The sequence below is a fragment of the Ricinus communis genome, chromosome 10 (genome assembly GCF_019578655.1).
Source record: "Ricinus communis isolate WT05 ecotype wild-type chromosome 10, ASM1957865v1, whole genome shotgun sequence".
Classification (NCBI taxonomy): Eukaryota; Viridiplantae; Streptophyta; class Magnoliopsida; order Malpighiales; family Euphorbiaceae; genus Ricinus; species Ricinus communis.
Window position 1 is genome coordinate 20199120 of NC_063265.1, and position 72089 is coordinate 20271208.

Consider the following 72089-nt stretch of genomic DNA (forward strand, 5'->3'; position numbering starts at 1 on the left):
TTCTTAAATAAACTCAGTCTATCACGTTATCTGTTGATTAAATCATTTGTGTAATGACATATGATTTTATTCTGTTATATTTTTATTAATTGGATTTTAATCACGAGTTGTTAATAATAATAAATAAACTAATCATTGAAAATATAATAATTAATAAATAAAGCCACATGTCACCTATACAATTAATTTAATCTACAAATGACGTGGTAAACTAAATTTATCTAAAAATTTCTCGCAGATCAGTCTTTCCTCTGTATTCGCTCTTTACCGAAGTGACTCACATATCTACATACAAACATAGCTTATGCAGATTATTTCTTTCTCTGTATTTTCTCTTTACTGAAATAACTATCTATTTGAATATGTTTAAGTTGTCTTTGGCATTACCTCAATTTTTATTTTATATTATTTTTTAAATTTTAAAATAATTTTTATAAAAAATAGATAAATTGATTTTTTTTTCTAAAAAATAAATTTGAGAAATACATTTATAAAAAAAATAAAAATTAATATATTAAATAAAAAAGGTTCAAATTTAGTTTTTAACATCCAATAACAATTTCAAACACACCCTTAATACAGTGAACAAATTTCAAAAAGCAGCTGCAGAAAATACTTTATAAAAAAAGTTGAAAAATTCAAAAATCAAAAAGCAATTGCAAATAAGGAAGAATGAGAAGATTCCTTTTGCATGGGATATAAGCTAAAATATATAAATTAACTGAAACAATTCAAAATTATAATTTACGAAATAAAGATTTATATCTCAAAATATTTTATAATTTCTTTTCACGCTAGAGTTTGTATATCAAATATTAGTTAATTAAATAATTAACTAAACAATATTTAAATGCATTATTAATATTATATACCTATTATGAACAATTCCCAGACATTTGATTTATTAGGTCTCATTCGTAATTTGCTGTATTATTAGTCCCCTTGTCATACTTTCTGTTTTAGATTTTAGTAAGATGGATATATAAGCTGCTGTATATATGGCTTAATTTTTTGGCAGCTTTTCTGCACATTATCTAGAACCTTATAAATTATAATCATATATGACACATTGATGCTGACCCAAATGAAAACATAATGGATTGTCTGATATAATTCACTTTCCAGAAGCATTGTTATTAGCTTAATAAGTTAAAGTTTTCAAATTACTGTGACAGAAGATAATAATAAGAAAAGATATGGAAAAATATACATGCAAAGCCTTACTTGCATTTTTATTTTTTTTAATTTGGTCAATATTCAAATGCCAGACAATTAATAGTATACAAGGAAATTGACAGAAACTGACAAATTGCCAAGAAAAAAATGGCTGCAGTGGAAGTGTTATTTATTCAAGTCATGCTGATCCTACCCTCTTTAGTCAAGAGGAAAAGAGTGGCATATGTAAGTTTCCTGGATAATTCCTTGAGAAAATGAGATAGGATCCGAATTATTTCTAATTTTCTGTCCTGGAATTGAATAAGCAACATCACTGCATCCAAACCCTTCTTCTTTTCTTACAAATGGCTGAAGCTTTTCTTCAAATTGTGCTGGAGAATTTAGATTCTCTTATTCAGAATGAGGTTGGACTGCTTTTGGGTATTGATAAAGAAATGGAAAGCCTTTCTAGCATACTTTCGACAATCCAGGCTGTTCTTGAAGATGCCGAGGAGAAGCAATTAAAAGACAGGGCGATCAAGAATTGGCTGCGAAAGCTTAAAGATGCAGTTTACAAGGTAGATGATATCTTGGATGAGTGTTCAACAAAAGCATCAACATTTCAGTATAAAGGTCAGCAGTTAACATCAATCGATAAGGCACCCTGTTCTTTCTTTACATGTTTTGGTCCTATAACTTCTTGTTTCGCCACAGAATTGGCAAAGAGATCAAAGCAGTCAAAGAAAATTTGGATGAAATAGCCGAAGAGCGAAGGAAATTTCATTTGCTTGAAGTAGTTGCAAATAGGCCTGCTGAAGTAATAGAAAGGTGCCAAACCGGCTCCATTGCTACTCAATCTCAAGTGTATGGAAGAGATCAGGATAAAGAAAAGGTTATCGATTCTTTGGTAGATCAAATATCAGATGCTGATGATGTTTCGGTTTATCCTATAATAGGGATGGGAGGGCTCGGAAAGACGACACTTGCTCAATTAGTTTACAATGATGAAAGGGTGAAGAGGCACTTTGACTTACGAATTTGGGTTTGTGTTTCTGGCGAGTTTGATGTGAGGAGATTGGTAAAAACGATAATAGAATCTGCATCTGGAAATGCTTGTCCATGCTTAGACTTGGATCCTTTACAGAGACAACTTCAAGAAATCCTGAGTGGGAAAAGGTATCTGATTGTTTTAGATCATGTGTGGAATGGAGATCAAGACAAGTGGGATAGACTGAAATTTGTATTGGCGTGTGGATCGAAAGGTTCTTCAATCATAGTCACTACTCGTATGGAGAAGGTCGCATCTGTGATGGGAACTCTGCCTGCACATAACCTCTCAGGTTTATCAGAAGCTGATTGCTGGCTGTTGTTCAAGGAACGTGCATTTGAATGCAGAAGAGAAGAACATCCAAGCATCATATGTATTGGACATGAAATAGTAAAGAAATGTGGAGGTGTGCCTCTTGCTGCAAAGGCCTTAGGAAGCTTGATGCGCTATAAAAATGGAGAAAACGAATGGCTTTCTGTTAAGGAGAGTGAAATTTGGGATTTGCCACAAGATGAATGTTCCATCATGCCAGCCTTGCGGTTGAGTTACTCAAATCTTCCTTTAAAATTGAGAAAATGTTTTGTTTATTGTGCTATATTTCCAAAAGATTGTGTAATCCACAAGGAAGATATAATTCTCCTTTGGATGGCTAATGGGTTTATTTCATCTACTCGGAGAGAGGAACCAGAAGATGTTGGCAATGAGATATGCAGTGAATTATGCTGGAGATCCCTTTTTCAAGATGTGGAGAAGGATAAACTTGGGAGCATCAAACGATTTAAAATGCATGATCTTATCCATGACCTTGCCCACTCAGTGATGGAGGACGAATTTGCCATTGCCGAAGCTGAAAGCTTAATTGTTAACTCTAGACAAATTCACCATGTCACACTGCTTACTGAACCACGGCAGTCATTCACCATTCCTGAAGCTCTCTATAATGTTGAATCGTTAAGGACATTGTTGCTGCAACCCATTCTCCTGACAGCTGGAAAGCCTAAGGTAGAGTTCTCTTGTGATCTCTCCAGATTAACTACTTTGCGAGTATTTGGTATAAGGCGGACCAATCTAATGATGCTGTCATCTTCAATTCGCCATTTGAAACATCTAAGATATTTGGACCTTTCTTCAACCTTGATCTGGAGGCTCCCTGAGTCAGTAAGTAGCTTGCTTAATTTACAGACATTGAAATTAGTAAACTGTGTTGCTCTTCAGAGATTGCCTAAGCACATATGGAAGCTGAAAAATCTTCGGCATCTTTATTTGAATGGTTGTTTCTCATTGACTTATATGCCACCCAAAATTGGGCAAATAACTTGTTTGAAGACTCTTAATCTTTTCATTGTCAGAAAGGGTTCAGGCTGTCACATTAGTGAGTTAGAAGCCTTAGATCTTGGAGGAAAGCTGCATATCAGACACCTTGAGAGAGTTGGCACTCCTTTCGAAGCAAAAGCAGCCAATTTGAATAGAAAGCACAAGCTTCAGGACTTGAGATTGTCTTGGGAAGGTGAGACTGAATTTGAACAGCAGGACAATGTCAGGAATGTACTGGAAGCCCTTGAACCTCACTCAAATCTTGAATATCTGGAGATAGAAGGATACAGAGGTAACTATTTCCCATATTGGATGAGAGATCAAATTCTTCAAAATGTTGTTTCCATTGTGCTAAAGAAATGCAAGAAATGTTTGCAACTTCCACCTTTGCAGCAGTTACCTTCATTGAAATATCTTGAGCTACATGGAATGGATCATATATTGTATGTTGACCAAAATTTTTATGGTGATCGGACGGCCAATGTATTTCCAGTGTTAAAGAGCCTCATTATCGCTGATTCTCCAAGTTTGTTAAGGTTGTCCATACAGGAAGAAAATTATATGTTTCCATGTCTTGCTTCATTATCCATTAGTAATTGCCCCAAGTTGTCCTTGCCCTGCCTTTCTTCACTTGAATGTTTAAAAGTGAGGTTTTGCAATGAGAATCTACTAAGCTCAATTTCAAACCTGCAAAGCATAAATAGCCTTTCCATTGCTGCCAATAATGACCTAATTTGCCTTCCCCATGGGATGCTACATAACCTCAGTTGCCTTCATTATTTAGATATTGAAAGATTCACTAAGCTTAAAGGGTTGCCCACCGACCTTGCCAACCTTAGTTCTCTACAATCTTTATTCATTTCTGATTGCTATGAGCTTGAGTCTTTCCCAGAGCAAGGGCTACAAGGTTTGTGCTCTCTTAAACATTTGCAACTCAGAAACTGTTGGAAGTTCAGTTCTTTATCAGAAGGGTTACAGCACCTCACTGCGCTCGAGGGGTTGGTTCTTGATGGATGCCCTGACCTGATAACTTTTCCAGAAGCAATTGAACACCTTAACACCCTTCAGTATCTAACCATTTCAGGCCAACCCACAGGAATTGATGCATCAGTGGATCCTACTAGCACTCAATTTAGACGCCTGACAGTTCTTCCCGAAAGTTATGGAGAACCGATTAACTATGTTGGCTGCCCAAAGTTGGAAGTCTTGCCTGAGACCTTACAACATGTACCTGCTCTACAATCCTTGACAGTTTCATGTTATCTAAATATGGTATCATTTCCTGATTGGCTTGGAGACATCACATCTCTTCAATCTCTACATGTTTTCAGTTGCACAAAGTTGGCATCTTCGCCATCCATTATTCAAAGGCTCACCAAGTTGCAGAATTTGGACATTCAACAATGTCCTGCTCTCTCAAAGCGATGTGAGAAGGAAACAGGAGAAGACCGGTGCAAAATAAGGCATGTTTCAAATGTGCACATCTATCCCTCAGCCCAAAACTAAAGCTAAAGCCAGATCATTTATGTCATTCTGATCAGAGATTTCTTCCATATTTGATTAGCTAGCCCCTTTTCTTGTGTTCATATTTGGCATTTTCTTTCACTTATGATTCTTTATCTTGCATGGATCTTGTACAGATATGATAGGGTATACTCAGAAGGCTGCTATTACATCAAATTATGTGAGAATGGAAATTCAAGGCAAGTCTGTCTGATACTTTTATAAATGAAATGATGTCTTAAATATGTAATTTTCTTATACTTCAGGAAATAAAAGCCATAACCATGAAGCAAATGGCTCTGGTCTATTTTGATTATTATGCATTATTTCCGAAAATCAGGCTATTTAGAAGACTATTTCTAGCTTAAGTTACTGGTTTTAGGTCTTCTGAAATTTAATTTTCCAATCTAATCATAGAATTATTAGTTTGCTTGTATCAAAATGTATTATAAAATGTAAAATAGCTTGGAATTGGCTCGTTTATTAATAAATTAAGCTTTGAGTTGGATCTACTAAATATTTTCATTTCTTATGAGTTTAATTGTACCTAGATAGGTTCAACGACAATGAGTTAAAAATTAAATAATTTATCAATCCATTAAAACATAAAATATTTTCAATAAAAAATTATTATATATATAATCCAATTTATAATTTCATTCTAATGAATAAATTCATTCACGTATTTTTGTAAAAGATAGGAAAATTTCTTACATTCAATATCAAATTATTAATATTTTAGTTTGTAAACTAGATTACGGGTCAATTAATAAGTTGGTATATATGAGTATGATAAGCCAAGTTTTTTCTAATTTGAGCTCGACTTGTTTGTTAAATGAGTCTCGTGTCAGTTTTTATCAATCTCGAGTTCTAAGTGGCTCCTAAATGGTTAGACTCATTTACAGTGCTAATTAAAACAAATTATACGGTGGACTCCACATTGCTGTGATTTTGGTTTGTTTGGGCCCAAGTTATGCTTACTTTTTTTATTAGGAAAAGCACATAAATATCGAAAAAAAGTTACAAATTTTTGTTTTGACAGTATAAAAATAAAAACTTTATTTCTACTTAAAGTCAATTTAAATTCTATTGTTTATATCGTTTTTAAAATTTCAGTTTTTTCTATTAAATACAGTTGTTTCCTTCCAAAACTAAAACTCTTATATAAAAAGAAACAAAATCAAAAAAGCTGTCATCAACTTTAATCTGAGATACAAAATGAGAAAAAAATTGAAAAATCAAAGAAAAAGCATATTAATCAAACAAAAACAACATTACGATTGCAATAAAGAAGAAATCAAGTTCGTGATGCAGCTGAAAATCAGCTATCAAAATTTAGTTTTCAAAATTCAAATCAAGGTTCAACTCATAACTGAGTAATAATGCACGTGTTTTTTAGTAAACAGTAGATCGACAAGAAATTACACCAAATTATATCAAAATCGAGATAAATAGAAAAAAAAACTTTTAATTAAAGTTAAATATATTTGAATACAAGAAATACATACTTTATAAATCTGTAAAAATAATAAAAACCTAGTGTACATGTACTGTTATAAGGAAATATTGAACGAATTATTTTGAATTTTAATTCAATTTTGAGGAAAAGGTGCATCAGTGTGTAAGTTTTTAAAATTTTATAAAATTATATTTGTTTATTAGTAGTATCTTTTATAAATTGATAGTAATAAAAATAGAATATATATATACAATATCTCTTTTCCATCAAAAAAATTATATCAACTTATGATTTACATATATTATTTTATAATATAAATATATATATGAATAGATATAGTAAAAATATATTTTAATACAACTGAGTAATAACTTTATATATTACAAGTTTATAAAAATCAACTATAAATACAAAGCAAAGAGTATATTATGAGTATCTTATTAGTATACTACGCTATATTTTATTTAAAAAAAAAATTCTGCAGGAATAGAAACAATACCAATACTGGTGTAACACAATAGACAATGGAATGAAAGTATATACTTTATTAACTTCGAAATTTGTGGCATTCTGATTCCAAGGATTTCATACTTCTATACTTTAGTAGATATTATATTAAAGCAAATACAAAGTAAAAGTGAGGTGAATGAACTGCAAATTCAGTATAAAGTGAAGGACGAATATCCACCACTAAAAGTACAAAATGATTCAGATCTGCAATTCTATTTGGAGCTAAAAAAAAAGAAATAGATTACATAATGTATCCACTTTGCATTGCATTTGTCACGAAGAGAATCGAAAATACAATATCTGCATCATATCCAAGATCTACAGATATGAAAATCACAATTTTTTAAGAAAATGCAGCACCATTAACATCAGCACTAGAGCCAACTTCAACAAATGAAACTAAAGAAAAAAGAATTCCATATTTCATTGGATAATGCAAAATACTATAAGCAAAGATATAAGTAAAAAAGAAAAGGAAAGAGCAAGAATCAGAAAGTGACAGGATTGACTCAAAAATAACTAATAACAAAAACTAATTAGAGATTGAACAAGGACAAATGTAAAAGACAAGGAAGTTCTTAAAACAGTTATGAGTGTCTATGCACTACAAAATTACTTCCAATACAAAGTGATTAAGTCATGTCACAAGGAGTATGTACTGAAGATAATTGCAAATGGTATTTAAGAGCATCAAGATATTTAAAGTCAAAGATGTTCAAAATCAAAAAATTAAACAACATTCACAATTGCTCTTTGGAGATCAAATTCAACGATAATCAACAAGTGACATCAGATATTATAAGAGAGTGGATCAAATCAAAGTACCTTGATGTCAAAACCATATACACTCCAAATAATATAATAAAGGACATGAAACAAGGCTATGGTATTTTTATAAACTACGGAAAAGCATGGAAATCAAAAGAAAAAGTTTTAGAGAAAATTAGAGATACAACAAAAAAATCTTATGATTTAATATAATATTTATTCTACATATATATAACTATGTCTTATCTTTTACATATATCATAAATATATTTTAGATATATCGCACATAATAATAATAATAAAACATAAGTTTAAATTTAAAAATAATGTGTGATACAGTTATATGATATTACTTATTATATATAAGTGGTATCTTGTTTTAATAAATTAAACTAATATTTACAGGTTACTAAATTAACTTATACATATAATAAATATCTTTAAAATATTTCATTACAAAAAATCAAAAGAGAAGTTAAAATTAATAAGTAACATTTAAATACAATTACATAGTATGTTTATAATATAATAAGAGTATATTATTTAATAAATATACCTAATTTTTGCAAGTAATCCAGAAGAGTCTTATCAACTAGTACCAAATTTTTTATATATGTCGGAAAATATAAATCATGGTTCAATAGTTGATCTTCAAAGAGATGGCAACAACAGATTTCAATATGTCTATATGGTTCTAGATGCATGGATCAAAGAATGGAAATATTATAGGCCAATAATGGTGGTAAATGGAACTTTCTTAAAGGCAGCCTATGGAGGTACTCAACTTTCAGTAGCAATATAAGATGGAGGTGGTAGAATCTTTTCTCTTGCATTATGTATAGTGGATTTAGAAAATGATGCATCGTGGAAATAGTTTTTTTCTAGACTGAAAAAAACTTTTGGTTCAAGAAGTAGCGTGTGCATAATTTTGGATAGGAATGAAAGTATTGAAACTTCTATCAAAAAAACATATCCAAAAGTTGCTCATGGAGTCTTCATGTATCATTTGCTGAACAATTTGAAAAATAAGTTCAAGAAAAACTCAAAACAATTCAAGGACTCTTTTTATGTAGCAGCAAGAAAGAAAACATAAAGGTATCAAACCTTATCTAATGCAGGTTGGGTATCACAAATGGGCAAGAGCATACTCCTCAAATAATAGATACTCAACAATGACATTGAACATAGATGAATCTTTCAATGCAACAAATAGAGCTGCTAGAGAACTACCGATGACAACTCTACTTGAGTACTAACGAGCTCTAATTCAAGATTGGATATGGAAAAATAGAAATATTGCAAGGACTACATTCATAAAATTATCAAAAAGAGCAAAAAAAATGTTAAATGAAAACTATATCTTATCCATGCAAATGCAGATGTGATTCAAGAAATATATAACGTCATAAAATATACTAAAATTATATCACAAGTATATTTTAAATATATTATTATGGAAAAACAGAAATAAACTATATTTTAAATAATTTAAAAGTATATTGATAAATAGTATCTTTATAGTATCTAATTAATTGCTTTTTAAGATATATACATTTGCAGGTGAAACCTTTGAGTGACCAAGTGTATGATATAATAGATAATGACTCAAAAATTTAAATTAATATGGCAAAGAAAAGATGCAAATGCAACATATTTCAAATTAACGATGTAATACCCAGAACTTTTCTTTAATAAAGATAATTTAATAATGATTAATAAATGAATTTTATTTAAATTAATTTAATTATATTTTTTATTTGGTTTAATTTGGAATGATGTAATGAAAATTTTAATATTAGACAAATAAATGAGTTATTTTCCATATCCAAATAGTTTGATTTTTAAGGAGTTAATTAAGTAAATTATTTGAGGAATAAATTATATTTTTGGTTATTCAAATTTTTTCCAAATGTTTATATATATATATATATATATATATATATATATATATAAATAAAATTATATATTGGAGAATTATGGAAGAATTTGTAAAGGGTATTTTTATAAAAGAATTATTAGAGAAAAATGATATTTTAATTAGTTAATGGTGTTAAATTTAATTGGAAAAATATTTATCAATTTAATTAATTAAATTAATTGTGTTAGGATTTAATTGGAAATTTATTTTGGGATGAGAATTAAAAGTATAGTTTTATTATTATGGAGGTTTAATGAAAATTGGTATGTTTGGTATTTATGTAAATAAATATGTCGGTCAAGGGTATATATATATAATTGTGTATTTTTAATAATTTAATTTTAACCCAAATTAATTAATTAGAGGCTGAATTGTAAGGCTAAAGAAATTTGGGGGTTAATTGGAATTTTTGCAGGGCAAAATTGTTGTAATTAGAAAAGTTGAGGGACCAAATGGTAAGAGGAAAAAGTTCAGGGGCCTAATATATAGAGGAGAAAGAAAAGAAAGGAGATCGGGGAGAGAGAACGCGTGGAGGAGAAGAGGAAAGCGGGTCGAGCCGGGGCGCAATGCCTACCAAGGCATCGCGAAACAAGCCGGCCAAAAGGGAATCGCGAGGAAGAGGCGACTTCGGCCGTCATGGGTTGGCCGAGTCGGGTGGCAATCGGCTCCTCTCTGGGAGGGCTCTCTTTTGGCACCAACGACGACGCCTGTGGTGGCCGGAGACGGAAGATCCGGCGAAGTGAATTTAGGAGGGGCAGCCAGCATTTTTCAGCTTTTCCGGCGAGCTCTGGCGGAGGATGGATGATCGGAGGACATATCCTGACTCTCCTCAGATCAAGCTTCGCAATGGCACCGGTTTCGTGGTGATCGGGCTTCGTTTGCAAATCGACGGCTGAGATCGTCCACAAATCTCTCTGGATGATCAAGGGTCGGATCAGAAAATCGAAAGAGGGGATCGTCATCAGCGCTTCGTTTCGAGTCCGATGATGTGTTCGGATTGTCGATCGGACTCTGGCGGCTGGAGGCGAGTCAACCGAATGATCAAGTGTCTCGGTAATTCTCTGACCCGTTGATTTTAGAATTTCTTGATTAAGTTATATGTTTATTGAATTGTGTTGAATATTAGAAAATATTGTGTGTTAAAATATTTATTGTCGGACTGCCTGCCTTGGTTGTGTTTTGTGATATGTGGCGAAGTCAGAAAAATTGTGAAGTCTCGGGGACCCGACTCCCGTTAAAATGAATTATTATTTATTCTAAGTATTTTTTGTCAGGTCCTGGACCCATTTTACCGGAGGTAAATGTCCATGTTATAGGGGAGATTCTGCCGAATTTTCGGTAGAATTTACCCGAGTCATGATTCTTAGACAGTCAGTCCTAGGAATCTAGACCTAAGGTCAATTGTAAATTGTTCAGCGTTATTGATAAATTATTTTTTCGTGATTAGGTAATCCGTCTATTCGGCTCGCTCCAACCGAGGCACCGGAGCAGAGCAAGGAGGTCGCGAAATCTGTGAGTTAAAGTCATATATCGATTATGCACGTGTGTCATGCATAAATTTTTGACTTGCTATCGTGATTTTTTATTTGCAAGTTCAAATTATTCATTTAATTATTATTAATTTGTATCATGCTTTTGATTACTATTAATTTATGTATCATTGATTTTATTATTGCATGATAACACAAGATGGAACGACAGTAGAACATAAGAGTTGGATGAGTGTTCCGGTATAAATCCGAGAGTGATGGAAAAGGGTAAATAGGTAAATTTAAAAAGAAAGGATTAGGACTTGCCCTGATCGAGCTTGCTCTATAGGCGCCAGACCTGTTGAATTAAGAGAGCTGAAAGGCTAAGACAAGTGACCGAACTGGAGGTAAGATCCCTGATCGAGCTTCGCTCTCTGGGCGTCAGTCCTATTAGAATGAGATTAGTCGGGATGATAGAGTTAAGGTCCGCCGAGATGTCAGTATGGAGATTGACCGAGATATTAGTGTTCTACTGTGGTACTCCGTCCCGGTGTGTGTGAAAATTATTTTATTTAATTTAAGCATGGCATGACACGTATGTCTTTACATGACTTATGTTTATTTCAAATTAAATAAATATATGATTGAAGTGTTTGCAACTGTTTTTGGATATATGATTTTATCTTACTCTCGAGACTGATAGTCTCAATTTACTGTTTTTCAGATTCGTGACTGTTAGTCTTCCCGCAACTCTTATTTAGTAACCCGACTCCTTCATCATCGGGTGATGTAATTTGATTTGGTATGTTAATTTGTAAAATCTTGATTCTCCGCAGTAGTAATAGTAGATGTATCAGTTATAAATTTTCTGAGTTTCGGGTCTAGCCTAATTCTTTTGGCAGACCAAATTAATTGTGTAAAATTTAATGGTTTCAATAAATTGTGGCATTAATAACATTAATTGAGATGAGATTTGTTTAAATCAGTGAGTGTCAGGCTTACTACGGGATTCGGTGGCCTTACGCCTACCCATTCCCTAGTGCCGGTCACGGGCCCACAGATGGGGTTGTGACAAACGAGATCCCATGTCCTCACACATCAGCTATCATAAACAAATATAACCTGGATCCATATAAATATTGTTCACATTATTATAATAAAGAGACAATGTTGTCTACATACAAAGCAAGTGTTTTTCCAATTGTAAATGAAAGCATATAAAATGTACCAGAGATTGTGAGAAATAAAATTTCTCTACCACCAGAAGGAAGGATTAAATCTGGTGGACCAAAGAAAATAAGAATAAAGCATCCTGGGAGACTACAAGGCAAAACAGCTGTGAAAAATATGGACAATTTGGACATAACAAAAAGACATGTAGAAATACAATAATAAAAAATTAAAAGAATAATAATTTTATAGGAAATATAGAATTTATTCATTGTCACTTTCATATTTTCATACTTTCATACTTTAAGAGTACTTTTGAACTTCTTGCTAAATTTTATACTTTTATAATCAGTAAATCCATGATACTTTCTCTAAATCTATTAGACTTGAATCAAAGTTTATAAATTTATATATCAATTTAAGCAAATAAAAAGTATATATTACAAATATCTTATTGATATATTAAAAGTGTCTTGAAATATTTATATATTTTTAATAAAAGAAAACTAGTATTAGTAGTTAATTATACATAATAATATAGAACAATGAAAAAGTGAGAACTTCTTTCTTTATCTTTTTTCTTTATTCCATTTTACAACATAAATAAATTCATGATACCTTTTATTGCTAAATCAAATAGATTTAAATCAATATTTATCATATTACAACATATCAAGTTAACCAAAGAAAAAAAAATTATTAAAGTATCTTATGACTATATTAATAGTATATGAGGAATATACTACAAAAATATTTTTTGTATATTAATCATATCTTATGATATTTATAACTCTAATATAAGAGGACCGGTGGAACTTCTGATTTAATTTTATAATTTTGATAATCAATAAATGCATCATATCTTCTATAAATATATTACACTTAAATAAATGTTTATCAACTTACAAAAAAAAATTTCGAGCATATAAAAATGATATCTTGCAAATATCTTACTGGTATTCTAAAAGTATCTTAAACCATATATTTTCCTTCAATAAAACAAAAATAGTATAATCTAAAATAATAAGAAAGTCATAACCATATATTTACAAAATATCAATTTAAGCAAAGAGAAAATATATTAAAAGTATCTTATTAGTATATTAAAACTATGGTATAACATATATAACTATAATCAAAATAAATTTGGTATAGTAAAAGTATATGTCTCAAAACTTATAATTTTTCTGATAATGAATAAACAACTATATATCAAAACGAACAAAGTAAAAAAATAAATATCCAATATCATAATAATATCCTACCAATAACCAAAATAACCATATTTTTAACATATGCCATATGAATGAAACAATCATAAAAACTAACACATATACAAAGCTAAAAATATTAATCTTTAACTAATTTTTCTTTGATTTCAAATCTTTTCTCTTTAGATCTTCCACAATCATTTGTCTTACTAACTACTCCATTAACTTTTTTGAACCTTGCATAATTGTACAAAGCAACAACATACCGGCTATGAAGATCATCAACATTAAATCTCGCAATAAACATATCAACATCGGATGCAAAAAAACTTAGCAAAAGCAAGAATAAAAATATCACAATCACTAAAAAAAAAAACCAACTAATTAAAATTAAAAAAATATAAATAAAATAAAATAAATATAAATAATAAATAATAAAACTAATACACAATCATATCTTGGAGTTTGACAAGGCAAATTATCAACTATGGAAACAATGAAAGAATCAATTATATATTTTCCTTTATAAGGACCAGAAGCAGTGTCAATATCGTTTCGAAAATCAAAAAATTCGAGAATTGAAAAAAATTATGGTAACAAAATAGAATACAACTCAACTGTTGTAGCTGCTCTTTTGTCATGAAGACTAAGTCTCCTAGAGTTGTAGACATAAATGCACCTATCCTTAGAAGTTAATCGTCCTAAAATTCAATGACTCAGCTTTAACATTGACAGGAAATAGCACATGGTCAAGTTCTATCCAAGGAGTATTGCAGTATATCAAGAAATCTTTTATATTATCAGCTACCACATACTTCAAAGAAATAACAAATGCACATTCATTCTTTTTCTTGTAAAGATCGTATAGCAAAGAAATGCAACAATCAAAGAAATCATTAGTAGTAGTGAAATTTACTTTCAAATATTATGAAGACTTTCTCTTCTTTCTCAAATAATAGAGTATCACATCAACATGCTGAAAAATATAAAATAACTAATTATAAGAAAAAAATAGTATATCATCAATATCATTTTAGTATATTTTTATCTAACAGATAATAAAAAGTATAGAAAAAAAAAAGCTAAATAAAAAAACTTACAGATCCTAAAAGAAATTCACCAGAATTAACCAATTGATGAAACCATATCTTTGTAGTAATAGTACTATAACCAAAATCAAAATCAGGACATATCACATTACTCTGTCCAACATAGACTTTCTTCCTACAAAAAATAAAATTCAAAATAAATACAAAAAAAAAAAATTAAAAGAACAAAAAAATGTAATTATAAAAAGAAAAAAAATACTTATTCTTCTTGTTCAATCCTTCATTAATCCAAACATCAAAACCTTCTCGTTCTAAAAAGTTAGGACCTTCTCCAATATTATTGTCAAAAGGATATAATCTCTTCACAACTTTCTTTCCAGTTCTAGAAAAATCAATTTCTCCTGATGAACCAAATTTATTCAAAAAGAGAGATTGCAAAAGGTAAGCCTAGTATCTCTTTTGGATAAACTGGAATAATAGCTTGAATAGGATGAATATTTAGAATTTCAAATCCACCAGCCTATAAAAATAAAATAAGATTAAGAATATAATCAATATAATAACTTAAAAATATCATAATATTGTTATTTCATATGAATTATTAATAAAGGAAAAAAAGTATATTAAAGATATCATAACAGTATCATTATATAAGAATTTCTAATTAAAAAAAAAGAGCACATTAAGGATATCATAACAGTATTATTTCATATGAATTCGTTATGAAAAGAGAACAAAGTATATTAACGATATTATAATAGTATCATTTTATATGAAAGACTAATATAGAGAAAAAAAGACTAAAATAGAGAAAAAGTAGTATATTATTAGTAGCTTTTTGTAAAAAAAATATCTTTGTTGACTTTATCGAAAGTATAGCATTAACAACATTTTCAACTTCTAAAAGAAATTTAGAATCAATATTATCAAAAAGATGAAGATGAATCAGACTGAACTCCTCCCTTTTTAGAATTTTGACTATTAAAATTTTAACTAATACTTTGAAAAATTAAATAAAATATAATATCAATACATCAACAAAAAAATTAAAAATCAATAAAAATATATAAAATAATTAATAAAAAATACCTGAGAATAAAAATAAGAGTAATTATCAACATCATCACCACCTACTTTAGTTTTTTCAGTATATTGAACTACGCCTTCCTCTCCAGCTTCCTTTCCATCTCTCTTATCACCACTACTATTACTCTTTTGAACATTTTTAACACTAACATTACCTTCATTCAAGAAAATATCATGTTATCAGGTCCTTTACCATCATCATCACAGTGTCTCCTTTTTTCATCATTATCCCTTTCATCATCATCATCTTCAACATCTTCATCTCCCTCATTATTATCATCATCATCATCATCATCATTTTTTCTCCTCTTTATTGCCATCATCATCTTCTGCTTGTTCATCACTATCATCATTTTCTTCTTTTTCCTCCTCATGATTATCATCATCATCATTTTGATCAAATCCTCAACATTATCTTGTGTTTTTTTTGTACTCTTTAAAAATATGTTTAAGAAAATATTCCATAAGATGTATGCAAACAAAAATAATAACTCTGTAATACCACCAAAAAGTAAATTATATATAAATAAAAGGAAACATGAAAGGTACATTATAAATATCTCAGAGGTATCTTTTAATTAAAAAAAAGAATTATTACATACCTCATCAACTCTTTTATCATCTACCTCCATTACATCACCAAGACCTCCAACATTTCTGAATTCATAAACCTTATGACCAGAGTAAAGAAAAACAAAAGAAAAATAAAAGAAAAACCTTATTAGAATAACAACAAAACATAACAATATTAGAATATAAATTATTAAGAGAAATAGTAAAATGATATTGTCATTATCTTTTTCTTTTGAATTCTTTCTGTAATACCCAGAATTTTTTTCCTTAATAAAGATAATATTAATAATGATTAATAAATGAGTTTTTATTTAAATTAATTTTAACTTTATTTTTATTATTATTATTTGGTTTAATTGAAATGATTTAAATGCAATTTTGAATTTTAATGCTAGACAAATAAAGGAGTATTTTCTATATCCTATTAGTTTGAATTTTTAAGAAATTAATTAAGTAAATTCTTTGAGAAATAAATTATATTTTTGGTTATTCGAAATTTTTTTCCAAATGCATATATATATAAATAAAATTATATATATTGAGAAATTATGGAAGAATTTGTAAAGGATGTTTTTATAAAAGAATTTTTGGAGAAATTGGTATTTTAATTAGCTAGTAAACCTGTTCATGGGCCGGGCCTGACTTTTTTTTGAACAAGCCTGAGCCTGCGCAAGCCCGAAGATTTTTTAAATATCTCTCTACCCAAGCCCGAGCCTGAAATTTTTTAAAGAGCCCGGTTAGGCCCGGCCCGACCAACTATTAAACCTCTGTTCATTGGCCGAGCCCAGGCCCGGCCGACAATTTAACAAAAATATTCAAAATTTAAATCCAATTTCAACACAAATATTCAAAATTTAAACCTAATAATCATGTTCATCATGATAATAAAGATACAAACTTCAATTAATATTTTTAACCATCTAAATAAAACTCTAAAAACTGAAATTAAAGAACAACAATATAGATGAAAACTCCTTCAAGGCAAATTCACATTTCCTACAAAACAAAAAAATATTTAAATTAATAAGTATTTTATATTAATAAAAATAACTAGTAAGTTAAATCAATATATAAATAATAAACTTACCTAAAAATCCATAATTTCAGTTTCTTCTTCGCCATCAATATCACTAATATCATCCTCACTTGAGCTATCAGATTCAAATTTGGGTGTAAAATCACCTAGATAAAAATTCACAAAATAAAAGTTAGTCAATTATAAAACTTAATTTTGAAAATAAAATTTAGAAAATATATTGAATTATAAATAAACAACTTTTATTACCTTCCGCACGAATCCAATGCTTGAGACAATTTAAAGCTTGAACAGTCTTAGAATTAAGAGAACTTCTAGAAGCGGTAATGATCTTATTTCCAATGCTAAAAGTGGATTCCGAAGCAACTTGTAACCGGAATTGATAAAACATCGCGTACCATTTTTGAGAGTTCGGGATATCTCATTGAACTTTTATTCCAAAACTCCAAAACATCTAAATCTTCAGTCAAATTATGAGTTGGTTCCTCAAAATAAAGATCTAGTTGTGACTTACCATGTATGGTAGTTGTTTCACTTAAAAATTCTTTGTAATCTTCAAATTGTTCATCCCTCATGTCACTAACAAAATTGCCACCACTTGATGATTCCTCATTTGAAGTTCCAATACTAGAACTATACTCGTCAAACAACTTACAAAGGGTAGTCATAACTTTCTCTACCATCTCATCCATTTTGTCTTTCCCATATATTTTACCATAACAATACTTCAAAAAATTAATTTTGCATCTAGGATCTAAAAGTACAACACAACTCAAAATTCCATTATAATTAGCCCAATATTTGTCAAATTTAGGTTACATAGCCTTAGCGGTGTTGCATAGAAGGTGAGATGGCTCATTTGCAACTTCTAATAACTTTGAATGGATTTTCCACATTCCTCTAAAAAATAAATTTGAAGCAGGAGTGTTATGAGCCGAAAACATAATTGTCACTTCATAAAACACCTTCAAAAATTTATGAATCATAGAAATATGTTTCCATTCAATTTCTGAGATTTCATAAGATCTAAGTACATGACTTCTACTCCCAAAATAATCAAACACATTCTTGTAGTAAAGAGTATTATCAAGCATTGTATAAGTCGAATTCCATCTCGTAGGACAATCAAACCTAAATCTTCTCCTAACATCTAAGTGAAAACTTTCTTTGCAACATCAAAAAAAAAATTTCTACGTATCTGTGATTTATCAATATACTTCATAATTTCTCTGATCTTATTAATAATATTACTGATACTATCCAAACTCGATTGTACGATTAAGTTTAAAATATGAGCACAACAACGAATTTGAAAAAACTCTCCATTACATATAAGAAACTCTTTTGTTACGAGACGACCATTAAGGATAGAAATCATAGTACCATTGTAAGAAGCATTATCAGCAGTGATTGAAAATATTTTATGCTTCAAATTTCATTGAGATAAAAATAATTCAATCTCATCAGCTATACACAAGCCGTCATAAGGTGGAACTAATGCTCTAAATCTCAAAATTCTCTTTTGTAGTTTCCCTTATCATCAATAAAATGAGCAGTAATGTAAATATACTCAACTTTTATATGTTGACTCTTCCAATTATCAGTTGTGAAATAAATTTTACCAGGAGCATTAAAAATCATTTCTCTAAGGTTATCCCTTTCTTTCACACACAAAGAAAGAATGTCTCTTTTTAGAGTATGCCTACTATATACTCTAAATTGAGGACATGCCTTACACAACATGCGCCTAAAACCTTTTTCTTCCACAATAGTAAAAGGATGAGAACTTTCAACAATAAACATGCTAATGCAATGACGCAATCCATCATGATCAAACTTATAATTCTTTATAGAATTACTCCCATCAGTTAATAATTCACTACCTATAAGAAATTGTTTAATATCTGTATTTCCATATTTTGAGCATTTAGTTAAATGACGCCTTAAATGTGATGTTCCATTTTTTGTAGCAACACCCAAAATAGACTTACAATGCTTACATTTCGCTTTGGCGTCAGCTCCATTTGTATCGTTTCTGATTACCTCAAAATGTTCTTAAACAAATGAAGTAGTCTTTGCTCGCTTTTTGGAAACTTCATATTCTGCAAAACCATCCTCAATGAGCTCTTTATATTTGTCATTTTCGGGTACTATGAAATTTTATTCTTCAGCCATGAACTAAATTTTAATCTGCATTACGTAAAAAAAAACAAACATAAAATATTAGATTTCCATTTAAATAATCAAATAAAAATTTCAGTTATAATCCACCAAAGAAATTTAAAAAAAATCTAACAAAATTTGTTGTTGTGTTGCCTGTGTCTTCTCTGCTTAAGTAGCCATTAGTAATAATACTACGATTCTAAATTATATATAAGAAAAAAGGACATAGGCAGCAACTCCTTTTGTACAGCAGCAGCAGCATGCATTCGTATTTTGAGCTTTTGAACTTTGTTTCTCTTATTTTTTCTGATAAGTGTAGATTGCAGTTATTTGTGGCTTAGATCATTATTGCAGTTATTTGTAGATTGCAACATATTCATAATCATGTCTTGTTTTTCAACAGCATAAATAAATGCGAATTTTATGAAATTCAAAACATACATTAAGATCAAAGATTGGAAAAAATAAAATTATACAAAGAAGAATTCTGAAAAAGAAAAAAGGAAGGTAAAGTTACCAAAGTTATTTTACAGAAAGAGTTGTTCTTTCTCCTATTGCTGGATTAGCCTACCTTTCCTCAACAAGGAAAGTAGCTCGGATGAATATGTTTCGGCTTCAACTCCTTAGTCAGAGTAGGAACCATCAGCACAGTCAGTAGGCACACGCACAGCAAACAAATGAAAGGAGAGACGTAGTAGCGTAGTAGCGGCGAAGATGGAGACGGAGAAGGAGCCGGAACAGATTTACAACTGTAGAAATGAAAGGAGAGATGTAAGCGGTGAAGATGGTATGTTGTTTACAGAGTGCATATCTTACATAATTATCCTAAATTTTAGTTGCATTTAGGGTTTTGTTTTTATTTATATATTATTAATAACAACAAAACTATAAACAGAAATAATAACTAGCTAAGTAGTATAAGGCACTTAATTATAAGTAGAAGGTCACAGGTTTGAGCGCTGAGTATGACATATTTTTTCTAACTAAACTAGACATCGGGCCGGGCCGGGCCGGGCTTGGATTTCTATATAAATCCCATGCCCGGCCCGAGGAGTACGGGCTTTTCGTGGGTTCGGGCCGGGACGGGCTTGTACACAAAAAATATTGTCCAAGCCCGGCCCGAAAAGTATGGGCCTGGGCGGGTACCCAGGCCCATGAACAAGTGTATTAGCTAGTGGTATTAAATTTTAAGTTGAAAAATAGTAGCAAATTGATTAATTAAATTAATTGTGTGTTAGGACTAAATTGAAAATTTATTTTGGGATGAGGATTAAGAGTATAATTTTATTATTATGGGGTTTTAATGGAAATTTGTATCTTTGTATTTTTATAATTAAATATGCCGGCAAGGGCTTTTTGATAATTTTACATTTAAAAGCAAGGGTGTATATGTAATTATATATATTCAATAATTCTAATTTGGCACAAATTAAATAATTAGAGGTTTAATTGAAAGGCTAAAGAAAATTTTAAGGGTTAATTGGAATTTTGCTAGACGAAATTATTAGTAATTAGAAAAGTTGAGGGACCAAAAGGTAAGAAAGAAAATTTAAGGGACCAAAAGCCGATATGGAGAGGAAAAGAAAGAAAAGAAGAAAAGAAGAAAGAGAAGAGGAAGAAGGGAGGAAGGCTTCCTGGCCGATGGGGCAGGCCGCAAGTCTAGCGGCCAATGACGGCATTAGGGAGTGGAAAAAAAAGAGAGGGCTGTGGCTACTGTGGTTTCCTTTTAGTGGACGGAGGAGGGAGTTCCGACGAGGTATTGGCAGCGGCATTTTTCAGCTTTTTTGACGAGCTTCGGCGAGGGATGGAGGATCGGAGGACGTATACGGACTCTCCTCAACTCAAGCTTCACAATGGCACCGGTTTCATAGCGATTGGACTCCGTTTACAAATCGATGGCCGAGAATGTCCGTGAATCCTTCCGATTGATCGGGGGTCGGATCAAAAAATCAGAAGTAGGGATCGTCATCAGCGCGTCATTTCAAGTCCGATGGTGTGTTCGAGTCATCGATCGGACTCCGGCGGCTGGAGGCGAGTCGACCGAGCGATCAAGCGTCTCGGTAATTTTTCTTTAACCCGTAGGTTTTGGAATTCTCTGGTTTATTATATGCTTATTGATTTGTGTTGAGTATTAGATAATATTTGTGTGTTAAAATATTTGATTGTGGGACTACCTGCTATAGTCGTAATTTGTGTTGTATGGGAGAGTCAGGAAAAATAGTGAAGTCTTGGGGACCCAACTCCCATTTTATTAATTTGTTGATTATTTAAAGTGTTTTTCTGGCAGATCCTGTACCCATTTTACGGGAGGTAAATGTTCGTATTATAGGGGAGGTTTTGTCGAATCTTCGGTAGAATTTACCCGAGTCGAGATTCTTAGATAGTCAATCCTAGGAATCTAGACCTAGGGTTAATTGTCAATTGTTTCAGTGTTATTGATAAATTATTTTCCGTGATTAGATAATCCGTCTGTTCGGTTCGCTCCACCCAAGGCATCAGAGCAAAGCTAGGAGGTCGTCAAAGCTGTGAGTTAAAGTCATATATCGGTTATGCATGTGTCATGCATAGTTTTTGGATAGCTACTATGATTATTTGATTGCAAGTTTAAATTATTCATTTAATTAGTATTCATGTATATCATGCTTTTGATTACTATTTATATATATATATATATCCTTTCCTTTATCATTGATTTTATTATTGCATGATGATACAGGATGGGACGACAGTAGAACATATTAGTTTGATGAGTGTACCAGTGTAAATCCGAGAGTGATGGAAAAAGGGTAAATGGGTAAATTTAAGAAGGAAAGTTTAGGACTTGCCCTGGTCGAGCATCACTCTCTAGGCTTAGTAGAGTGTGGTTGTCGGAGTAAAGGTCCCTGGTCGAGCATTGCTCTCTGGGCGCCGGCTTATTTGGAAACCTAAGTGACCAGACTGTAGGTAAGGTCCCTAGTCGAGCTTCGCTCTCTGGGTGCCAGTCTTATTGGAATAAGAGTGTCGAAATACTAAGGCTAATAGTGAATATTAAGTGACCAGACTGGAGTTAAGGACCCTGGTCGAGCTTCGCACTCTGGGCGCCAGTTTTGTTAGAATGAGATTAGTTCGAGATGTTAGAGTTGAGATTAGTCGAGATGTCAGTGTTGAGAATCGATCGAGATGTTAGTGTTGGGATTAGGGTTCTACTTAAGTACTCCATCCCGTAGTGTGTGAAAACTATTTTATTTAAGCATGACCCAATGTTTATTTCAAATTAAATAAATGTGTTATTGAAGTGTTTGCAATTATTTTTGGATATATAATTTTAACTCACTCTCGAGATTGACAGTCTCAATTTTTTTTACTGTTTTTCAGATCTGTTACTGTTAGTCTTCCCGCGACTCTTATCTAGTAACCCGACTCCTTCCTCATCGGATGATGTAATTGATTTGGTATGTTAATTTGTAAAATCTTAGATTCTCCGTAGTAGAAATAGTATATATATATTAGTTGTAATCTTTTGTAGTTTCAGGTCTCGTCTAATTCTTCTGGCAAACCGAATTAATTATGTAAATTTAACGGTTAAGATAAATTGTGGCATCAGTAAAATGAGATCAGATTTAATTGAGTTAGTGAGTATCAGGCTTACTACGGAATTCAGTGGCCTTACACCTACCCATTCTCTAGTACCGGTCATGAGCCCACAGATGGGATCGTGACACTTTCCATCATCATCAGCATCAACAAAATCACCAACATTCTTATCTCTAAATTGTCCATCACGAGTCTAAAATCTAAAGACAAATATAACTAAAATATTAAAAGTATATAATAAAATTAAAATATAAAAAATATTCAAACATAATTAAGCTGGTATATTATAGATATATTTTTAATATACTAATAACTTAAAATAACAAAGATAAAGAAAAGGTATACAAGTAATATATTTAAAATATCTAATCAGACGATTGATTTACTTGAAAATAAGTACCACCAAAGCTTGAAGTACCGTAATAATTTGGTGAGAATAAAATTCTCTTACCAACTTATCTTGATTAGTTGACAAAATTTCCAACTGTCTCAAGACTTCAACCATGAAAGAGTAAGCAAATAAAGCAGAACCAGCAGCATAAAAATCATCATTGTCATCAAGCTTCTTCTTTCCTTTATTTAAAAAACTTTCTAAGTTTAATTTCTCTTTCTCCTCACTCAAAACAATAACTTTTTTAAACATAACTACAAAACAAATAAAATACAATCAATAAAAAATATAAAACAAAAGAAGAATAAAAATAATTAAAAATCAATATTATAATAAAATAAAAAAAATACCGTCTTAGGAGATGTTGAAAAGAATGATTGCTCAAGATAGTTGTAAGTTGGAAATATTGAAGCCTCCCATTTTAATATTCGTAGTACTTGAATTCCATAATCAACAGAAAGATTTTCAAATGAATATTTACAATGTTTATAAAACCACACTTGGAAAAGAATTGGACAATCATATATCCTATAATAGAAATTATCACCTTTCTCTTTCATACAATCATTATTCCGACTTAAAGAATGAACTAAAAGATGAAAAGGCGAAAAGCTTCTATTCTTTAAGAATAATCATTGAAAGCATCACTATCAATAATATTAAGATTATGCAATTCAACAACTTTTACTTTTGGAGTAACTAACAAAAATATTTCTACAGAATATAAAACAACAATCTTTACCGCATCAACATCATCATTCTCCCATCTCTTGCTAAAAAAATATTCTTCAATTGTCTATTGATTTACTTCACTCCTTCAAAATAGTTTTTTTAATTATCCATTGCTAGAATCACCAAACTCCAACTTTTTTAAAACACCAATATATTTCAATCCACTAACCACAGCAAATTCAGAAAAAGAAAATCTCAATCTAACTCCATTAATTCAAAGCCAGAGTTCATCATTTCTATCATATTGAACCCCATCAATAACAAAAAATGAATTACTTGAGGCTGCAGCTTCAATTGCTTCATATCTAAAAAATGTCTAAAACATGTATTCATGAACATTTATAACTGTCATTCTGAAAGATTTTCTTTAATGTGACTAATTACATTCTTCTCAAACAGAACCTCAACTTTAGCATGAAAATGCTCTTTTGGTTTAGTTTTAAAATTCCACTTCTGCAACAAATCAATATAAAGTATATAATTAATATATTGGTAGTATATCAGAAACAAATAAACAAAAACATATAAACCAAACACAAAAAAAAATAATAATATATCATCAGTATACTATATACAAAACAATAAAAGTAAAATAAGAAAAACAATATACTTTAAATACAATATTATACAAAAATAAAAAGCCAAAAAAAATTAAAACACTAATACTATTTAAACATATAGTATCTTTCCAATATTTGAAGAGTATACTTTAGATATCCTACTCTAGAAAAATCAAAACCAAAAACAATTCAACTGCTTTAATAGTAAACTGATATATCACATCATTTTAGTATATATCATTAGTATCTTTTTCATAGTCAATAAAAAAATTCAAATAAAATTAAACAAATCAATCACAAAATGAATGAACTACAAATCTAACATAAGAATAAAAGAATATTTACTGATCTATTATATCTTTTTATTATCTTAAATATATCTTTTTCAAAGAAGAAATCAAGTTCATAAATAAATTAAAACAATCCAACTACAAATTCAATAAAATATAAAATACACAAAAGTTAATAAAAAGTTATCTATCAATAACTTAAAATTATAAAAAAAAAATACAGGTATATCAAAAGTGTAATATAGATATACTGATATACAAAAATCATAAAAGAAATATTTCAAATATTTTAGTAGTATCTTTCAAAAATATTTTAAATATATTATAAAATAAAAATAAGAATAAAACACATATATAAAGAAGTATATAACATCTTCTCATAAATATCTAATCAATTTTTTTTTTTTAAATACCTTCAAATGAGGACAAATAGGTTCGTGGAGATTTTTAACTTTTATTTTGGATTGAAGCTTCTTCAAATCAGGAACAACTCTCCACCAACAACTTTTCTCCTTTTCGATCACATAAGTGAAGAATCCTCACTCAGACTTGCTGTTTTCTTTAATGACTTCGGATAATCTCCCATTGTTCCATGCACCCTTTTTTTACTTAATTTTTTTCTTTATTTTTTCAACACTATCAGTCTTCTTCTTCGATCTAACCTCAATAATTTTTTCTTACTCATTTCGTTTTTAGAAAAAGAAGGTTTAATTAAATTTCTTAGAATCTGATTATTCGAATTTAAAATAACAATTGAATTTAAATAGCTACTATTCATTAAAAGCTCGACATAACTCCTAATTTAAAGCAACAAGTTGACAAAAATCAACTTTCAAAATTACAAAGAGATAAACAAAGTAAATTTCAAAATTGAAAGATAGATAAACTAAAAAGGAAAAGAAGAAATAAAACAGAAAATGTGTGAAACAAAAAGAATTAAAAGTAAAAGAAAAACTGTATAAATGAGAGATAAAAACAAAATAACTCCATAAAAAAAATTACCGTACAAATAAAATATTTTAACAAAAAAAAAGTGGGCCATGAAATTTCTTCTTTTTAATTTGCTTATGGACATTTTAAACTTTATAAGTTTTTTATTTATATTTTAATTTTGTTAATTGGACAATTATTAAAATAGATTTAAAAATTCTTAGATTAGTTTAAATTATTTAAAATTAACTTATTTAGACTAAATTAATTAATTCTTTTATTTCTTGAATAGATAATTAAAACATTTGGTAAATATAAAATAAATTATAAGTTGATCTAAGATTTTTTTTTTAAGTTTTAATATATTTTATATATTTATAAAAATTAGTCGTTTATACGTGTATTGTATGACTATCATAATTACTTTGATTATAAATAATAATCAAAATAACTATTTTTTCATTATCATCTTTCATTTTAATTTCGTAATTATTTTATTTTATATATATATATATATATATATATTTTTTAGATTATGAGATAAAGTTTTTGGTATGTGTTATTATTTTTGAAAATTTTTATATTTTGACATGTATACTTATTTTTGAAACATGAAACTTTTATTTTAAATTATAATAAAATAAATTTATAAAATTAAAATTATTATTATTGAATAGATCTTTTATATACCTTTTTATAAATTTTTAAAAAAATTTGTTCAGACGTCGACGCATGTTAAACATCAACACGCATTTTTAAAAATAATAGTTTATGTTCATTAAATATGTAATAAATGTTCATTAATTTATATTTATTAAATATGCGCTAAATATTCATTGTTTAAATATTAAATGTTTATTATTTGTTAACTTAATTTTGTTGAAAAGATATGTGTACTATAAAATAAATATTTATCATATTACTTTAATTTGAATATTTTTATTTACTAACTATGTAAGAACGATTTATGTTATGTCTATCGTATATATATCCGTTTGAATAAATTAATAAATATGAATTTTATTAATGACGAGCACCGTTAATAAATTAATGAATATTAAGCTTATAAATAATGAATGTTTATATCAATCATAATTTGTTTTTAATATGCATCATAAAAATAATGAAAACTTTCATAAAATAATCAATTTTTCATTTAAAAATATGATGAATATTATATATACAGATAATGAATATTGATATTAGCACTGATGAATAATATATGAAATAAATGAACATAAATATTAACTATAACAAATATTAAGTTCATAGATAATGAATATTTAAATATAAAAAATTAATTATTGTAAAATATTCATTTAATGAACATTATGCTTATAAAAACTAAATATTATATATATATATATATATATATATATATATATATATATATATATATATATAATAAATATTTTAGTACATGTAAAAGAATAAAAATCCATTAATATGTACCTAGTTTAATAAAAAAATTTTGATATATATTACTATATTTTGCCATATATGATTTTTATTTTGATATGTGATAAAATTCACATTTATGTATAATTTTGTAGTTTTTTACTAATTTATTGATAATTTTTATATTATTGTATAATAAAATCTTAAAATACAACGAAACTAACAAAGAAATTAAAATATTTAACTTATTATTATTAATAAATATTTTAAATAATTATAAAATATTAAATATTCTATTTAATTATATATAAAAATTTAATTTATATTATATTTACAACCAAAATAATTACGATACGAAGCGAATAAATAGCTAGTTGTATATTATTATTTTTAATATAGTATTAATTTTTAAATTTATTTTATCATGATTTTAAAAATAAAAATTTTATGTATCAAAATAAATATACATGTTAAAACAAAAATCTTTAAAATAGAACACAACAAGAAATTTGTCTCAGAATATATATATATATATATATATATATATATATGTTTTAATTGAAAGATAATTATAGAATTATGATGAATGAAATTGAACTTAATTAAAATAGAAAATAAAAAATAATTATTTTAATTATTACTTATAATTAAAATAATTATGACAATCATATAACACGTGAATAAACGACTAATTTTTTAAATATATATAAAATATATTCAATATATAGTTTTTAATATGACATTAATTCTTATATGTTAATTTTATTATAATTGAAAAAAAAAAAAAAGAGTGGTACAAAAGTCCCCCTAGCTATTATTCTTACAAAAAAAGGAAAAAAGGAAGTGCCAGCATGTGTATTGTAGTTACCTATCCACAATACATGTTATGAATGAATTTAAATAATATTTTATTTATTATTATTTTTAAGAATATTAAAAATAATTATAAAATATTAAACATTCTATTTAATTCTATTTATAAATTCAATTGATATTATTATTTAAAACTAAAATAATTGTATAATGTGTGCATAAAAAATTTTTTTTTATAAATATAAAAAACATATTTAATATATATTTTTAATATAAATTTAAATTATATAATTTATTTTATTATAATTATCAAAAGAAAAAAGCAAAGTCTGTTGACCCCGCACGTATTACTGTCTCCGAACGAAAGTGGAAAGTAGTATGGGGTGGAATTGCCTAATTAATTGATAAGATATCAAAACGTTAGGAGCAGGCTATTTTTTTAACATGTAACTAATTAAAATCTAGAAAAAATTATAAATGAATACATTTTAACTAGTAATTCTTCTAATGTGGAAGCAAAAAGTGGTTTATAGTTGGTAGCTGATGACTGATAAATTAAACCGTTTGATAAAATTTTACTAGCGATTGTTGTTAGTATGTTAAATGACTATCGAATGTATAATTTATTATTAATTATTTTTTATTTTATTATATTATATTCAATGATACAAAATAATAAAAATATTATAGTTAACTTTCTTAGCTCAATCCTATTATATTGAAAATATTTATAAAAGTTATTCTAAAAGTAAAAAAATTAATTTTAATTCTACTAATAGAGATTTTTAATTTTAAATAGCATAATTATAATATTATAAATATTTAACTATTAAGAATAATTTTAAATTAATAATTACTTATTATAAAATATAAAAAATTAATTATATAAAATTAGCTTAAAGTAAGTTATTATTAATAAGTTTAATAAAGATAATTGTATTCAAATAAATAAATAAAATCAAATCAACTAACAACTGATAAAAAAATTCTAAAATAGAGTTAATACAATCAAGAGCTGATTGTGACCAAATCAGCTATTATTTTTTTTTAATTTTTAATAAATATTTTAATATAATTAATTAGTAAGAAATAATTATCAATTGCATTAAACCTCTGAATCAAATACCCATCCTACCATCCGCTAAAGAAAAGCATAATTGGAAAAATATTTCTCCAACTATATATATACATTTCTTCCGGAAGAACCCATCAAAGTGTGGAGAACTTAAGTAAACGGCTCAGATTGAGATGCAAATTTCGACCTTTTAGATCAACAAAATTATATGCTGATGATATGTTATATATGACTCCCCTTCTCCTGCCATCATTTATATGATAATACTCCTTTAAAAATAATATTCAAAATGAGCCATTAACTTTGTTAACTTGCTATACCAACATGTTTGGTGTAAAGAAAAAACAAAAAATTGACAACAATATTGTACCCATTTGTTTCAAAAAGTAATAGCAAAAGTTATTGTGATGATCAATTCTTCAGCAATAAAAATATTTTGTTGCAAGATATAAGTTTTTTACAGCAAAATTAAATATATTACTAATATTCAACTTTTAGCACCATAATAATATTTTTGTTGTCACTAATATTCTTTTTGGTAGCAATAATATTTTACTGCTATAATTTTTAACTCTTGGCAGCAAAACTTTTGCTATTCTTTTAGCAGCAATTCAATTTTTGCTGCAAATACTTACAACATGTGTTTTCTTTTTATTAGATACTATAATGGAATTGATTAATTTATTTTTATTATTTTAACCACTATAATGACGAGATAAACCGGATTTACTTAATAATTTTTCCACACTGACGGTGTGCATAAACTTCAATAAATAAAATGAGAAAAATAAACAGAAAACGCCTGGAAAGAAAGTTATCCAAATGCTCCTAGAATAGACCTTAATTACCATCTTGCCACAAACTGTACAATAATGCCACGTGTCGAAAAGTATCGAAGAAGACCAAAAAGTCCAAAAAAATCTTTATCCTTGACTAGCAGTCAAACGCTTCTGTATGTGGGATCCAGCTAAGTCCTCCTGCTGCCATCAAAACGGCGGTTACTCAAGTAAAATAATCGTCGTTTTTTCCAGAAAAAGACCACTCCTTTTTTTCTTTATCAACTGATCCTGACATTTCTCACTTTAATGGACCCCACATCATCAGATATTACCAACCATCCGTCTTCCTCCTGTTATGAAGTCAACAAATCAACCGTCCATAATCTGCCAATTACTCTGATAGTCGAGTCAGAAAAAGAATCTCTCTTTTCGGGCCCACTTTAGCCTACGTGTCAACACCTTCCTCTTACACACAGAATTTACATTTCCTATTTCGCCCTCACCTGGATGCTATATTTACCATTTCATCTCTCCTTCGCTTTCTGTTGCAGCTTTATTATTTTCCTTCTGTTTTATTTTTCTTGTTCCTCTCTTCAATGATCACACACGCATGCTCTCTCTAATCTCGAGAACTGTAAACCCTAAAAATATTGTCAGTTCAATCATATTCAAAGATCTCTAACTTCACAGCAGTTGCAGGTATTTTTCTCTGTTTCTGTTTCTCTTGTTTGGTTGCTGAGAAAAAGCTGCTATTTTTAACCTTTTTTTTCCCTTGCGCATTGGGCAGTTGATTCTTTCATTACTTCCATTTATGCGTTTTCATGTTTGTTTTTGTTTTATTTATATGGGTTTATTTTGTTTTGATGATTGGACTCCAAATCATTTCATGTATACTTTGTTATGGGTATCATTTCAGATGGTTCAAGATCATTGCTTTATTGTTTTTATGACAATCTCGGGCTTAAATAATAAAACGAAGAAAATGAGTTTACTCCAAGTAGTTCGTTGTTAAGGTTTTGTTGGGTCGAGAGCATTGACTATTTCATCCAACTGGGTATTTAGACTTGATTGCAGACAAGTGAGATTTTCTTTTCAATTATTGTACTAGTCTTGTTTGTTGGTGGTTGGTGCATTATTCGAATAGTTGTCATGAACCCAATTTACTAGTTAATCGTTACTTCTTGAATCAAATTTTAAATTTATTACATTGGTATTCTGTGTTTCATTAAATGAATTAACCTTCGTTCCAACTCCAACCTACTGGAATTCGAACTCGAGACTTCCTATTTTCTTCACAAGCCTTCATGACTGGGTTGCCCTGTTCACGATGAATTTTGGCATTCTGTGTCCTTCTAAACCAACCTCATTCTCCCTTTTCTTTTCTTTTTTTCCTTTTTTCTTGATGCACTTATACATGGTATTTTGTATATTGCATTGCAGAGTAAATATATATGGACTTCATGGATTGGGATCTCTGGAGTTCGCCTTATGATCCAGGTCTGAAACAATCTCGACATGTACACGCTACAGTTCCACCTTGCTTTCTAATGTTAATTTGTTTAATTTGCTTTCAGTTGCAGAAGAAAGTAGATTTTTTTCCCAACCTGAAAGGATGCGTGACTTTTATTTTGGTTATGGATTTGGTATATATATGCTTCTTACTAACATGTTCATATCACTTCACTTGTGTGTGATGTTTATGCTGCTTACATGTTTCTTCATAACACTTGTAGATGCAATTGAAGAAGATGCTTTGAATGAAAAATACTGCATACAAGCGTTGAGGATTTTGATAACAGAAGCAGATACTGAGATTGACAAACTTGAGCAAGACTTGATATCCTTGCAAAGTGAACTGGCTTGGATAGAAGATGAGGAATGGTCTCAAATTTGCTCTAATGCTTTAAGAGAGAAGATAAATTGCCTTGACATTTCAATAAAGCATTTGATGAATAAGGACAAGAATGATGTTGAGGTTCATTTATTGATGCATACACAACCAATTGAAACACTGAATGAAATATTGAAGGATCTCCTTAGCAATAACTTGTGCAAGAAACGTGAACAGGTCTGACTCTTGAAGACCTCTTACGATTTTGTTCTTAATTCCCTAAATTTGATTCAGACTTGAAGTAAAATTGGTAGGAGATACTGATCCTTAGCAACTTTTTGTTAGGTTATGCACGTCATTTGTGTCAAATATGTGCATGAACATGCGTATGCTTTGTACAGATGCCTGTTATGTTATGAGCAGTAATACATGATGACCAACTATACTTGTTCTTCTTGCACCTGACAATTTAACTTTGAAGTCCTTTATTGAAGTTCTGTATCGGCTTCATCAATTGATTACGGGTCAATGCAAAAGCAGGCTTTTGGTTAGTAGGTTCATAAGTATGATGTTCTCCTACATAATTGGATGTGTCCTTTTTCTTCTTTTTCTAAAAAAAAAAACAATTTTTTTATTCTCTTTTAATGTTTGTCTCTTGTAGAGGAACCTGCTCTTAGTGTTCCTCTTATGTGAACTGATATTTGGACTGTTTTTCCTTCTGCAATGAACAGCCTAAGGAAATTAATGATGCTATTATCTTAATCTCCTCTGATGTTCCAAGAGAAGCTCTCAACGTTATGCGTGAGAACAAAAAAGGGGGCAGTTCTTATTCCATACAAACTGTGAGGGAGGGAATGAAGGAATCAAGTTCGATGACAGAAGATGCTGCTGTACATCCATCTTTGAAGCTTCAAGAGAGGAAAACTAACAATCCAGAAAATGTTAAGGTCCTGAAGCTCTAATCCTGCATGCTTTATCTTATAATATTGCATCTTATGTGCAAAAGCAGATGGAAAAAAGAAAAAGAAAAAGAAAGAAAGGGAATTGGAAGATTTAAATTTCCATGTTTGACAAGTTGAGCTGAAATGTTTGTCATACTGCCCCGCAATTTTTGATTTTTTTAATTGTATTTTTAAGTTCCATAACTTATCCTTGCATGTAGGTCTTTTGCTATGATCATTGTTGTCACGTAGCACATCTCTTCCTTGTGCAGTTATGCTTCTGATGTTTTAAATCTGTCAATACTTTGAAAATCTCTCTTCTTTGCCACACACATGTATGTTCCCTTTTCCCTTTTGATAAACTCTTTGCTTTTGAAAAGAAGTCTTGTTTTCTGAAACAAATACAGATTTATAAATGTTACTGGAAGTTTCTGGTAACCTGACACTGTTCTGTAACAGTTGAACATGCACTAGGCATGTAAGTCATGATATTCACTTAGCTTCATTGTAGGTCAAATGATTGATGAGTAATTCTCTCTATTATTTCATATTTATCCATTCATGAAATAATTAGCATGAAATGGAAAAGTTAAAAGTGAAACATGAATTCTTCCTTATTTTTGTCTGAGCAGTGCATTCAAGTTTGACTTATGATTAAAAAGTTTACTTTTGTTGCCTCTTCCTGATATTTTATTCTGCAATAAGCAGCCTGCAAATGCTAGTACCAAAGATTCCAATCCTTCTCTGAAAGTGGCAGCTGGTCACTCCGGTGAGGAGATATTATCAAGCAACTATGGTTTGAAAAATGCAGGGAAGGGGGAAAGTAGAAAACATGGCTTCAGTCCAAAGGACAAAAAAACAATCCAAAATTTAGGCTCAAAGTCTGCAGATAAGGGGAGACGTAGCGCTGAGAAGATTATTGAAGTTCCGGTAGTTTCTCTAATTCCATTTAATTATATTGAAGGAAAAATCTGTCAGGAAAAGTTTTTATGTTCTACCTCCCAACATAAAGAAGCAGACAACAAATGTTTACTTGCAGAAAGGCTATTATTACAATATGCAGATAGTAATTCCAACAGGATTTAGCTCCTTGTTGAACACTCTTAACTTTTGGAGATGCAACTGGGAAATCAGAGGCAAGAACCTGCTTCTGAATAGGTTTCTCAATAAATGTCAATATGTGGCAGTTAAAGGAAATAAAATATAATGAGGACAACTTAACTTTTATCTAACTGGTTTATTTTTCCGAGCACAGCGAGTGATCAATGACTGCAAGGATAACAAATAAGGAATTGCAATTGGACTGTTGCTCCAGCTTGACCACTGTAGCTTTGAGTAAATAATACACAAATTTGAGTGGTGGGGGATTGATATAAAACAGATTTTGCATCATAGGTTAATCCAAAAGGACAGTTTTTTACCATTATAAAGATATGTATCAGGTTTTTCGAATTAAAAGAAGTCTTATGTCTATATAGCTAATGGGATCCGACATTTGGATGTTCAGAGATGTCCAATAATCTGCATTGGGTTCCTAGTTTCTTAAAGTGTGGAAAGTTTTTAGCAGTATCCTAATCATGGACCTAGCAATTGCCATGTGAAAGGAAAAAAATGTACTTGGATAAATAACAGCTGAGATTCAATTAGACATCTATTGTAATTTCTACTCATGGCATATGGTTTGCATTCTAGTTTCTTTATTAGCTCTCACAATCATTATAAGATAGTCACAGGCAGCTTCTATTTCTCATGATCTTACTCTCATCATTTTGCTTAATTTTCTGGCATATACCTACTGACATACTGCGAATATCTGTACTTCACTGCAAAAGTACAATTACTCAGTGCAACCCATTCAGACACGGATTTCCTGGTAGCTTATGATATGAATTCCTGTTAGTGGTTAAACAAATACTAATCTGCAGTCTCTGTGACATTTAACAGCCTACAAAAGTTGGTGTTATAAATGCCATTTCAGATGCTTCAAAACATGCTGATAGAAATTTCAGTAAGAAAAATTTGAGCAATTCGGATTCGAGCATCGAAAATGAGATGGAAGAACAAAGTTCTATATCTTCAGCAGATGTAAGCTTAGGTTCGTCAATGAAGCTTGAGGTGAAGCAAGCAGATCCTGGTAAAAAGGTCAAGGTACCAGTAGCTTTCAAATCTGCTTTAAATTAACCCAGTATTTAATGTGGATCAGTACATAGTACATATGTTCATGTGTTGAAGGGCCCAAAACTCTAGGAAGGAAACATGGTTAAACCTGTAGGTCAAGTATTTGCATACTGCATGCAACTGGATCAGGTGGTCCTAGACCAACTTATCTTCACCAAGAGTACTTGCAGCTGATCCTAACTTTTTGTCTTTGGTTCTTTCCTCCGATAATGAACAGCTTGCAAATGCCATCGTGAAAGGTTTAGGCCTAAGTGCTAGTAGGCATGCAACTGGGGAATTCAATGAGATGAAAAACTTGTGCCGTTCTTCTTTAGAAGTATCTGGAAACAGGGAACACTATTATAGGGCTCCAGGCAAAAGCAAAACTTTGACTGCATCTTTGAATTGTGGAGGAAAAGGAAATTATGTAGCAAAACATGAGGTTTGAAGCCTTTCTCCTTTGAATATTGCCTACTAATATGTTTATATGCAGTCAATCTATGGTTCAACATTAATGAAAGTGCTGAATAGTAAAATTAACTCGGTCAAATTTCATTTGCTCCTGCCTCTGAATTGCTCGTAACATGTTTCTCTTTAAGCAGCATGCAGATTTTGATAAAAATGTTAGTACAGAAGAATTAAGATGTACAAATGATGTTAATGGGAGGAAAGGGTTTTCTGATTCAGGATTTGGTACCTCTTGTAACCCTGACATTAAACAAAAAATGTCAGACTTTTCTCAGAAAGCTGCACGCAAGTGGACCATCAAAGAATCAAAGGTTTCTGCAACTGAGAAGGCAATTCCATTAAATTCATCTCTGAAGGCAGAGGGAAAACCGAGAAGTCCTCGGAGAATTGTGAAGGTTGTTGAAGCTGCTCTGACGGAGACAGAAAATTGTGCCTTGACTTCTCTTTTAGAGCAACCAGATAAAAAAGGAAATAATGCAATCAAGGTACAATCTAAAGAAGAAGGAAAAACTATGCGTGAAGTCCACACAAGTAAAATAGCTACTGAAGACAAAAAATCAAGATTGAATTTGTCCCTGGATTTGGAAAAAGAAAAGACAAATAGGAGTACTAAGTCAAATCCTCTAATTCTCCAGGAAATTGGCATCTCTACCATGGTAGTTGATTCCAGCTCAACTTTTATTTCCAAAGGCAAGAAACGTCAAAAATCTTTGGTCAGCCCAGTAACTCCCAGATTATATCAGGATTGTAAAGCTGCAAGGAAAGCAGTTCAGCCTAGTGAATTTGAGTCTAAAAAGAATGTTGATTCTTTTGATAACAGTGCAAACTCAGTTTCATCGCCACAAAATAAAAGGAAGAAGAGTACGATATTTCCTATCATTGCAAAGGGTAGAGATTTCTCTCTTCAAATGGACTTCTCTAGTTCACACAGGAGCACGGCTGACAGTTCAACTAAAGATGATCTGCCAGTCATTGAGTCCTCAAGTTGTGATTTTGGCTCTGAAGCTGCAGCATCACTGCCTTCTGCTTCCGTCTTGGAGAAAATGAAATTAGCTGATCTGCGGAAGGTGGCAAAGCAGCAAAAACTAACCAAGTGTTCTAAGCTCTCAAAGAAAGCTATCCTTCAACAGTTAGCTGATAGAACTGGCGATCGCTAAACCTCTAAATGGATATACAGACTGCTACCATTTTCTCTTGCACTGCGCCCTTTTTATGGCATGATTTTGTTGGTGTCATGTTTTAGTATGCTTGGGTGTCCTATGAAACTGAGTGTCCCTAGTGGTCTACTCATCTAATACTCCAAGGTATACTCCAAATCCCCCGTGTTTAATCAAGCGGCAGCTTGCAAATTGTTATAGGGATGCATAAGCACGAGTATATAGAGATGCATATGCACATGACAGGCGGCTGAAAGAGAGAGATATCAGTAGCAGGACAAAGAGGTGAAATCTATTTCATGGCTTGCAAAAGAAATATATGTTACTTATAGGATGTTAAATGTGGAGGAAGTTCCTCTAAACGGTCTTATAGATCTTGAATACAAGTATATGAACTAATCAGAAGAGGTAGTAATACTGTACATGTCTTTAGTTGGAGAATCCCAAATGTTGGCTGGTAAAGAAATGCTTTTTGTGTAAATGTATTTTTCTTATATGAAAATATGATGAGGTATAGCATGCAGATTTTGCAAATGTTAGGAGCTACGAGTTGTAGATGTATACTAATTACAATGACATTCATATGATCCTGTCATGTATTATACAGTGCATTCGTTTTATTTTTTATTGTTTATAAATGATGTTAAAACCCCTAATCCTTTAATTTGCTAATAAATGGAAATTTTATAGTTTGAACCCTTTCCTAAAAGAATACATATCTTCTAGAGACATTCTAGAAAACCAATTAGAAAGTTTAGTTAAACTGATCTAAGGGGCAATTACTATATACTTTTTTTGTATTCTTTTCATATTATATTACTTATCTTTTAATATTTTTTTTTCTTCTATTTTGTAATTTTATATTAATTTTTTTTTTTGTTAAATAAATGTTAACTATGTTACTTCTTGATTTTTGATTTACGATATAAGTTGTGCCCTACATTTTCATTTATTATTTATTAAACCGAAATCTCTTTATATTTTAAAAGTTAATATAATTAAAGGACTGAATTAATTAAAAATATAATTTAATCTCTAAATTTTTTATCAAAATTATAATTATGATACTTAATAAAATTAATAATAATGACAAGTCAAAATTAAGTTCTATAAATTTTTAATATTACTAATTATAAGTCCTTTTAGATGAATCTGATACTTAAAAATATTCATTAATTTAATCTTCTAATTAGTTTAACTTTAGATGAAAAAAGTAATAATTAATTTTATTAAAAAATAAAAAAAATTTAGTTTAATAAATAAAATATAAGACACAGTTTATGTATTAAAGAAAAAAAAGAAAGATAAATAGTATTTAAGCTGATCTATTGAAATTTTTTATTATAAATTTATAAAATAAAAAATGAAAAAAAAAAAAGATTTATTATTGTTATTAAGAGATAACTAGTATAATCTGAAAATATAGAAAAAGTAAATAATAAATACTCCTATTCATAAAATAGTGAAAGAATTGATTAAACTAAACTCTTAAACATTCATTTACATTGTTATGACAAAGAAAAGAAAAAAGAAAGGCATAGTAAGACCTTCATAGATTTAAGCTTCATTTCCCTTTATAGTTAAAGTTGATAAAAAAATCAACTGAACTATTCCTTTGAACTGGAAAATCAGAAACTCCATACATATATACTTGATCCCAGAATAAAAACTTCTGATCTTTTATTTTGAATCAACAAACCAAAATTATCTTAGATCACAAGCATAGCTCCTCTCATATGTTAAAAAAAAAAAGAGTACTTCCCCAACAAATTAAAATCTATCGATGCCACAAGTGGTAATTGCATCTTGGCATCCGATACCATTGCTGCTTCACAACCGTAGATCCTCCAGCTTCTTGATGGTTTGTGCTTTTGCTTCTGAACCACCTGTGGAAGCCAAGAGAAACATATCATATTGTGGTTTAATTAAGTTAATCGAAAAGTACAAGGATGTAATTTAAACTGTTGTCCGAGTCTGAGACACAGAGAAATTTTACTTGTCATGTTCTCCAATTTGCTGTCACTGTGACGAACGGCCTGGACTAGATGTAAAATACGATACTGGAGCTTTGCATTTTCCACAGCAAGCTTCCTAGCCTGAAATTACAAAGTTAATGTAGCTCCATCCAAATGACCAAAGAAATATTAGCATGCATACCTTCTCTTGCTCCGAAGCTAGCTCCGCATGTACACATTCTAGCTTTGTCTGAAGTTCACCGATAGTTTTTAGAAGTCCCTCATTTTGAGCATCTGAGAGAGTTTCCAAATTCTGTTAGCAAGCAGTATAAATACAATTTGGGTTAAATAGTGAGCCTATAGACCCACCTTTCTTACTTGCAAGGGCAACTTCAAGTCTTGACAATCGATCCTTCAATGTAAACTAATGCTAATTAGAAGATCTAGAAATTTGAAAGAGAAAGAAGGATGAATTTTTCCTACTGTAATCAAATTATTTTTTTTCCAAATGCTGTTATTCACAAGAACATCCAGAAGCATTTCTATCATGAAATTGAACATGGAAAGATCACAACCAGAAAAATCACATATTTCTTTAGAACAAATAGAATTTAGCAACAAAGCATCAAGACATTTTTCATGCAGATAATCTCAAATTGAAAGAAGATAAATTAAAAAGATAACCCCAAACCAACATCAAAGAAAGAACCGACACTTATCCTTAGCAACCAAAAAGACAATAATGAAACTCAATTACTATCAAGACTCATGATACATCTTGATTTATGAGGAACTACATAAATTTAGGGTATAATGTGACATGTACAAAAGTCAAAACAACATGACTCGTAAAAGTGTTGGATGGGAAAGAATAAAAGGAAATTGGGAAGGGAAGGATGAACCCTGGTATATAACATAAGAAAAGAAACAAAATGGCAATTATCATTGATAAGAGCCTCAAGGAAAGGTCATATGGGTTATGTGGCGACAGAATAACAATAATTAAGCTGGTGTTCTTATAAGAATAGGTTATAAGAAGGACTGGTATATGCAGCAGTTTCAAACAGGTGCATGGTCTATAAGGTAACAAATGGATGCTACCTGAGTTTTTGGTTCCCGAACCCCCTCCTCTTCTTTACCTCTAGCAAACATGTGCTTTAGATGCATTCCTCATAACAAACTTGATTAAGCTAGCACTCATGCTGGCAGATAACTTGCAACAAGAGAAGTTTGTGGTGTTGGAAGTAAGCATTACAAGATGATGAGATGAAACAAGAAGTTCAATACCTAAGGATAATGCACACTTCAACAGGGAGCAATAGTAGTTTTTGAGGGTAAGATACATAAGGAGGGCAATTAAAACATTGGCATGGCCACAGAAGCGATATAGTAATGTCTATATGCATTAGAAAGGCAAGTTTTGAGAGAACCAAAGGGAATTGATCCATCCATCATTATATCTTGGTCAAACAACAAATATAAAACAAGCAAAGTTCAGTTGGAAGGAGGAATGCGGAATGAAGCACCTACTGCATAATTGTCTCCAACTCATAGGTTAGTATATCTATTTGTTTTCATCAACTAAATTTTGTTTAAGCAAATATTTGAGCAGCCCTAGTAGGCCTACCATAGAAATGGGACCTTTTAGCACATTCCACATCAGATAAGTAAATGACTCCCAGTTTAAACAAAATGGTGATTCAGCATAAATCACTCTTCTGGCATCCACGAAACAGACTGTAGTGTCAAATCTACAGGAACAAAAATGTTCTTCTAACAAGTGAGGGTTAAAACGGAATGCACAAGACATGAAAATCTCAGTTCATCTAGATAAAAAGGTGTTTAGACAAGTAAAAAAAAGTAAATTTTTTATTAGCCAGTAGTTGTACCAAACTAATCATATACCCATGTTCCATAGGATATTCTTAGCTATATGATTTTGGGATCTAAGTCTTAATTCTTCTATCTTTTGTGACCCCAAAAAGTAAAAACTGGATGCTAAGTTAACATCACATACACATAGGTCAACCGAGAAGTGTTTCTCCATCAAATAATCCAGAACAACACACACAATACAAAATTCAGAAATCAGTAAGTACAGATTTAGTTTGATTTTCCCCTAAGCAATCTACTTGGGCAACCAAACAAAAAGTGAATAATGTTGAGAAAAAGGGTTTTAGCATTCTGTCACCAATTATTCCAAAGAAGCCATTGCCACTGTTTTCTCAGACCACCCATGTTCCCCCACCAATCCTAATTCCTACCTATTACAAACCTCAAAAACTTCAACAAAAAGAAAAAAAAGATATTCAGAATATGAATTGAATGACAAAAAGAAAAGCTTTCTCATTTCTTTTTACATTTATATTTGTCCACTTATATATATGATATATGAAAAATTGAAATGAAACCTCAGCTTCTGAAGCTCTTTGGAAGAAGGGTTTAAGAATGTCTCGAGTGTTGAGTGATGCGTTCGCCATTTCTTCTATTCTTTTTCTTACTCTAAACAAAAGAATGTCTCCGGTGCTCCAGACGACCTTCGACCTCTCTTATGTTCTTGCTTTCTTTCTGCTTGCACCACTATAAACGTATTTTAGTGGCGATATAAGCTTCTGTAGCTTAATTTTTTTAGCATAATCATGATGCTATTTATTTTAAATAATATAATTTTTATAATAAAAAACACTTAAAAAAAATTTAAATATATAATTTTATAATAAAAATATTTAAAATAAAATATTTTATTTAAGTCTAATAAATATTTTATTTTTTAATTTTATTTACATAATCATTAATAATTTTTATTTTAAATTTTTTTAACTTTTATTATTAAAAAAATAAGAATTATAAATATTTATTTTAAGTAACAGAAAATGCCCGAGAATTCAGGAGTGCACCAAAGCACCCTAGCTAAGTGCACTCCGAGCCAGATTGATACTCCTAAACTCTATCAAAATAATAGAAACAAAAGAATCTAAAACAACAAAGCCCGAAAAAAGGGAACCAAGAAAGACAACCAAAAGCTAAGAATTCTTTTCCTATAGAATAATTAGCCAGCTTAAAGGATAAGAGGTCGACCATTGCGTTGAAGGTAAACCAATGGCCAACACCGAGATATGGCCTTCCCTTTAAATGTGACTAACGTGAACTTGAAATTGGCTAAGAATATGCAAACATCTTTGCCAAATAATTCAGAACTCTCAAGAAACATCCAACCTACGATTGTGCAACAAGCGGACAACATAGAGTGAATTACACTCGATCCAAATTGGGCAGAATAGAATAAAGAGATTTCAAAGATAGGGATGATAATGACAGAAGAATTACAGAAATCAATTAAATTAAATGTATAAAAATTTGTAATGCATTTATTAAATACTAGTTATTTATCTGTATGTTATATGACCATTATTATTATTTCGATTTTAAAATCAAGTTGATAGATATAATTTAATAAAATATTTAATATCTAATATTAATTTATAATATTTTAAAAAATAATAGCAAACTAATTATTTTTTTAAATGTTTTTCTTAATTTTGTTCAAAAATTTAAATTTTATTAATATAATAATATAAAAATTATTTTAAAGTTATTTATTAATTAATTTTAGTATTATATAAGTTAATATTATCAATATAATTGATATTACTATTTTTAGAATTAAAAATGTATTGTTTGATTAAAAATTAATATATTATTAAATATTATTATTTAGAATTAGAATTATCAACTAATTAGAAAACTAATTTATTTGTTAATATAATCTTTAAATAAATACTATTTATTATTTTTTAAGATTAGAGCCAATATATAATTAGGAATGTAATTTATTAATTAATAAATTAATAAAAAATTATAAATTATATATAAATTTGAATCTCATGTGTAAGAAATAAGTACATGTCAAAATAAGAAATTTCTGTGTCAAGCACGTATATCAAAAAGATTTAAATTTCAGAAATTAATATATATATATATATATATATATATATATATATATATATATATATATATATATATATATATATATATAGAATGAAGTTTTACGAGTAAATAAGTAGACAACTAATAAATTACTTTTTTTTACCTTTAGTCCTTCTAGGCAAAAAGGTGTAGATATTTTTTTTATCAAGAAAAACTATAAATAAGTCACTAAATGTTTGCTCAAATAAGTCAATAAATATTTGAAAAACAGTTCAATTAAACCCCTCTAGAGGTTTCATTGAATTGTTTTTCAAACTTTAAAAGTCTGCGTGAGATATTTTAAATATTGAGCATATTTGGGCAAAAGTTTAAGAGCCTAACCATATTTTTTACCTTTTTATATATTTAGTTTTTATTCAGTTCACTATTTTTAGTTTAGAATTCTACTCCGGCTGAAGATATTAATGCTTAATATTGGTAATAAAATTAAAAAATTTATTAGTTATTAAGTGCAAATAATTTTTTTTAATTATATTATCCGTTAAGAAGAAAGTGTAATTATCATGAAATTAGTTTAGAATATGTTTTTTTTTTATGACAATCATTCATTTAACTGAAAATTAAGTATTTCACTTGTACTTTATAATAATTTTTGTTTATTTAGTAATTTATTGATTTTAAGTCTTTCACTTGTACTTTATAATAATACTTCATTTTATTTAGTAATTTGTTGATTTTAAGTTTATATATGTGATTTACTTTAGATATGTTAGTCTTGGACAATTTTATAGTTTTTGTTATTTATAAACCTAATAAATTAATAGTCTCATAGTTAACTTTTTAATCTATCAAATATATTAATGGGAATTTTTAAAAAATATACTAAACTCAACAAAAATATCATTTTTATTATATAATTTTTTTTTTTCAAAAACAACTAATTTCCTAATTTTTTTCAAATTTACAAATTGGTCGTTTTTTAGTTTGAGTTATTTTACCTAAAAATAACAGAAAAAAAAATCAAAAATCAATTAAAACCATAAATTTGAAAAAAAAAATAAAAACTGTATTTTTTATAATTTAATACTGTAAAAAATAATAATAAAAAAACCAAAAATATAAATATTTTTCTATATTTTAATTATAAGAGAGTCTACTGCTAGTTTAACAATCACATCCTACATTCATTTTCCACATAAATTAAAAAAAATACAAATATATGGTTTTTATACTTTATTTTATGTTTTTGATATTTAAAATACAGAATGGACAATCATTATTAGTTCAAATTTGTCTTTGGCCTATTAAAAAGTTTAAAAAACAAAAAATCTTACTGTGAAAAAAAAAATCAATTACTATCAGTTTTATCGTAAATTATTAAATTTCACAAAAGTTATCATTTTTTCGTAATATTATTCAGTTTTTCGCAACTATTAACACTTACGAACTATTAGTATAATTTATGAAAAAATATGAAAAAATTGTCATTTTTCTTAATTTAGCAATATATTTCACAATTACGAAAAATTTAATATTTTTTATAAATTTGTCATTTTTTTCATAAATTATTAAATTTCGCAAAAGTAATTATTTTTTTACAAAAATAATCATTTTTTTGTAATATCATTTATTCTTTCACAACTAGTAACACACTTGTGAAAAATTAGTATAATTTGCGAAAAAATATGAAAAATATTGTCATTTTTCGTAAGTTAGCAATATATTTTGTGATTACAAAAAAATTAATATTTTTTATAAATTTATCAATTTTTCATAAATCATTAAATTTCGCAAAATAATTATTTTTTATAAATTTATCAATTTTTCATAAATTATTAAATTTCGCAAAATAATTATTTTTCATAATATTATTCATTTTTTCGAGCACTTACGAAGAATTAGCATAATTTGTGAAAAAAATATAAAAAGTATTATTATTTTTCATAAAATATTAATTATTTCTATAATTATAAAATTATAGAGGATTCAATAAGTTGCTTATAAAATTTAAAAGATAAGATTTAAACTAATTTAGAATCAATGGTGTTAAAAACAAAATAAAGTTAGTTTATTTTAATCAAAGTTGCCCTAAAAAGCACCATAATTTAAATGTTCTATCTTTGAGCAATGAAAAAATAATATATATTTTAAATTTTAGAACTACTTTTACTTGTGGGTCATGGAATCCCAGTATAGCCAAGAATATCCAAGAAACACTGCTGCCACACTTGTCAACCAACTTGAACCCAGATCACTTAGGTCAAAGGTAAATTTCATTAACCAATGAATTTATACCCTCCACAACATCCAATACATACTCGTAAATTTGAAAGCAAAAATGTAAATCATTTTATTATAAGCTTTAACGATATTAGATTTTGCAGTATTCATTATAAAACCAACATGTTTTTGGATCATCATGTTCAGAGTAACAAATGCTATTATGTAATTATATATAATATATTCTTTCAGTGACCACTTTCATAAGCAATGAAAACTGGTCACATCAAGGCTGGCCAAGAAGAGAAGGCCTGTAGAATGCATGGCTTTGTGCAATCTCAATGCGTTCCCGGGGATCGTTCAGTGTTTCATCCCTCAGTGCTTGCAGAATAGCTTGTGACGAATGTTCCCTGTAAGATTCAAAATCATTCACAATTGTTACAAGTGTCTATAATTCACGGTAAAGGTAATCAGTAAGAAAATGCAAGGTCCATACTACTGCCTACTGCCTTGAAAAATATGGTGAATTTGTTGAGTTCAACAGGGATTATTACCTCGAAATAAGTATTTTATACAGTGTTTTCAAAATGGGGCAGAGCTCAACAGGTGCAACAGGCTTCTTTTCATTGGGATGCAATACACTCAAGCTTGGCTGACTCAGGAGCTCATAGAAAGCTTTAACTGCTGAAACACCCTGTAATAGAAGAGGCATAATGAAGGATCACAATTCAGAAATGATTAATTATAAGCACTAGAGCAGAGTTGTTCATTCTTCGCTACAGAACACACAAGCATTGGAATCATCATTGAATAATTCCTCCTCTGAAGAAGATAAGCAATACCAGATTTGTAACACGAAAGTCTTTTCAGTGATTTGCATTTGAAAACCTGCTTGGACATCATAGTAAGACTTGTGCCTTAACAGAAAATAGTGTTGCCATTTTCCAGAAAAATTTGATCTTGAAAGAGTTAAGAGAAGCATTTTTTTGCAGAGTTAAATCTGTAAGACAATATCATTGTTTACCTCTTAAGAAATCTGAACTTCATATGAGAGTAGAAGGGGACTTAATAAATTTCCAACTAGATAGACTCAAAGTACTGATTCAGAGTAAGCAAATAGCCTATGCTGTTCAAGATAAAGAGTTGGAATCAACATTAGTACCTGAATCATTCCTTTCCCACTGATGCTATCACCCATATCACGGTTCAATTCCCCTTTGGCTAACATTTGGCCATACCATGCATTGCGACCTTTTAACAAGGTTACATAAGTATCTGCAAGCAAAGGCCCTGCAAGCTTCTCTGGTTCTTCCGCCAACAAATGAGTAATAAATATCATTTCTGACGTACAATGTGCAAAATATACTGACTTGCTGGTAGCACTCTCATTAGTAAGGGCGGCAACCATTCCTGAAAATGTCAAATTGGAAATGAGTGTTCAGATTCAAATTAGAAACTAAATGTTATATTAGCAATTTTCATCACTTGGGCGATTCATGTTATTTACAGTTCAGATTTATGTTTGAACCTCTATGGACTTCAATCATATCTGTGGATAAATGCCCAACAGCTTAAGTTTATCAAACATGAATAAGAATTTATTTGTCTTCAATCTGTGGATGTCTACTCATATATATGTGAACAATAATTGATACATGAAAAGAACATAAAAAACAGTCCTATCAATCAATAACCAAAACAAAAAATGTATCGTATTGAATTTGTTATTTGAAGGGATTGCATAGCCTATCTGGGTCATCTAACAGACTATACTTTCCTCGCATTACTCTCCTTCTTGGATGACCAGAAACTACAACTAGACAGGAACCAGAAAATCACATACCTTTACCTACATAGGGGTTGTTTGGTATGGGGAATTGATTTACTTTAAAAATTCAGTTGAGTAAGAAAAGAACAGAAACTCACCAGCTCCAATAGCATAGACATTCTTCAGGCCACCCATGACTTCATGAGTGATAAGATCACTGTTGTCCCATACTATGAAATGTGGCTGCCTTAGAAATTTAGCAAGAGGTTTTCTCCACTTATCTGCTCCACATATTCGAGCATTAGCATATTCCTTGTTATATATTTCTGAAGCTATATTTGGTCCGCCAAGATAAAGTATATTCTCCATGCTTACTCCAGCTGTTAGGCATAAAAAGAGAGCTTAGAAATGAAAGAAAGGTTTTCCAAAGTGTAGGAAGTAACTCTAGAAAAGTAGCATGTGTGTCAATGCTTAAAATTAGCAGTTATAAGCACTAATGAGATTGGCAAAGACAAATGCTTGTCATATAGATGATCTGTAGCAGTTATTTACCACAACAATTGATTATTATAGACTATATTATGTGGATAATTTGGTATAACAATTGGAGGAAGGTTTCTGATACATTTTGTTATTAGAGCGAGTATGAATCCAATGTACATCAAAGAGTCAATGATAACTTGTAAGATACTAACCATATATGCATTAGTGAGGTTGCATTTCTATTACCATTCAGTCTAGTCTAATACAACTTATTATAAAAAAGAAAAAGATGAGTGGAATCTATCCCTGAAGTATGAGCTTATATAAACTAGAAGGGCGCATAAAATCATAAATAAGAAAGGAAAAAGGGTTTTCTGCTTGAACATGCTAGATGATAGACAAAAACAGGGGAGATAAACTAGAAATACCAACTGCTTACATGCATTGACAGTTAGATGAGAACTTACTTGCCCTGTTAATCATCTGAGTGGGTGTAATTATATGGGGAACTGGTTCCAGTGCGGCCTCTACACCCTTTGCTAACGAGATGATGATAGGTACAGTGATTCTTTCCTTCCAATATTGACTGATCTCTTCAAACACCTCCCGGGTTTCTGTTGAAGGCACACCATTGACCACTATATCTGCATCCCAAACAGCCTCTTGCAGATTAGTGACAACCTTCAGAGGACACAGGGGTGTATCAATCATGTTCAAGCAAAACCCATCTTTCAAAATCTCATCTGCAAAAAGAGTCCGGTCACCTAGCCTTGCCTCGACATATTTCAAATATGCACATCGTCGGATCAACCTCCTTAATACATCCTCTCTCGAATTGATCACTTCAAATAGATGTTCTGCTGTGGCTCTATCAACAGCTCTTCCAGGTCTTCTCCATATCCTGATTTGGACCTTATCTCGAAACTGACTATAACTGTCTTGTAACAAAGCAGCAAAAACACTTCCCCAAGCACCTGCCCCAACACCAGCAATCCTCAAGGGATCACCATCAGTTTTTCCAAGAAGATGTCTAAGTTCATCAAGCTTCTCTTCCAAACCACTACCATTACCATTACCATTCTGGATAGACCATCCATTCTGAAGTACATTCATTGCCTCAATACTTCCAACCATCTTCTTCTTCTTTCCCTAAAAGCAACACCAACAAATGCACAAAAATCAGCAAATCAAACCCAATCAAATACTTCAATCCTGTCAAGTACTGGGTTCTCTTGAACTTTTGCTCTTACATACCAAACAGCATTAAAATTTCCTCAACAATACCAAGAGAAGAAAAAAGAAAAGCAACCCAACACTGATTTTTTATGGATTTTGCTTGGACAATATCAAACTCCTTCAATCTTCCCTTTCAATGACAAATTTCAGCCTCCCAACTAGCCACCGTACAATAAAACGATCAAATCTTTATTGGTAGATCTTATTACCAACATGAAACCAATGTTTCATCTCTAACAATATTTTCAAACCAAACCAATCAAGAAAAATCTTTTCGTTGTACCCCAAATTGATGGTAAGGCAACAGAGCGTACAGTAACAAAACTAAAGAAGCAAAACGACACCTAAATTATCTTCCAAGAATGCAAATGACTAATGGGAAAGGTGCAAATGTTCAAAAAGAAAAACTATGCACTTGAGCTTTGTTTTGTCCGTCTGAGTTAGTTCATCTACCCAACTATATTGAACTTCCAAAGACCCACAAAAAGAAAAAAAAAGCAAATATATATTTATATATATTATTAGAAGAACTTAAGTCAAAAGAAAACACCGATCTCTTACCAGTTTCAGTATCGTTAACTACAAAGCAAAATGACGGTGCACTTCATTAATCCTAACTCACAGTCAAAGATTCTGCAACATCTTTCAACTTGCATTTTCTTGGAGGGAAAATCAATAGTAAATCATGAAAATGAAAGGGAAAAGTAAGCAAAAGAATGAGAAGTAGCAGTAGTGTTGAAACTTCTTGGTCTCACAAAAAGTGCATGCAAAGTGAGGTGATGAGAAAGGAACCAAGAAATTTATCTTCTTTGTGTTTGATAAATGATAAAAATCAAGAGAGAGATGGATGCATTGATGGGTATGGATAATAATACAGTTGAGATGAGTTGGTGAAAAGACTTGCAATGCATTTAAGTTTAGGGTACACTGCCAACTTCCCCAACGGTCATTAATATTGAATTGGCTTTAGCTATTCCTTTTGATTTTTTTTTTTGAAATTTATTAATAAATTTACTTTATTTAAAATATGAGAAAATATAAAATTAAAATAATAAAATTAAAAAAATATTTAATTTTATGAAATATATTAATTTAATATATTAAATTTATTTAAAAATTTACCATTTTATTAAAATTTAATTTAGTTATAACCAATTCTATATAAATTTAATTATTTAGAATTATAAATTAGTTTTTACTTTATTCAAGATATATAAACTTTATTTTTACAAATAAATTCCATAAATCTTATAAAATTCAACCAAACACATGTTTAATGAGCCTGGTGTATATTCTATCTATAAATTAAATCGATAGATAATTGACATATATTAATTATTGCTTAGACCGATATATATCTTCTTATACAACAAATCGATAGATAATTGATATACAATTATAAGACACATATTTATTAGTTTTAAATAATAAAGTATTTATTGATCATATAATTTTAAAATATGAGACACTTATATATACACATGTCATTCTTCTGTTAGTAGCAATGTATACACCAAGTCTATATAATAATTTTTTCTCTCTATATTAGCCTATCCAATTAGATTCCCCTTAGCCACTATTTAATTATTATCACACCAAACTGTCAATTGAATTATGCATAAAGAATTTGAAATGTATATTATCTTTACACATTCAAATATATAATAAAATTTAATATGAATAAATATATTAGAATCCAAAGTCATGCTCCATCTAATTTAATTTGATAATATTAATGCAGCATATGATCCACTAGAAATATTCCAATAAAATTATTAATTCAACTCATAAACTCAATACTCTTTTCCACAATTAAATGGTTTTAGTTCAAGATGTGTCACATCAATTAAAACTATTTAAAACTCTACCTCTAACTCATCATATTCAGAAGAAATTCAAAACAAAAATCATTTATAAACCTTTAAGTAATGAATATTTCTCAAGTAATATAAGAAATAAAAACAAAATAAGATGAAGAATGGAAGGATGAAGTTTCAGAATGTCCTAATTAATATCTATTTTATCAAGTATAGTAGTAAAAGGAAAGCAAACTTTTTTATATTACTGCTTAATTTGTCATATTAATTTTATAATTTTTAATTATTTTGTTAGTCAATATTAAATAGCATACTATGACATTTTTAATGAGTTAATGTAAAGCACAAGTCACATGCAAAACATGTTTATAATGCAGAAAGCATAAACTTCGAGAGTAACAATTTTCTGCTACACAGACAACAATAAATTATTTTTGCTTGCAAAAGTGTTTAAATTCAACACAACTTTTTATATAAACTTTCAAGAACCCAATTGTCTCAAACCTTTATTAATTTGATTTGAGGTTGAGATTGGACTTCCGGAAATTGAAAATATAAGTAAGTTTAAAGAAATACTAAAAAGTTTTCATTGGAAAAGGAAAATACAAAATACAAATTAAGAAAAAGCTAAAAAAAGAATAAAGAATAAACGTTTTCTTCCTCTTAAAAAGAATAAAGGGCTTTTAATTTATAAATAAATTTTAGAAGTTGGTATTTTAATAATTAATAATAACTATGTATAAGACTTAAATCGTGTAATGAAAACGAGGAGATCCGGATAATATGAAAAAGATATAAGAGGAAGTGACTCGTGATCAGAAAAACAGTTTGGAAGAGCATACTTATCACCTCACATATCATAAAGATGATAAAATAGAGTCCAATTACAAAACTAATTGTCTACTCATATATATATGAATAAAGACCAATTCAATCACTGTATAAAGAGGTTATGACTCATGCATTGAGATAGTTAACCTTCGTAATCACATAATCTAAATCTCTAATTTTAGTATTTGCATGGATCTGAAAAATCTATATCTACTCATTCCGTTGTTTACTCTTTCACATATATTTTACTAAATATCTTCTTAAGCATTCATCAAATCTTATCTAATACTATTAATTTTTATTATTTCTTACTAAAATATTATTGTTACATATTTCAAATTTTAAGTTATTTTTGTTGGACTTTCTAATTTATCCATTGTTATATAATTTTTTAGTATTAAAATTTAAATAGAAAATATAATATTACATTACTACTCAAAAACATTTTCATAAAAAATTATAATTTCAAAGCAAAGAAAGTTGAAATCTAATTTTAGGTAATATAATTTTTATGTTAATAAATATAGGATAGTTTTGATAATTACTTATTCAATTAACAATTAAAAAAGAAAAATCGACTATAATTTAAAATGAATAAAAAATACTATTTATTTAAGACAGAAATGAGAATATTTAGATAATTCTACACTTAAAGATATATAGTTTTCTTTTAATATTTTGGAATTTATAGTTTCATTTTTCTTATATTTTAAATTCTATTAACTCATATTCTCTTTTATCCCAAAAAGTATTCACTTCTTAATTTATAGATAGATTAAAAAGGTTAGTTTATTTATATATATATATATAACTATACTATTAATTTTTAAGATTTTTTTTATTATAACATCCTTGGTAGACATTTTATATTATTTCCATTAATTTTGTCGAATTTGTCAGCTCATTCATTATATTATGTGAATTTTTAACTATTGAAACTCAAATTAAAATATTTGATTTATATTATATCAAAACTCAAAAATAAATTCAATAAAATCTTATGATTTTAAGGTAGGAAAGTTGAAATTCAATTAAGTGATAATACTTATTGAAAGGGTTGTCGAAATCCTTCAAAATAATTTACTGATTTTTCTAAACTAACTTGTAAAAATAGTGAAACCAGGTCAAATCCCAAAGGGAACCAACGTGAATAGTTTCTCAAAGTTAAATAACAAAAATAGAGAATTTTGAATGATTGAACTAAATTATAAATAAATAAAAAATAATAAAATCTGAATATTAAAGTAAATAAAAATCAATCTTATCAAATTTCCAATTCATGAGTGCAAATTCTATCCAATTCTTAAATATCAATTTTTCTATTTAAGTACTTAGTCTACTTATTCGGAAAAGCCGCAATAAGTGAAATTCTTCTAATATAATTGATTCAAATACGACATCCAAATCAAAACTTGTCATTAATCAATTTGGCATGATAGCATTCCATATCAGCTCAATAATAGCATTAAGAATAATTAGAATGACTAAACTAACATTAATTAATCGAGAAAACTGCAATTAAATTAATCTTGTTCTTTTATTTCCCTAGAGCCTATCATGCAAGCTATGTAATTTGAAAATACCGCAATCACACACACATGGGCCAACACCTTACTACTTATGTCAATCGTTCATGACAATTGCGGATCACAAATTCAATGATAGCAATAGAAAAATTAATATCAAATTGAGTCGTCAGTTCAATCAATATTAAAAATTCATAAATAATAAAAATAAGAAATAAAGAATACTTGAATTAAAGAAGAAATTCTGTTAAGCACAAAGCCTCACAAAATCACAATTGGAATTTATTTACTCTTGAATCAAAAATTAAAAGCTTAGTCATACATAGTGAAGTAAAAAATCACAAGAGTTATAGGGAATAGAAGAAAAAAACTTGAGGAGAAAGACAAAAAAAATATAAAAACTGTCTCCCTCTCTTTTTGTAAAACTAGCCTCTTTATATAGAAAGTCAAATCTAAACCCTAATAAGATAATCCCTATCCAAAAAGAAACAAACTTCCTATATAATTCTAATCTCACAAGAAAAGCTAAAATAAAAGGAAATCTAAATATATAAAGTCCTAAATAGTATAGAAGGCAGTTTTCCTTATCCAACACTTTCAAAATAAAGGAAATAATATAAAAGTAGGTCCATTACGAAATTTTCTTCAATAGATTTCGGCAGCTCACAGTTTATAGGGCGTGGTTACCCCTTGTTAAAAATGACCTTCTACATAAATTTTCACTCTTTCTCCAAAGGACTTGATTTTTGACAAGTGATGCTTTAAAACATGTTTTTAAGCTGAATTTCACTCAATCCTTGATTAGAACAAACACAATTTTCACAATTAAGCATAATATCCAATCAAAATATAAATGAATTAAACACAATAAGTATAACTATTTATGATCTATCAAATCCCCCCACACCTAATGAGCAACGTTCTTTAAGCTGAATAAACGAAGTTTGTTATCATTAGTTATTTAACTAACAATTAATAAGAAGAGTAAAGAAAAATAAACTTTTTAGAATAGAGAAAATATTATTATATAATTTTTATATTTGTTAATATTTGAGACTTAAATTTTTTTGATATGTATGTTTACTTTTTGACAAATTTTTTTTTATTTTGACATGTATATTTACTTTTCACACACGAGATTTAAGTTTATGTATAATTTTATAATTTTTTTATTAATTTATTGATTCATAAGTTACATTCATTATTAAATACTGACTCTAATTCTAAGAAAAAGCATATTAATTATTTTTTAATATTATATTAACTAATAAATAAATTTTTTAATTAGATAATAATACTAATTATATTCTAAAAATAATATTTTAATTATATTTAATATTATATTAATTAATAAATTAATTTTGTAATTGAATCATAAATTTAATTCTAAAAATAACATCTAAAATTATATTTTTAATATTATATTAATAATAAATTATTTTTAATTATATAATAAATTTTTAATTTTATATAATAGTAATGTCAATTATATTGATATATTAATTTATATAATATTAATATTAATCAAAAATAATTTTAAAATAGCTTTTATATTATTACAATAATAAAATTTTAAGATTTTAAAAAAATTAAAGATATTTGAAAATAATTAGTTTGCTATTATTTTTTAAATTTTATAAATTAATATTAAATATTAAAAATTTATTAAATCATGTTTTATCAATTTAATTTTATAATTAAAATAATAATAAAGCTCGTGTAATATAAGAATAAATTATTAAATATAATATATATATATATATATATATATATATATATATATATTATTAGAAAGTAGAAAGTACAACTCTCTTCATCCACATGTGGTCTGCACACGGAATTGGTAGAAGCAATGGAATCGCATTCGACAAGCCTCTTTATGTTTCATAGGTCGAATTACTAGCTTTTGTAAATTGTTTAAAAATATTTTATGCTATAAATTATTATTACAATTATTTATATAATTATTTTATAATTAATTGTATGCGGTATAAGTTAATCTTTATTAGAGTATGATCATGAATAATGTTATTAGGTAAAAATATGGCAATAAAAAATGAATAATATATATAATAAAATAAATGACTTATTTCTTAATTAGAAAATTTCTATCATATCCTTTCTTTATATATAATTTAAATATGAATGTTAATTAATAAGAGCATAATAGTTAATATATTTATTCTCTTTTAGCTTTATGTAATTTTAAATTTAAAGAGTTTATTAGGTTGTTTTATATATATATAAGATGACTTAAAGGAATTTGTACTTAATTGGAAGAAAATGGCGAATTTCGTCATTATATAAATTTGATCGTAATAGCTTTAATGAGATCTTTCGTGATCATAAAGGTCCAGAATCGAAAAGTGGCATTCATCAACTTTGTTCTAGGCTATAAATAATATGAATAACTCACTTTATATTAGTTTGCTGAGTAAGAAAAAACTTGGGTCGAAGTCAAATGTTATACAGTTCATTTTTTTTTCTGTTTGTCTCAATATTTAGACATTCTTTAAAGCTACAGAGGTCCTATTGAGATGATTAAAAGCTTAAAATCAAATACTTTTTAAGAATTACAACTTTTATGAAGAATCCAAGCGCAAATTTAGTTTCTATAAGATCCTAAAATAGCCTGCAAAGTAAAAAAAAAAAAAAAAGACATTTATTAAATTATCTTTTAGGTTTCTCTTGTATTACCTTATAAATATATCATTATAACTTATTGTTAGTATCTTGGCCGCAGTTTTGAGATTTAGAACAATAGCTTAGCTATTTTTTTTTTTTGATTATTTTCTAGTCATTAAGTGTGGCTAATTTCTTTATTTTAATTCAAGGAAACATACACAGTTTTGAGATTTAGAACAATAGCTTAGCTTTTTTTTTTTTTTTGATTATTTTCTAGTCATTAAGTGTGGCTAATTTCTTTATTTCAATTCAAGGAAACATCTTCGTATTGATTTGATCTTTGTGATACACGATTCTTAATCTAAACTCTATTTTTATTTTAATTATCTTTTATTTTAATTAACGATTGTTGAACAAAAATTTCAATGGAAAGAGTTTTAGTATAAAATAACAAAATAATAAAATAATAAAATAAATTTTTTATATATTAAAAAATAACTAGTATAACATAAAAAAAAATACAAGAGAAATAGTCATTACTTCTAAAAATTAATTTTATTTATTATTCTATAAAATAATAAATATAAAGACTAGTAATAATTCATCTAATTTTAGAAGTCCAAAATAAAACAAGTATGTAACTGACAAAATAATATTTTTAATAAAAATCTAAATTTAAGAGCTTATATAGTCGATAAAATCATTACATCTCCTTTGATTATGAAACCTACATAAACAATAAAAATATACATATAAACCATGAGAAAATAAATTATAAGTATCAATGTAAAATCTTAACAAAAAAAAAAAAACAGTTACTGCCATTTTTCTAAGGGACAAACACAATAAACTAACAAGTTAATTAGAAGTTGCTGGTTGAACCGATTCTTTCCAATTCAGCCGGTTCAACCTGATTTAGCCGCAGTCATAAATAACTGAACCAAATGGCCCGATCCAGTCCTGAAACCATTTAAGTTGACAGCAAAGCTAATTCTTTGCTTCAAGTGGAAAAATGTACAGATTGATCTGCAAGCTCAAATGTTGTATAGGAGGGGACCTAAAGCTCTGTACTGCATACGTTATATCCAAAAGCAGCTGGTCCTTTGTAAGATTGCACATCACCAGAGAACCAAGGCCATCAAATGATTGCTCATTATGATTTTTTCTAGGCCCGGTTTGCCCAACCACAACATTTTCTGATCAGGGAGACAGTTTTACAGGACCTGAAATATATACTAGCATCACAGGAATAAGGTAGTCCCATTTATACATTTTTTTATCTTCTAATCGGTTAACCCAGAACCAAAAGCTAATATGTACATGGTATAACAGGGCCAAGCTTGCCTCCTCAGTTGTGCTGCTCCCGCATAATGCTTCAAAAACAGAACAGCTATAAGTGGTGTCCAGGTCCCCATTCTGACATAATGTGGTTAGCAATCAACACCTTGAACTGAGATGCACAGCTCTATTACTGGATATAACCTTCTTTACTTCATATCTTTGTTAAGTTAAGTGTGTTTGTATGCGTAGAACCAAACGCATTTGTAGGTGCATATTGAGTCTGTGTTGGATCAGTCATGGGTGTGGCAGTGAATGCTGGTTCAAGATTCTCATTTACACTCTTCTTTGTCCTCTTTGGCCTCTTAGATCTTTGTGATTGTTGGTCTGTATTTGGTAAAGAATCATCCAATTCATAGTCCGCCAACGTGGAATTTGATTCATTCATCTTTTGTGAATTTCTTGGCTTTGGTGGAGTTTGCTTATCAGAAGCAGATTTCCTCTGCAAAAAAACCACAATCTCATAAATCAAGCTGAAAGTAAGAAAAATGCAAACTGCATATAATTTAATTCAAACAACCCACTTATTGCACAACCATTATAATAATATAAAAAGGAACTACAAGAAATAGCTCTGATAAATTATATTCAAATGCCATATACTATGGCAGAAGAAATATACTGCCTAATAAAGAAAATGGACGACAAAAATAAACCAGGGAGAGAATTGGCTATACAGCTCAGTAGCTCACCTTCCAGATACCTATCTGATAATTTTTAGTAGTCTCAAATCTCATACTTCTCCTTATTCTCAAATTTGATTTTAGAAGGCTGGTCTAATCTGAGCTTTTATTTTTTTAGCTTTTTTCTTCATGGGTATGATAATAAGTTGAATGGGGTTTTAGTTCATGTCTCCCTAAAGAAGCTGCATTTGCACTCACCAGGCCAGATTGCAGGTCTATTTTTATTTTAGGCTAATGACCAAAATGGAAAAGAAATGATGTTGGCTCTAATTTATAATTGCAAATGCTTTATGCGTCATTTACAACTATAACAAGCTCTAAAATCTTATTCCTTGCAATAATGTGGTTTCTTGAACAGGGATGCAAATGAACCAAGTCCCTCATGAGCTGCTCAGAGTTTGACAGATAAAAGCTCACTTGAGCTCGTTTGTTGAGATTTTATAAACATTACAAGCCTGACCTAGGCAAAGTTCAGCTTCATACACTTGTCACTCGTGAGCTAGCTCATAAATAAAAAAAAATGATTTTAAACTATGTGCGACATAATTTTATATAGAAACACATAGTTGAACTAATTTACTAGATTAAAGTTGTAGAAAGTAATAATCTTCTCATTTTAGAATATTAATTATGATATGATACTTAATAATCATTTACATTATGAGATAAATCATTAGAAAGAATATGAATTTACTAACTATGTTATAAATTTTGTAATATATATTTTATCTTTTTAATGAATAAATGAAGAATTCCATTAAAACTTAATCGACTAAAAAGCGTAGGCTCATCTAAAGCTTGTGAGTACAATATGAACACGGTGGAACTCGGCTCAGCTCCGACTCATTTGCAACTCGACTTTTCAATAATACATTCACCAACCAAAGCGATTTTTTTTTTCTTTTTTTTTTTTCAGTAGAGTTGATATCGAGGTTTCAAATTTCATCACAAGCAATGGTGCAGCCATTAAAATAACAGTAGTATCAAGCAAGATAATATATTTTGATAAAACGGAATTGAAATTCAGCCAACATGGTTCCCATACGAGGAACTGGAAGCAATTATAAATTCAGCCAAAGTTAGTACTTTGTTCAGATTTAAAACATTTTTTTCAGTTGACAATTCTTGCTAAGGACAACTTGGTATAGTTGCTAATGATTTAATTAAAAAACTATATAGAACGAAAATAATTTGGAAACAAATACTGAGACATTCAGCATTATATATGCCTTAAAGTCAAAAGTAAAAGATACCTTTTTGTTACTGGATTTTGCTTTCTCCGTATCCTGAGAATGTTCATTCCCGGTGCCCTGAGCCTCAGCTTCATTTAAATCTTCAAGAGTTGCATCACCTTCTGCATCAAGCCGTATGGCCTTTGTTGGTTTTTTCTTTTGTCTATCTTTGGCCTGAAAAGAATGAACTCTCAACATGTAAATACAGATGGAGAGTTTTAGGCTTCTCCGTAGCTCTCACATTTCTCTCTTAATATTCTCTCAACACGAGGATTATGCAAGTAGGTGAATTGGGAACAATCTACAGAAAATATAATAGCAATTAATGGAAAATAGAACCAGATTTAAAACCCACCTGTTGTGGAATTTCTCTTAATTTCTGCTCCAACTGAGCATCATCCAGAAGTAGTGACACAACATCCTCAGGGGCCAACAGATCACCCTGAACATGGCCACCTGTCATGACAAGCTGCTGGACAGTGTTCTTCTGACTCGCTCTTTGCAGAATCTTCTCCTCAACAGTTTCTTTACAAATGAGTCGATAAACAGTAACCTACACCAATAAATGCATCACTCAATGAATCTAGTAAAATGTTTGTGAGCAGGTTCTAAGCATTTCATTGGACAACTGAGAATCATTTTTTTTAGTGCATGCATAGAAACACATTTTAAGCAGCCATGTAAACAAGTAAGAGATATTGCATGGGCTATGGGAGCTGCAAAATTATGGCCGCATCAAAGGGAATGCATAACAGTCAGAAGGGGAACTAACATCCTTTGTCTGCCCCAACCGATGAGCTCTATCCATAGCCTGTAAGTCTAATGTTGGATTCCAATCACTCTCATAAAAAATGACAGTATCAGCTGCAGTCAAATTGATACCCAGGCCACCAGCTCTGGTGCTTAGCAAGAACACAAAAATATCACTCCTGCAACCCAAAATTTAAGAAAAAAAATTAAAAAGAATCTTGAATCATTTCAAAGTGGAAATTACAAAGAAACAAAAAGAATCTATCATATAATTATTTTCAAAACAAACATCACATGATAATGAAATCACTACCTGTGCTGGAAATCTCTCACCATGTCCCTTCGGTCCATAATTGTGGAGGATCCATCAAGTCTAAGGTACCTATACTTCCTGTAATTCATGTAGTCCTGCAATTGTAAATGAATTAGCAACAAAAAAAGCTTTCCACAGACAATGGACAAAAAATAAAGGTCAATGTTGCTATGTGCACAAAGAATGCAAAAGGGGGAAAAGAAAGACTCTTTTATCCCACTTTTCCTGTCTACAGCCATATTTTTTAGAGATGCTGAGAAACCAATTCCTCTTACTAGTTTAATTCAAGTTCTTTACCATTTTTGAAGATGTTTCATAAGTAACTAGGAAACAGTACCTCAAGAATATTCAGCATTTTTGTCATTTGTGCAAACAATAGCACCCGGTGGTTCTCAGCTCGCAAACGTTTCAACAATATATCAAGAGTCTGAAGCTTCCCAGAGTCCTATTTAGAAAGTAAATGGATCCTAAATGTAAGTATTCATTGGATACATATAGATAGAATGTGTACATAATGGATTTAAGAACCAAAAGAAAAGAAAGATATCCATACTGTAAGCAACTTTGCCGGGTCAAAGCTTTGCATAGGGGGACAAGAACCAAATATATTGTATGTCAGCTGAAGAGCAGGTTGTGAAACAGGTAGTTCACAGTCGATCTCTTGGACTAAGGGATGAGGGCCGTCAGGCTTTCTAGGTCCATTGAATTCAGATGTACGGGCAAACCCAAGTAACAACCTCTTTACCCAGGGTTGGTGCAACTCTTCAATCATTTTGTAAGCAAAATTTCTATCCGAGCATTGGGCAAAAATCTATTAGGAAGAATAAAAATGCAGTAGATCAGTCATTTGTTATGAATTAAACAATGAAGTATTCTTCAATGATACAAACGAGAAGTGGTTAAGGATATCCAAATATACCGGTGGTGCTCTGGCTCGGGGGATGAATGTATATACTGAATGAAGAAGCTTAATGTTGGACAGTATCCTGTCCTGATGAGAGGTGACTAAAGCCTCAAATGGAGTTTCGACAGGTCCTGTAGCAAATCTCCTCCTCAACACATTTGTTTCGGATCTTGACGGCATCAATAACATCCGAGTAACAACTCTTACTTTTTCCCTCTCAAAGTCATTATAATGGGAATCATCATCCATATCTTCCACAAGCAAGTTCAATATTCCATCCAAAAATTGGCGGTTCCACCTCAGTATAGAAAACAATAGCCTCTCCATAAGTGAACCAGTTGCCAGAAATGTAACCTCTGTGGGTGACAAGTCCATCAAATGTGTAAAACCAAATGTCCCACTCTTCACAAGCAAACTATTTGAGGTATCCTCTTGTCTGAATAGAGACTGATAAATATTTGCTGGGGAGAATATATTAAAAAGTTCCAGAAATCGTTCCCCACAGACACCATGTCCAACTGCGGAACAAAGTGCTTCAGAGCTTGTCTCTTTGTGCACTAGTTTTGGAATCTGAGGGGGTCAAAAAGGTCTTTAAAATAAAAATTAAATGAAATATTACATGATTGAATAGAAACCAGCTCCTTAGTTTTTGGCACTATCTGAGAAAAACTGAACATTTACTCAAAAATATATATATATATATATATATATATATATATATATATATATATATTTAGAGAGCCCAAGAAATTACCTGGTATGTAATAGGATTTCTAGCTCCTGAATAGTGTATGTCCTCCAATTCGCCAAAGGGAGGGGGAAGAAGGGAATTTGGGATATCTCCAAAATAGAGATATGTGCTTCCCTCGTTCCTTTCAAACAACTCTGGATGGTTGCATACCTACATTATCAAGGAAAAGGTTTCAATTTGGTTTTAGGATGGGAAGGCAATAACAATCGATATCGTAGACAAATAAGTCATAGGATTCACATTAAAGTAGCAAACGTAATAAACAAAATTCACATAAGATATTTAAATGCAAGAGAACCCAATAATATGACAGATTACCTTTCTCAACTGAATGACTATATTCATTAAACTCATAAGTTTCTTCTCATTCAAATGTCCGCGATTGCCATCAAACAACTCAGCAAGGGATATTTTATTCTTAATAGCTTGATAAAAAGCTTGCTGCCGAGAGCTTAACTTGCAGTGTACTGTAACTTCTGTTTTTCTGGTCAGCTCAGTAATCACATCCTTTTTAACTCGTCGAAGCATGAAAGGCTTTAAAATTGCATGCTGCCAAAAGGAGAAAGAAAAAATCAACAAAAACCAGATGCCAAAGGAGAAGGAATTGCATGATTACAGAGCAATGACTGACTAGGACTAGGAGGTCAAATGCTCACTAGAATATTGCATTAAAAATAAAGTTTGCGAAGCACTTTCAAATCAAGAGACGTCAGGATACGTATTCTAGCATATAAAGTTCAAATGTAAGTAGGAAGCACATTGAAATCAAACAGTAGATTATATTTATGCCCCACCATCTGATATACCAGCTGAGCAAAACGTACTGTCTGGTTTAAACATTGAAAATAAAAAATCAGGTACCAAATTCTAACCTGATCTACCAGCCTACTCTAAGCCACTCGAATTAAAACATGGTTAAGACTCTGCTTCTCTAAGCCATAAAACTAGAGGAAAATGTTAGGTTGGACCAACACACAAGATATGAAATCTGAAAGAGTTGGGTGACATGACTGCTTAATGAGTTTCAACTGCTTTTCTTTCATCAGTTCACTACTTGTACTCGATACACAATTAATGAAACATCACTTGGTTTCTCAAGATGAACAAAACCAATAGTCCTATTTGTAAGAGTTCTCATTGGCACTCCAACCATCTAGCTCACCAGGTCTCTGGAACTGCTGATCTCATTCTCAATTCATACCATCTCCATAAAATAATAAGAAAATAACACGGATATAATTTTGACTCTAGCTTGATCTTGATTGAACCACTAAACTGGGTCTATGCATATCCTCAAAATAGCCCTTGGAAATTTCAACTTGATTTGATCTAGTCCAAACTTGCAAAACCTAATAAATTGGCACGACTACTTAAATTTCATCCTTAATAGCTCATTAACAAGAAGCTGAATATACGTACAAAAAAATTTGTAAGGACAGCCTAATGAAGGAGATATCCCTCTCTCTTTCTCTCTCACACACACACACTAATAGCACTCTCAGTAGCATTCATGAATCATAACCTCTACCACTACCTTATTGGAAGCACTATCTCCACATGGCACTATGAGAATTTGGTCTATTAGCCTATTTTGATATGCTTGCAAGTGAGAACATATTCGACTTCACATCCAAATTGTCTGTCAATTTCAAAATATTTTGTTATTACACTCGTTTATCACATATCACATTCTTATCAAACTAAAGCAATTTACAAGGACCACATCACTAAATAATTAACAATAATGCTAATTATGTAAATCTTATGCAAGTAAACTCACCAATCGATTGAGCTGGTGCTCATTCAAAGTACCCCCATGCTCTGCATGATTCTCAATTCTGATAAATCAAGACAAAAGGTTAAATTTAGGTCTAATACATCTCAGAATAAACATGGACCTCAGTGAGGTACACATACCCTTTGGAAAACCATTCATTGAACTGTTCATGGCTGTCAAATAATGTAGGCATGATAAAATGCAGAAGGGCCCACAGTTCTGCCATATTATTCTGGATAGGCGTACCGGTGAGAAGCAAGCGGTTACGACAATTGAAACTGAGCAGCGTCTTCCATCTTATACTGCCAAGAGCACCCAACTTTTTCAGACGAGAACATGCAGGCTTAAAACAGGTAAAACCATAAATACACCTGTCTGCCACTCCATCACATGAACATATCTTTTTCTTAAGAAAAATCACAGTGGTCCTTTGAGAAGATTGATGCTATGCATAGTGATAAATAGGCTTATGTAGAACTCATTCCCAAAAGCTAACTCAATGAAAGAGATTGTCCAATCCACATATATACACCATAACACAGTAACTTGATGATGTGGGACAAATAGAACTTCTAATACCCTCCCTCACACTTAGCATGACATACAAATGGTCGAGTCCAAACCCATCATAGCAGACAAAAAGTCCAGCTGTAATACCATGATAAATGGGCTTGGGTAGAACTAATTCTCAAAAGCTAGCTCAAAAGAAAAGGGCGTCATACATGTATATGTATATATATAAATATATATATATATATATATGTATATGTATATATATGTATATGTATATGTATAAATATAAATATATATATATATATATGTATATATATATATGTATATATATGTATATGTATATATATAAAACAGCTCAATAACTTAGCGATAGACAAATGCAACTTTAAAGAGATAAAAAGTTTTTAGATATGAGGTTTTTCTGTCTTCCATTTCCTCTTTTCAGCATGCTTTGCACATTAGTCATAATATTCCACAACTCTTTAGTAACACATTACTGCATTAGTACTAATCAGTTTTGAAAACTAGACAGCAGATTGCCATTTGAAAATTATTTCTGAAATCATTCAAAAGTGTAGCCTCTTAAGCTTCTTTAGCTACAAGTAGCCATGACTGAGAATTGGCAAATTTTTCGTCTCAGTATTGGAACTAAGAAAGCAAAATATACCGGTGTTAAAATAATTCTTAGACCTCTTCTAGGATAGAAAAAGACAAGTCTAGATGGGTCTCTCCTCGTGGTCTGAGCCATAAAGATTGCTTTTGGGTTCATATTATTATTTTAAGAACATGCCACTTATCCAACTATCCATGACTAATTAATTTTAGAGAGGAGTATGAAAGTATAAAGACCATATTTTATACAGGAATGTCAATTCAAGCATAGCTCTTTCAATTATATGTGATTGCAGATAGGGAAAAGTAATAAAAACAATTTGAGAACTTCCAAGATAGAGCTAAAACCTGCTGGAACTCTTGATAGCCTGGGCTTCGTCTAGTACCATATATTGCCATTTCACACGCCGGAAATACTTCTCGTCAGATACTAGCAGTTGATAGCTGGTAATTAGAATGTGAAATGCAGCCTCCCTGGCAAGAGAAAAATGTGGTTAGTGATTACAGATAAACAATCATGACATTGAATAGATAGAATTTGCCAAGAACTCATCATATAAGTGGCATATCCAAGAAACAAAGTCGAAACACAGGCTTAGGTTGCGAGACAAAGGGAATGAAAAAATTTCATGGGCATTAATTTACTAAAGAGAAATGGTCAATCACCTAAACCTACAAAGCTTTTAGATTGCATTCAACAATGAAGCTAACATGATTATATTTATTAAACTATTATCTTCCAAGTTGTCTACCACCCAAAAAAGATAATCCATCACTTTCCAAAATTGGGGTCAACCACCCATTGCCTTTAACATGTTTGAAACAAGGTAGACCTTCCCATTTCTGATCCTACCAATTCAAAGTTCTTCATAAGGTAGTAAAAACCAAAGAATAAAACCTCTTTCCTATTCACCAATTGAAAAAATGTTGCATATACCCAAGACAGAAAATTATGAATATGGCACTTGGCAGCATCATCAGTACCCTCTTTGTCATTCACATTCAATAATAAGGTCAGGCTACCAAAGAATGCTAATTTTCCTACTAAAAAAGGAGCAATCATCCTTGCCTATATGTAAGAAAGCAATGAAAGGGTGTTACTGGGAAAAAACCTTCGATAAAGACGCTTAGCATTGATGTTTTTCCTCAATATTGTTCGCTCATGAATGCCACCCCAATATGGAAGGGTTTTCAAGTCAGGGCAGAAACGGCTAATTTCATCAGCCCAGTTATTCAAGACAGAAGCAGGTGCAACAACCAGAAAAGGCCCCCATATATTTTTCTCCTGCATCAGAAAGTCGATTGAGTGACTACATGGAAAATGTAACACACTTAGACAGAGGACCAACTAAACAAATTACCTCAGCTAAATGAGCCAAGAACGCCATAGCTTGAATAGTCTTTCCAAGGCCCATTTCATCAGCAAGTATACCATTCAAACCCTAAAAATGCAAGGAAAGAGAAGGTTGTATAAAAGAAGTTGAACCAAGAAATAATAAAATAATCATATAGGGAGAGCCTTACAACCTGCTCATAACAGTTAACAAGCCACTGAAGACCCTTCAACTGATATTCTTTAAGGCTACCGTTAAACAGCTCAGGGGTCTTAACAGTTGATGTAACAGGCATGGTGGAGCTGTAAAAAGTGGTAATAAGAACTTAGTTAAACTCATGCAAGAAGAAAAAAAAAATATTTTCAGCAACAGCTTAGTTTATTCACAAGGGAAAGAAAATAAAAGAAACTCACGGATTATGGAGATCTATGTCACTAGATCCTGCAGCTGAGGCATCAATATCAGCAGCTTGACGCAGCTTTGAGCATTCAGTATCAAATGCACTTGTTAACTTCTTCTGCTTAGACACTGCATCTTGAGCAGCTTTCAGAGCCTCTTTTCTCAATTCCACCTCCTCAGGGTCTTCTTCATCACCAGGCCCAGTTCCAGAAGATCTCATACGCATTTCTGGGTCATCCAAGTTCTCATCTTCCCCAGGCAAAGCTTCAGAGGGCTGTGATTGTGGCTTATTTTGCATGAAGTGATTATAAAGTTCAGTTTGTTGTAACAAGAAATTGAGCCTTTGCTGCTGTCTTTTTGCTTCTCGAAGCTCCTGTTCACGCTTCAAAGATTCTGCAACTTCTCTCTCCTCTTTTTTCCTCACTTCAGCCTGCAAGGGAAGGAATCCAACGTCTCAAGTGCTATGAGTTTAAAAAATAACCAAGGAGAAATTATTTTTTGTGGTACAGTTTTGACTTTCAATAATTGCTATCATATATCGTTTCGATCAACAAATTATAGTTTCATTTGTCTTTTATAAACTCATATGAAATGTCTGGAACATTTTAAAGATATTAGTATATGAGCAGGATTTAACATAGAAATAAATATAGATGTAGAGAAACATAATTTTTCCTTGAAACATTTTCGTAGCAAACAATCCAGTGAAAATATGATGAACTTTCATGCACAAAAAGCAGGGATTTGTGGACCATACTGGAAGTTTAAGTCATTTATCGGATGTGACAATCGATGGAAAGAAAGAAACATCTACCCAACAAGAGGCTCATGCTCTTGCTGAGAAGGAGGAAACAAGAGTAAATGAATCATGTCCATTTGCTTCAAGGTAAACAAAATCCAATAATATAAAACATTGATTTTTCTTTCTGATTGTTCATTCATAGGTTATTCATTTCGCAACAAAATTAAAATATCAGAGTTGCGCTACTACTATTGAAGTTCTATTGTCTTTTCCTGTTTTTTTCAGTCCTATTCGAGGTCTTGATTGATTTATTCGGCTTTCTTTTAACATGATTAGGTATTTGCTCTGTTATAGTTAAAAACCCCAAAAACTTAAAATAAAGAAGCAGATGTGAAAGTTCTATTTGAAGTTTGAATACATTAAAAGGAAATGCAAAGAGAAGTAGGAGAAGAAATAAGGAGTTAAACTCAGCAGAAAAAGAAAGTAAAATTAAGCAAAAAAAGAAAAGAAAGTTACCATCTCCTTGTCCACCCGCTTCCAAAACAGCAGCATATCTCTAGCCAACTTCCTAGTGCGAATTGCAGCACCCCTCATGAGTTTGAGCGATCTACTGACCTTCAATTTTACCTGGAACATAGGACATCAACCAACCACTAAAACATTTAGGAATATAATCTTATAAAAGCTAAAATAAGGAGACCATTTAATAACATATTTTTTACTATGCATGCATAATCATGGAGGGAATAAGTATAATTACCTCTCTTTGGCAGTTCTCTGAGAACCTCTTTGCATCAATTAATTGCTTCCTATGGAAAGTAGTGAAAATTCTATGATGCTTAGGTATGTCTCTTCTTACAATGTTCACCCAAACCTTGCCAATCTTTTCCATTTCCTCCCTCTCAATGACAGCAGGGTCTTTCTTCAACTTTGGCTTCTTTGGTAGACTCCGCTCTATAATCTGCATCTCAGAAGGACACAAGCTGAATAAAAGAAACTCCATCACCAGCTCCACAATAAGAAAGAGAATAACGATAATAGTAGTAGTAGTAGTAGTAGTAGTAGCAATAATAATAATAATAATAATAATAATAATAACAATAATAGAAAAAGCACATTTCCATTAATACTTGTTCAAAGGGGAGACAAACCTCATACATCTCTCCTTTCTCCAGAACCTTCACATAGTAAACCTGCAATACACCACCCTCGGACAAAATCGACCGTGGTGTATTTCCAGCCGCCCCTTCTGGGATGGAGGAATTCAAAGCAGCTTCAGATATCTTTAGACTGAACTTCTGGGCTGAGTTAGAAGCTGCCAATTCCTTCAATCTTCCCTGAAGTGACTCATACTGGGGCCGGGGATCTCCCATCCCTGCTCGACTTCTAGGTCCAAGCCTTCTATCATTGGTCATCATTTCAGCTAATGATCCTAAATCCAGAGTGCCCTTCAAGTAGAATTCCTCAACCCTGATGTCGGAGAAGCTTGGCAAGTTCAAAGATGATGCCAACTTATCATAAGAGGGAGGTATCCTATAAGTGATACCCTCTCCAATATCCAAATAAGCAGGTTCATAGGATATTCTGCAAAAATAGAAAAATTTTCCATTCAAATGAAATTCAAATATATGCACACCCATGCACATAAAGATATACTATAAAGAAACAAATAATACATATCAAGAAGGAGAACAAATCGTTTTAGTGAATGCTGCTACATACTTGGGTGTATAATCTGATTCAACATAGTCTCCACGTTTTATGGGAGTAACATCATTAAGCCATTCAGATGTGGTTTCTACGTCATACAACCCTCCTCGCTGTTCACTCCCCAGCTTTCTCGTCTTTGAACTTCCTAAACTACTCTTTGGAACAGGAAAACCCATACGTGATGGAGCAGGTGCAGGACCTGACGAGGAATCCTTAAACCTCCTCTTGTACTTCTGAATGTGCTCCCCTAGCATTGAACGATAACGCTCCTCTGTGATTCGTGTACTGTTGTATCTGTCTCCCTCCTCTCCGTCACTGTTATTAGACCGCTTCTTTCTCTTAGCTAAACTCAAGTCCTTATCTTGAATATTCCCATTACCATAGTTTGCCATTACACCACCTGCATACATCCAATCAAAGTGTAGAAAGAATTTATGCACACATTGGTACACTCACTACTCCAGTATAATCTACCTCGAAAAAGACTAAGCTTCACAAGTAAAATGAATGTACACACAAATAAAGAGTACAAATTGAACAAATATGAATCATAGATATTAAATAAATATCAGTTGGGTCCATATAAATTCAAGAGGAGATTTTTTTCAAAAAAGGAAAAAAGAAAACTTAGCAAAATACAATTGAGAGTACCTTGGCTACCTCTGCTCTCATCCTGACTACTATTCGTATAATAATCAAAATCATCATCCGGTTGTGGAACTTTGAAGTTGATCAAAGACTAAAAGAAGCAAAACAAGAATAAAAAAAAACTAAATAAAAGGAAAAGAAAACAAAAAATTAAACTACAATAAAGTTAAATTTTGGTACTCAATTATAAGAACAGAATTTTTCTTAAAAAAATTGACAAATTAATGTGGTTATACAAAGAAAAAAAATAGTTATTAATTGAAGAAACGAATTGAGAAAGCCAAAAACCCACCTCGAGATTGAAGAGATTTGAATAAGAGAGTGAATCATTGGCTTGTCTCCTGTGCTCCATCGCCAGAAGCTAATCCTGAGAACCAAATCCCTGGCTGTTTGAAAAGCATGGAGATAGAGAGGGAGAGATAAAAAGGAGAATAATAATAAATACAAACCCTAAATGTTTAATTGATATAGAGAGACAGAAGGAGAAGCGGAGAAGAGGCAGGTTAGGGTGCGTAGGATAAGGCCAGGAGAGAAAGAGTTGAGGTCCGCAGGTGACACAGGCAGAGTACGAAGCATCAAGAGGTTCTAACCTGCGCCAAATGGGCGCCATGTTGTTAACGTGCACTATGCTTTCTTTTTTTCCTGTGTTTAGGAGCTTTATTTTCTATCCATAGATGTTACTCTTGCGTCCAATTTTAATAAGAATTTAAAAAATTTGATTTTTTAATTAATATCACTATTTTAATTATTTTATTAAAATGCTATTAATAAATATTCAAATAAATATATAATTATTTATTTATTTCTAAATTTATCAATCTATCTATAATTTTTAAATTTAAATAAAAAAATTATATTAGAATCAAAATTTTGTATAAATATTTATAATTTCAAAATTAAGTAAATAAAAATTAATTATAAATATTGGTATTTATGTGGATTAATGAAAAGTATCTTAGACTTAATCATTAAACTAACTACTAAAATTGAAAATGATCTATATTATTCAAGGACTATAAAAAAAATGGTCCACCAAAATTAGATGAAAAAATATTAAACTAATCATTGCTCGAACGATTGAAATAAATTTATAAAAATACTAATAAATCTATTCATATTTTATAATTATTTATTATGTTTTTAAAAATGATAATATCTTAAAATATTTTTAAGTGGTTTCTTTGAATAAAATGTCTAATATTTTAAAATTTTGTTATTAAATAAGCAAAATATTTTAAATAATTATCAATTAATGTATTAATTATTTATCAAATTAATATTATAAACATTATTATTTTCTAAAATTAAAAATCTTATATAATTCAAAAACTAACTTATTGATTCATATAATGTTAAAATTATAATTAAAATTATTATCTAGTTATAAAATAATTATTTTAGTTAATATATTAATTATACAAAAAGCATATAAATTATACATCAATATAATACTTATGTATCAAAGACACATATATCATTAAAAAAATAGGATAAGTATAAAAAAATAACCATGCGTTTACCATTTGACAACTTTCAATATTTAATTTTTTAGACAGAAAAAAGTACGTGATTATAAATTATGACAACAGGAGTTTGCTGTTAAAAAATATCGATTTGTAAAGATTCTGTCATCTTCACTTCAATCAGTTATATTTCATTATCATAATTCATGTGTTTGATAATATAGATTTAAAGCTTAATAACTCAAAATTTCATTATTTGATCGTTAAAAATCGATCTCATCAGATAATGACTTTTTAAAATGTGATTTAATGGTTAAATAATAGAATTATGAGTTGTTAAATTTTAAACTCATGTATCAAACACGGGCAACATGATAATGATGGTTGATCGAAGTGAAAGTAGTTAAATCTTTATAAATTGAGACTTTTTAACAGTTATATATATTTTTTTATCACAATTTGTAACCGCATATCTTTTTATGTCTGAAAAGAAAACTACATATTAAAAGTTGTTAAATGATGAAATCATGGGGTATTTTTTTGTACTTATCTTTATATATAAAAAATAAGTACACATTTTAAGAAAATTTACATGTTGATTTATTAATTATATATATATAATTAATATGTTTCTTTTTAGGATTAAAAATTATTATATAACTAGAAAGCTAATTTATTAATTAAAAATTGAAAATATAATTATATTTCTTAGAATTTGAACCATTGTTTAAATAGAAAAGTGATAAATTAATGTATAATATAATATTTATCAAACACATTTAACTATTTTATGAGAATTTCTTTTGTTGTACAGTATGAGTTAATGTATTTTATATACATAGCCAAAAGAAAAGGAACGGTTGTTTCGAAGACTCGTAATTGCGCCTAAAAAGAACGGGTAAATCAATAAAAAAATTAAGCATGTGAGCATATCCTCTCGAGGAAGATTAGCCACCCTAGACTTAAATTAAGACCCAGTCGCTTCTGTCTTCCTTTGGTTTTGGGCTTAGGATCAAAGCATTTGCGTAAGACTTGGAGTTCAACTTGGTTCTTTGCTCTACGGGCTTTGATTCAACTCCGTGTATTGTAATTGTAGCTCCTGCCTTCTCCAAGAAAGAAAAAATGCTTTGAATAACATAGGTCGATCTTTTGGAAAGACTCTCTGCACCGACGTTTACTGAATAGAGTGAACCGTCGACTTGAGCACTCATAGCTACCGACTCGAACGAACTGTAATGAATTATTTGACCTCAAATAAATCTAAGAGTTATATCGTATAAAATTATTAAATATTATTTTTTAACTTTAATTGATAATATATTGTCAATACTAAGTATTATATATTTATTTTGTATAATTAAATTTTTATATTATTTATGGACAATATTTTATTTATATTTTTAAAATTATTAAATTGCTCTATTTTTAATGATTATTAAATATAAAATATTGTAATAAAATGTCTAAGTTGATGAATAAAAAATATTAAAAAAAACTAATGTCTTAGTTTTTAAAAATTTCTCTTAGAATTTTTAGTTGTATAATATGATATTTTTAATACTAATACAGTTAATATTAAATAAAAATAAAAATTTATTTTTTAAAACAAATAATGAAAAAAGAAAGATAAACAATATGAATATTAAACTTCCATGACAAGATTAGCATAAAATAGTGAAAAAATTAAATATTCAGATGATATTTTTTTCCATGTTGTTTGACATGCTCCCTTAAATTCAGAGTAATTCATAATTTTTATTTAAATAATATATAATTTAAATTTATAATAAGACATAATAATATAATTCAACTTCACATGTGGAGATCTTTTTTTTAGAATAAGAAAATTTATTCAATGATTAACCAGGAGAGTACATACAAAATCTTGCTGGAGCAAAGAAAGAACAAAATAAGGGACATCCTCAGTGATGAAAAAATTAGAAATATATTCAAAATCCAAGGAAGAGAGAGCATGGGCAACTTTATTATTGTTTGTTGTTGTTCA

The 72089-nt window shown here is 29.9% G+C and overlaps 5 protein-coding genes across 14 annotated transcripts; 2 read left to right on the forward strand and 3 right to left on the reverse strand.

The window, feature by feature from the left end:
* Positions 1 to 1649: 1649 nt before the first annotated feature.
* Positions 1650 to 5339, forward strand: LOC8271797 (putative disease resistance protein RGA3). 2 transcript variants are annotated; one of them, XM_048379832.1, is made up of 2 exons: positions 1650 to 1788; positions 1870 to 5339. In XM_048379832.1, the coding sequence occupies exon 2, from the start codon at positions 2114 to 2116 to the stop codon at positions 5021 to 5023; it is 2910 nt and encodes a 969-aa protein (XP_048235789.1). In that variant the 5' UTR covers positions 1650 to 1788; positions 1870 to 2113; the 3' UTR covers positions 5024 to 5339. The 2 variants fall into 2 exon arrangements, with proteins under 2 accessions (XP_048235789.1, XP_025015384.1); XM_025159616.2 differs by lacking the exon at positions 1650 to 1788 and having other exon boundaries at positions 1819 to 4744; positions 4849 to 5339.
* A 25162-nt stretch (positions 5340 to 30501) lies between these two features.
* Positions 30502 to 37147, forward strand: LOC8284764. 4 transcript variants are annotated; one of them, XM_048369705.1, is made up of 9 exons: positions 30502 to 30672; positions 31414 to 31470; positions 31548 to 31616; positions 31707 to 32041; positions 32536 to 32751; positions 33454 to 33675; positions 34690 to 34893; positions 35141 to 35344; positions 35505 to 37147. In XM_048369705.1, the coding sequence occupies exons 2-9, from the start codon at positions 31425 to 31427 to the stop codon at positions 36525 to 36527; spliced, it is 2319 nt and encodes a 772-aa protein (XP_048225662.1). In that variant the 5' UTR covers positions 30502 to 30672; positions 31414 to 31424; the 3' UTR covers positions 36528 to 37147. The 4 variants fall into 4 exon arrangements, with proteins under 4 accessions (XP_048225662.1, XP_048225665.1, XP_048225664.1 ...); XM_048369706.1 differs by lacking the exon at positions 30502 to 30672 and adding an exon at positions 30690 to 31051; XM_048369708.1 differs by lacking the exon at positions 35141 to 35344.
* Positions 37148 to 38178: 1031 nt separating this feature from the next.
* LOC8284760 lies at positions 38179 to 41104 on the reverse strand. Of its 3 annotated transcripts, none has more exons than XM_015728155.3 (5): positions 40894 to 41104; positions 38852 to 38906; positions 38685 to 38776; positions 38524 to 38623; positions 38179 to 38413 (listed from the first exon to the last, which is right to left on the reverse strand). In XM_015728155.3, exons 1-5 carry the CDS (start codon positions 40960 to 40962, stop codon positions 38358 to 38360), a joined length of 372 nt encoding a protein of 123 aa, XP_015583641.2. In that variant the 5' UTR covers positions 40963 to 41104; the 3' UTR covers positions 38179 to 38357. The 3 variants fall into 3 exon arrangements, with proteins under 3 accessions (XP_015583641.2, XP_002533845.2, XP_015583642.2); XM_002533799.4 differs by having other exon boundaries at positions 38852 to 38894; positions 40894 to 41097; XM_015728156.3 differs by lacking the exon at positions 38852 to 38906 and having other exon boundaries at positions 38685 to 38795.
* Positions 41105 to 44734: 3630 nt separating this feature from the next.
* On the reverse strand, positions 44735 to 48993 carry LOC8284761 (glycerol-3-phosphate dehydrogenase [NAD(+)] GPDHC1, cytosolic). 2 transcript variants are annotated; one of them, XM_015728154.3, is made up of 6 exons: positions 48678 to 48993; positions 47348 to 48029; positions 46556 to 46777; positions 45792 to 46039; positions 45184 to 45323; positions 44735 to 45039 (listed from the first exon to the last, which is right to left on the reverse strand). In XM_015728154.3, exons 2-6 carry the CDS (start codon positions 48012 to 48014, stop codon positions 44916 to 44918), a joined length of 1401 nt encoding a protein of 466 aa, XP_015583640.2. In that variant the 5' UTR covers positions 48015 to 48029; positions 48678 to 48993; the 3' UTR covers positions 44735 to 44915. The 2 variants fall into 2 exon arrangements, with proteins under 2 accessions (XP_015583640.2, XP_002533846.2); XM_002533800.3 differs by lacking the exon at positions 48678 to 48993 and having other exon boundaries at positions 47348 to 48605.
* Positions 48994 to 55603: 6610 nt separating this feature from the next.
* Positions 55604 to 69260, reverse strand: LOC8284763 (chromatin-remodeling ATPase INO80). 3 transcript variants are annotated; one of them, XM_048379937.1, is made up of 24 exons: positions 69071 to 69260; positions 68914 to 68988; positions 68625 to 68712; positions 67986 to 68373; positions 67415 to 67847; positions 67024 to 67224; positions 66780 to 66890; positions 65536 to 65951; positions 65316 to 65424; positions 65150 to 65230; positions 64901 to 65073; positions 64137 to 64262; positions 62804 to 62965; positions 62667 to 62724; positions 61205 to 61435; positions 60890 to 61036; positions 60151 to 60705; positions 59785 to 60042; positions 59569 to 59676; positions 59232 to 59326; positions 58941 to 59097; positions 58524 to 58721; positions 58190 to 58342; positions 55604 to 56695 (listed from the first exon to the last, which is right to left on the reverse strand). In XM_048379937.1, the coding sequence occupies exons 2-24, from the start codon at positions 68971 to 68973 to the stop codon at positions 56408 to 56410; spliced, it is 4596 nt and encodes a 1531-aa protein (XP_048235894.1). In that variant the 5' UTR covers positions 68974 to 68988; positions 69071 to 69260; the 3' UTR covers positions 55604 to 56407. The 3 variants fall into 3 exon arrangements, with proteins under 3 accessions (XP_048235894.1, XP_048235893.1, XP_048235895.1); XM_048379936.1 differs by having other exon boundaries at positions 68914 to 69259; XM_048379938.1 differs by lacking the exon at positions 68625 to 68712 and having other exon boundaries at positions 68914 to 69259.
* Positions 69261 to 72089: the final 2829 nt, after the last annotated feature.

Excerpts from the sequence above, each read along its gene's own strand:
- LOC8284763 (XM_048379937.1), bottom strand. The coding sequence starts at position 68,973 with ATGGAGCACAGGAGACAAGCCAATGATTCACTCTCTTATTCAAATCTC. Across the intron at positions 67,848-67,985 it reads GAATCAGATTATACACCCAA|AATATCCTATGAACCTGCTT; the intron begins GTATGTAGCAGC and ends CTATTTTTGCAG. Across the intron at positions 65,425-65,535 it reads GACATAGATCTCCATAATCC|CTCCACCATGCCTGTTACAT; the intron begins GTGAGTTTCTTT and ends CACTTTTTACAG.
- LOC8284761 (XM_015728154.3), bottom strand. The coding sequence starts at position 48,014 with ATGGTTGGAAGTATTGAGGCAATGAATGTACTTCAGAATGGATGGTCT. Across the intron at positions 46,778-47,347 it reads TCAGATGATTAACAGGGCAA|CTGGAGTAAGCATGGAGAAT; the intron begins GTAAGTTCTCAT and ends TATGCCTAACAG. Across the intron at positions 45,040-45,183 it reads TATAAAATACTTATTTCGAG|GGAACATTCGTCACAAGCTA; the intron begins GTAATAATCCCT and ends TGAATCTTACAG.
- LOC8284764 (XM_048369705.1), top strand. The coding sequence starts at position 31,425 with ATGGACTTCATGGATTGGGATCTCTGGAGTTCGCCTTATGATCCAG. Across the intron at positions 32,752-33,453 it reads ACAATCCAGAAAATGTTAAG|CCTGCAAATGCTAGTACCAA; the intron begins GTCCTGAAGCTC and ends TGCAATAAGCAG. Across the intron at positions 33,676-34,689 it reads AGAAGATTATTGAAGTTCCG|CCTACAAAAGTTGGTGTTAT; the intron begins GTAGTTTCTCTA and ends GACATTTAACAG.
- LOC8284760 (XM_015728155.3), bottom strand. The coding sequence starts at position 40,962 with ATGGCGAACGCATCACTCAACACTCGAGACATTCTTAAACCCTTCTTC. Across the intron at positions 38,907-40,893 it reads AAAGAGCTTCAGAAGCTGAG|TTTACATTGAAGGATCGATT; the intron begins GTTTCATTTCAA and ends AATTAGCATTAG. Across the intron at positions 38,777-38,851 it reads TGCCCTTGCAAGTAAGAAAG|ATGCTCAAAATGAGGGACTT; the intron begins GTGGGTCTATAG and ends AAACTCTCTCAG.
- LOC8271797 (XM_025159616.2), top strand. The coding sequence starts at position 1,835 with ATGTTTTGGTCCTATAACTTCTTGTTTCGCCACAGAATTGGCAAAGAG. Across the intron at positions 4,745-4,848 it reads TGCCTGAGACCTTACAACAT|TTGCACAAAGTTGGCATCTT; the intron begins GTACCTGCTCTA and ends ACATGTTTTCAG.